The 54,387-nt window shown below is 33.8% G+C and overlaps 3 protein-coding genes and 1 pseudogene across 5 annotated transcripts; all 4 read left to right on the top strand.

Moving 5' to 3' along the window:
• The first annotated feature begins 2,309 nt into the window (after window positions 1-2,309).
• LOC114755322 (probable E3 ubiquitin-protein ligase RHC1A) lies at window positions 2,310-5,103 on the top strand. 3 transcript variants are annotated; one of them, XM_028944191.1, is made up of 2 exons: window positions 2,310-2,476; window positions 3,703-5,103. In XM_028944191.1, the coding sequence occupies exon 2, from the start codon at window positions 3,723-3,725 to the stop codon at window positions 4,686-4,688; it is 966 nt and encodes a 321-aa protein (XP_028800024.1). In that variant the 5' UTR covers window positions 2,310-2,476; window positions 3,703-3,722; the 3' UTR covers window positions 4,689-5,103. The 3 variants fall into 3 exon arrangements, with proteins under 3 accessions (XP_028800024.1, XP_028800021.1, XP_028800022.1); XM_028944188.1 differs by having other exon boundaries at window positions 2,346-2,476; window positions 3,706-5,103; XM_028944189.1 differs by lacking the exon at window positions 2,310-2,476 and adding an exon at window positions 3,182-3,199.
• A 6,220-nt stretch (window positions 5,104-11,323) lies between these two features.
• LOC114755309 (probable E3 ubiquitin-protein ligase RHC1A) lies at window positions 11,324-12,044 on the top strand (annotated as a pseudogene).
• Window positions 12,045-26,461: 14,417 nt separating this feature from the next.
• Window positions 26,462-29,691, top strand: LOC114755308 (MDIS1-interacting receptor like kinase 1-like). Its single transcript, XM_028944176.1, has 2 exons — window positions 26,462-27,137; window positions 29,267-29,691. Exons 1-2 carry the CDS (start codon window positions 26,462-26,464, stop codon window positions 29,689-29,691), a joined length of 1,101 nt encoding a protein of 366 aa, XP_028800009.1.
• A 32-nt stretch (window positions 29,692-29,723) lies between these two features.
• Window positions 29,724-32,136, top strand: LOC114755307 (receptor kinase-like protein Xa21). Its single transcript, XM_028944175.1, has 2 exons — window positions 29,724-31,266; window positions 31,696-32,136. The coding sequence occupies exons 1-2, from the start codon at window positions 29,724-29,726 to the stop codon at window positions 32,058-32,060; spliced, it is 1,908 nt and encodes a 635-aa protein (XP_028800008.1). The 3' UTR covers window positions 32,061-32,136.
• Window positions 32,137-54,387: the final 22,251 nt, after the last annotated feature.

Raw genomic sequence — 54,387 nt, 5'->3', positions numbered from 1 at the left:
CCCCATCTTCTATCGTGTCAATCAAAACATAAACAGTATTCTTGTTCTAGTCTTAAAGGTAAGAAATAGATAATTAATTTATAAAAATTAGTTTATCTAAGATATTAGCACTTTAATAATTTAAAGCATAAAAAATATATGCAATCAAAGGAGATGGTTGGAAAAATTATAAATTTGACAAATAAAATGAATTAGAATTTTATATTGAGAATAAAAAAAAACTCTCATTTAACTCATAGTGAAAATCACAATTAAAGAGATGGAATTCCATATCAAAAGTACTCAAAAATTGAAGAATCCAATGATAGAAGATCCTAGTTTGAGATCTTGAATTATAAATCTTTACACAATTTTAAATTTTGATTTTTCGATTTTCAAAATTCAATGTCGAGATTCTTAATGCGATCATTGTCCTTATGAAATATTTTATTATAATTCTTCCTAGCATATATTTAAAATTCTAGATGTACACGTATTTACTATTTAATACTGAAGAACCAGTCATAAATAGTTGTACTGGAATTGGACCATAGTGTAATCTTAGTTTTGTGTCTTACAGGCTGTATCCAATGAAAATGATGGAAGCAAAGTTAACTTAAAGTTTTATTAAAAACAATACCACAGAAATTCAATTTTATATATTTCTATACCCGAGCAATAAAAAAGTCTTCAACCTTGGTTGTTTACTTTATTAAATTCTCTTGAGAATTATAATATTAAAAAAAATTGATCCAACTACCCATACATATTATAATTTTATCTATCTCTTTCTTTTATGTTCAATTTCCTAGGATTATATTTTTTTTGGGGGCACAAACGACATTTCAATGAATTGTTAGCCACGCCCAAATAATTATTTATCCTTGACATGAAATATTCTACGTAGACTTAAATTTGATTGCATGTTATTGTCACCACCAAACTTTTAAAAAATGTTTTTCAGAAGAAACTGTGATGATAATGAGGATGAAATTCTTTTATTATTGTATTTGAAATTGGTGTCTTTACCATAGTTGATTGACTTAAACATCATATGTCAGTTGACCTTGACTTGCTCTTGTTTGGTTATAGGACGGCAAAGGAACTTCAGGGTAGTCCTTGATGATCCTGAATTTTCCCAGAAAGATCTTGCTTGGTTTCATCACAGGGAAGGAAACAATATGATCTCATGGTAGTTAGGTAGAATGGAAAAACAATAAACTCTTTCTAATCTAAAATGCAGGAGTTGGATAATTAATTTATAAAAATTCTGAAAAATTAATTAAATTAGTAGTTTATAAAAAATGTGCATTAATTTTTTTGAATTGTCGTTTTCAATCATTTGTATTTGACTACTCTCGTGATGAAAAACCTTTTTTTTTGGGTGAAATGATGAATTTCTTTTATAATATGCACAATTAATGGGAAGATTTTAAAAAGAAATTATAAATCTGAGAAATAAAACAGTAGTAATGCCTTGGATGAAAAACTTCCTTGATATGTTATTTTTAATCCTTGCACTGGAGAGATTACATGGTGATCAAATATTTGTATTGAAAACTATTCTGATTTTAAGATAATTTAATAAATATGAGTTAAAATAAAAAGTAATTTTAAAAGCAAAAGTTGTTGTTGTATCACTAAATGTTGCTCTTAATTAAATAACGGTATAAAAAGCTAATAGTTAATAGATATTACAAAAAAGGCCTTGTTCCCTAAATGAAATTTAACTTGTTTTGTGATCTTGGACTTTGCGAATTAAAAATTCTCTGAGTTATAAATAAGGATTAATAATTATTCTAAGCCAAAAATTACTTTTTTATACACTAAAAATTAAAAATTCATTTAAGACAAATGATTTGTTACTTACTTTTTTTATTGGGCCAACTAAATGATTTTCTTTTGACCAAAAACAAAAACCAAATGATTTCCGCGCATAAAATGAAAAGGGTTCACGCTGATTTTTGCAAAGCTATGTAATTAAACATGTTTTTTTTTTGGTAATCATATAGTTTTAGATGTTTTAAATTTTAAGTCATTTGCAAATAAAAAGTAAATAAATCTAAAGTAAAATTTAATGAGATTTTATATAATTTATTTATTTATTTATTTTTTTGTGACAAACTTTGGGACAATTCAAGAGGCAACTTCGCTGCAGCAGCGCAGCGACTGACGCTTATAAATTACCTTGGAAAGTGGAAATTCCAATTTACAAAGGACGCGCTTGCCGCTTCATCCATTTTCCGGATTTCTTTTAATAACTTTTTTAATTTACAGAATTGGGAAAAATTTTAAGAGTATATAATTCTAACGCGCAAAATTTTTTCTTTGGACAACTCTTTGCTGATTAGTGATTGGAACGACCAGGTCTTCTTCTGCACTCTTTACTTTCTCTCTCCCCTTCTTCATTCGGGGCTTGGGATTTCCCATTTCTATGCCTCGAATCTTATTCTGTGTTTAGATTTCTCGTCTTTCATTTTCCTCCCCAAATCCTTTGGTAAGTTTATCCGATTGATACTGAAAAATTCACGCTTTTGATGTGTTTTATTTTCCATTTTTCTGTTTTGCTGTTTCTCCCTCTATAGATTCCGTGTAAGTATGAAGTTCTTCTGGTCCTTAGAGTAAACGGGTTTCGGTTAATTTGTTTTTGGGTTTTACAATTCCCTAATTTGAGAGTTTTGTGCTATGGTGGTGATGATGTTTCGTTCTGGCTGGGCTTTTCTCTTAAAATTTTCAGTTAGGGTTATTTTATGCTTTTTTTCGATTAATTGTTGGACAAAATTGCTCTTGCTGCATTCTTGGTGATGACTGAACATAGAAGTTATTTCTGTCATTGAAGGCTTGAAGCCCTTTGATCTCTTGGTTTGTAATTTTGTTTTTCAGACTTATATTCCCATTGAAGGAAAATATATTTTCATTGAATTTTCTGAGAGAATATGTACGGAATATTTAATCTACCATAATCAGGGACTGGAGCTTCTCTTTATGGCGCTCATTTGGGGGGGGGGGGGGAGTAATTGTGATTTTTGTGGGAAGATATAAGATATGATATCGAGCATCTTATGTAACTGCTTCAGTAATAGTTGAAGAATGAGATGTATTTCACATGTTCTCAATATGTTTATGGTGTCCAGCGATCAGAGGCATATTTTACCTGTTGCCTGTAGATCAGGTGTTGACAGTCACTGTTCAGTCGGTTGGAAATTAGGTGGTAGGAGATGTAGATGGCATATCATTCATTTTCCCATTCTTTGTTCTTCCGTTTGAAATTTAGTAGCTAGTTTGTTTATATAGTAACTAGAGACGTTTTCTTGAAGTCTGAGGAATGAATCACACTATTTCTTGTTATGGATTTTACATTATTATGTTGTCATTTGCGTGCAATCGGTTTAGACACTTCCTTACATTTATCTTCTGAACTGTTTTATTTTGGGCCTTACAAGAGTTAATTCTTATGGAATCTACTATTTGAAAAATAAGTTTTTAAGGGTCAGAACGCTATTTATCTCATGGTTGCTGTTTTGCCCTGTAAATATATGCGTATCAACTTTAGGAAATTGGTGTGATTGGAATAAGTCACAGGCAGAGCCAATCGGCATGTTGCTTCTTCTGTGCTTTTTTCTGTGATTGATGTTTATTGACAAAGCTTAATTTGGGATATATTGGGATTTCAGAAGCCAAATTTTGGATGAGTAACATTTAGGAGCAAATTTTAATTTTTAGAAGCTGGTGAAAGAGAAAAGATGTCAAGTGGAGCAACACATTGGTGTTATGAGTGCAGACGGCCAATCATACTTGAAGGGAGAGATTTCACATGCCCTCATTGTGATGGAGGCTTTGTGATAGAACTTGGTGAGGTGCAAAGAACAGAACATCTGGAAGATTTTCATCAAGTACCCGATATCTTTGGTGCTATTCATGCTGTTATGGGGAGGAGATTTCCAGAAACAAGTTTTCTAGATTCAGTTGATAACATCATGAGGCACAGAATGGCTGGACGAAACCCAAACTTCGATGTGAGAAGGCGCTCTATAGCTGCCATGGGTCCTGATCAGAGCTGGGGTGTTATTAGTTCTGGTCCTTACTTGATATTTCATGGCCAAGTTCCTGGATTCACTTTGACTAATGGCATCCCTAGAGGCGGTCCTAGGCGTGTTGATGTTAGTGACTACTTTATGGGGCCTGGGCTGGAAGAACTTATTGAACAACTCACTATGAATGATCGGCATGGTCCGCCCCCAGCCTCGCGTTCTTCAATTGATGCAATGCCTACAATAACAATCACACAGGCTCATCTTCGTTCTGACTCTCACTGTCCGGTTTGTCAAGACAAATTTGAACTTGGTTCTGAGGCAAGGGCGATGCCATGTAGCCATGTTTATCATTCTGACTGTATTGTCCCTTGGTTGGTTCAACATAACTCATGCCCTGTTTGCCGTGTTGAGTTACCACCACATGGACAAGTTAGTCCTCATGCTAGTCGTAATGTGGGAGGAAGTAATGCAGAAAGCACCAACAATGATAACCTTAGAGAGAGAGAGCATAGCCAACAGAACCAAGGAAGGCGGAGTCCGTTTTCATTTTTGTGGCCATTCCGTTCTTCTAGCTCAAGCAGTAATCAATATGCTGAGACTAGAGGAAGCAACTCTTCAAATAGTCGTGACCAGAATAATGGAACGAACCATGGCCGATGGCGCTTTGATGAGTAAATTTTCTTTTCCTCTCCTTTATTGGTATTAGTTACTTCCTAATAATGCTTTTGTAAATTAAATGAGATGGGGAAAAGAAATCTTGGAAGATTGTAATTCAAAATTTCAAATATATGCAAGGGAGGTGATGGATGGAAGCCCGTGAACATCACATTGTACATGTATCGATGCTCGGTGAGTTGAATGAATCTGCAGCTTTCACCTGCTATTATGCAATTTGGTTGTTGTAGTGATTGCCTATATTGGCCATTTGAGTGTGGGATTGCTGGTCCATTTCAAATTAACCATGATGCTGGGCTGAGTAAAGCACTGGAAATTTACTTTGCAGGAATTTGAGGCCTTTCTTAATTGCTTTTAAGGACACAAATAATTTGCTGAGATGATTGGTTTATTATTCTGATTGGTGTTTCAGAAATTTGATGCAGTTGCATTGTGCTTGAGAAATTCTGTCAGTGTGCTTAGGTATGTGTTTGGCATGAAGGAAATTTTTGGGAATGAGGTGGCCAAAACTTTCCTGTAGGAAATCTTCCTGATCTCTCCGTTGATCTTGAGAATATTAATAGATATATAGAAGTAGCAAGAAAATAATTTTATAAATGAACGATGACTTTCATATCACGCTTTTTTTTTAAAAAAGATTATCAGGATAATGTTATTTATTCTCTTTTGGATCAAGGTTATTGGAAACCAAAAATGCAAAACTGTTGGAAAAAAACGTGCGGGAGACGTGTGGCAATATGTTTTTGGTCAAGAAAGGTAAGAAGAGTGGTAAAAACTAGAAAGCCAAGTGGTGAGTATAAGAAATATTTTTAATGGCATGAAGAGACTAAAGGGGTGTTTGGGCACCATAAGAAGTGTTTCTCAGAAGTATTTTTTTACAATTTGAAATAAATTCATTCATATATTTATTTTGTATACTGTAAAAGCATTTTTAAAATTATAAAGATTTTCTATAAATTAATTCATAAATTAATTCATTCATCCGAGAAACTGATAAAACCAACATTCTTGTCTTTGTATTACAAAAATCCAGGTTCAACTAATTTAGTGTATTTCTATAAAGATTCACATTTTTTCTGTTAAAAAAAAAAAACTCTGGTCTCTTTCTACAAGACCTAGTTTTGAGGGGTATACAGTTGCTCTTTTTAAAACCCTTTTTGAAATTCTAGAATGATTTTTGTGTTTTTCTTTTGTTGCCAACCCCAACTAAATGATTACGGGTTGGATAGGCAAGAAGGAAAAAGACAAAAACAAGACAGACCAACTTATTGGCATCCATGAATTTCAAAAACGGCTTTACATAAAGGGACAGAGGGATCGGTACAAAACCTTAGCTGACATGTTTAAGAGTTTTTCAACCAGCAAATTAAACGCAATAATAATGGAAGAAACATGAAGATCTATGTGTTAAATTGGAATCTTTTGGGTTTGGTAAGGACTGGTTGGCATCTCTTGGTGACAAGATGAAACAACTACTTCAATTGGAATCTGAAGTGAGAACTGGGCAAGTAGTACAAAGGATGATATATCCAAAATAAAACTTGACGTGATTGGCTTTGGTATTAATTCATGCAACACCTGAGGCTACCATTCTTATTCCAACTTCCATTTTTCATGTTGCGGCGGTGTTACACTCCACGGCTTGAGAAACTCCAAATAATATTCAGAGTTTCAGATATCAACTAATTATGCACTACCTCTAATGAGGTCTTATAACTAGAACTTCAAAACCACAAATGAGGTCTTATAACCGGAGGTAGTATAACATTGCAGGTGGCCAAAACATAAAAGCGATGGTTCAAGCAGGCTAGGCTCACCGGACATCAGGGGCTGGCGGCCTGTGATCCTTCCATTGTGAGGCGCCGCCCTGTGAAACCGGCCTCACGCCCCTCTTGTCTAGGAAGGCTCAGCTCTCCACTTGGCACGGGCAGGCCCTCTTATTGGCTCCTCTAACCCCACACGTAATGTCAAAACTGGCTCTATCAACCTAGTATTCTCATTCCCACTTGGGTTGCAAGCCAGTGTTGCCAAACCCCGCCCGCTGCTGATGTCACTACATTTTATATAGCTTGTTTCTTATAATACTCGATATGGGACTTGTCTCCAACTACTTGTCAAAGTAATAAGCATCTTTTATTTTTTTTCCTTCAAATACCTCAATTCTGCATGTGGTTGGAAATTATTTCGTAAAACTGGCTCCATGTGGCTGAATTCATCAACCTTTTGTATTTTCATTATTTACAAGATGACGGTCTTTCATAGACCGGAGGGATTTTCCTGGACATCGTTTTTCTTTCATTTTTCATCCAAATTGTAAGTTGATTATATCATACCATTAGAAAGCTTGTACATACAACTTCTTGACCATATATGACTTGTACATCCCAATAAATGATTAAGGATAAGCAGGAATGAGAAGAAGAAGAAACAAAGGCATTTACGAACTCGATGGCATCCAGGAGTCTGAAAACTGGGTTTTACTTGCACAGAGACAGAGGGAGTACAAAACTAAAAAGATAATTAGTAATCATCGCAAAAAATTAAATTTACAATCACCTTAATAACATGATATAATATATTACGGAGAATGATTTCCAGTTTATACACATTTCTGTTTTGTTGTTTCTCCCTCTATAGATTCCGTGTACGTATGAAGTTCTTCTAGTCTTTAGAGTAAACGGGTTTCGGTTAATTCGTTTTTGATGTTACAATCCCTAATTTGAAAGTTTTGTGCTATGGCGGTGATGATGTTTCGTTCTGGTTGGGCTTTTCTCTCAAAATTTTCGGTCAGTGTTATTTTATGCTTTATTCGGATTGTTGGACAAAATTGCTCTTGCTGCATTCTTGTTGATGACTGAGCATAGAAGTTATTTCTGTCATTGAAGGCTTGAAGCCCTTTGATCTCTTGATTTGTAATTTTATTTTTCAGAATTATGTTTCCATTGAGGGAAAATATATTTTCATTGAATTTTCTGAGAGAATATGCACGGAATATTTAATCTACCATAATCAGGAACCAGAGCTTCTCTTTATGGCGCCCATGAAGAGAAAAAAGAGTCATTGTGATTTTTGTGGGAAGACATCAGCTATGATATCGAGCATCTTATGTAACCGCTTCACTTATAGTTGAAGAATGAGGTGTCTTTCACATGCTCTCAATATGTTTATGGTGCCTAGCGATCAGAGGCATATTTTACCTGCTGCCTTCAGATCAGGTGTTGACAGTCACTGTTCACTCGGTTGGAAATTAGGTGGTAGGAGATGTAGATGGCATATCATTCATTTTCCCATTCTTTGTTCTTCCCTTTCAAATTTAGTAGCTAGTTTGTTTATGTAATAACTAGAGACGTTTTCTTGAATTCTGAGGAATGAATCACACTATTTCTTGTTATGGATTTTATATTATTATGTTGTCATTTCCGTGCAATCAATTTAAACACTTCCTTACATTTATCTTCTGCATTGTTTTATTTGGGCCTTGCTAGAGTCAATCTTTATGGAATCTACTATTTGAAAAACTAGAATGTGCTTCTCCCGTGCGTTGCACGGGGAGCTTCTCTAACCAAGATGAAAATTTCTAACGATGTCCAAAATATATTCATATAAATTATGTGATTCATTTTCAACAGTTACAAAAGCTAATTAGAAAAACTTTTATTTTTGTAAAGATAAAAATTACTTTCTAAATATAATTTAAATGAAACATAAACATAATATTCATGTTGAAAAAAAAACTTCAAAACTGTTAGGAAAACAACAAAAATAAGTAATACTTAAAAAAAAAAATTAAATGACACGAAGTATTTCGGAAGAAAAACTTGTCATTAAATCTTATATTTATTGTTTTCAACTTTTATAAAAATAGATTAAAGCCATCTGCATAATATAACAATCCAATAATATCAACTCAAAACATTCAGATGATGACCGTAATAGTAGAAGACTTTTTCAAGCAGCCCCCCCCCCCATGGCATTGGACAGCATATATTTGCATCAATAGCCGTCTAAAATGCTTTTTATTACCATGTTGTAGGAACTTACTTTTTTTCCATTTTCGTATGACAATATCCTTTTCCTTCATAATACAATACATCCATTCATTGAAGTGTTGAAGAATTACCAAAAAAATCTTAAAATTTAGCTTTATTATAACGCCAAAGATGGTGAAAAATCTTAAAAGCAACCTCATCTTAAAATTTAGCATTATCTTCCGGATTATACTTATCATGCATATAAAAAATTAACAAATTTAATTCTCATTTGAAGCAACTTAACTACACATTACAACAAAACTGGAGACACAACAAATCATAATTGCGGCATGTAAACCAAAAAAAAAAGGTGCTTGAACAGCAATAAGGAGAGCTTTCCTCCCACGTGCAACGTTCAGACCAAGACAAGCACCTTCAACCTTATATCATCATTATTTTCTCCAGTGGCTGTATGTTCTACAAGTTCCTCTTTCTTCCTTGCTTCTTCCAATTCCTTCAACATCCCAACCTTTCGTTCAATTTCCTCTGTCAACTCTTGGGACGAAGCTTCTATACCTTTTGCTTCCATTTGTCCTTGCTGCACAATGCACAACAAAAATACACACAAATTTGTTTCAGATATTTCCTTGTTAAGAAGACGCAGAGAAAATAATTTGTTTCAGATATTCCCTTGGCTTGCCTTATGTTTCCAAAAAAACAATTGATGCTCACTATCTACAAACATCTTCGACCATGGCCTGGGTACTTCTCCCTAAATAAAGAACTAAAGCCCACGATTGGAAAGACGGCCCCACCCCCCCGAGCTTGTATGTTCATAATTTTCATGCAATGGAATATATGCAAGAATTATACAAAAATACCATATGCAAAGTGATTAAAATGAAGACGATGATTAGATAATAGATACCTACAATATACGGTGAGCGGATGTCTGACCAATATATTCCCATCCACCGCTGCTCATAGTCATCTTCATTCTTTGCTCCCGTTTATCTTCCAAAAAGAACAGAGATTAGGCCCACCTTATTGGTGAAAAAACTATATAAAGAACAGAATAGATGGCTTATCTCACTCCAAAGGTGCCTTCTTACTCTGCTTCAACATGGATTTAACCCAAAAATAGAAAATCATTAAAGAGTACTAGCAATAGGAAAGGATTACCTTGACTCAATAATTTACTGCTTTTCAATGAGATTGAAACAGCAGAGAAGAAATCTGAATCAGAGAAGAAAATAATAATCTGAATCAAAGAAACACTTTGTCTTCGCGTTATTTTGCTCTAGGGCATGAAACTTACCGATTGGTTTAAGGAGATTTGATACTCCTCTTTGCTTAGACAGTCAGCCAAAACCTCACGACGTTGGCCTCAATGAACCTGGACTCTGTTCTTCCGTCAACGTCATCCTCTTTCTCCGTTCCTCATCACCATCTCCATCCACCTCACCTATCTCCTTCACCGTAACCAACATTGGCAACCTTTACTATTCATGTCCAGCATCACAGTCGGCCAAACCAGAATAGAAGCCTTGCAAACTCGACCCCATCTTTTTCAATGATCACCAATGACTTCGCCTCCTTTGTTCCTCACCCTCATCATTTTCTTCCTCCGTTCACCAGCAAGGAGAGTTGGAAGCCATAACATTGAACCTGGTTGGGAAAAGAAGGAATTTTGTAGCATGAGAGAAAGTGAAAAGCTAAAGCCATAAGGAGATGAGAGGAAAAAAAAAGCTGGTTGGGAAAAGAAGGAATTTTTAGACGTCATCCATGCTTCTTTCAGGGTAAACGTGCAAATTGTATAGGAAGAATGAGAATGTATGGAGAGAGGGATGCATGAGATCTGAAGAGGACAGATAAGGATGAAATCTAGAGAGAAGGTGTTTTGAAATTTGAAGGAAAAAATTAATAGAATAAAACTGTAAAAGTGACACAGATAAGGAGGAGGTGTATCAAAAAAAGACAGAGATATGGAGGAAGGAAAAAAGAAGAGGGGAAGTAGAGAGATGAGAACTTTGAAATTTGAATTTGAAGTGTGATAGGAAAGCTTTGTGGACAACGAAAAAAGTGATAGAGATTTCGGGGGCTCTTCAACTTCATAGTTTGATAGCCGGCACCAAGCCATGTGAATAATTAATGAACTATGCAGCTGACAACGGAGCCCAAAGCCTTTTTTTTTTTTGGTATTGAGCCACAAATCTCTTGTGAACAGTGTTTTGAGTGTGGAGCCATGATTGAGCCGTCTAAAAGCATCAGCTTGAGTGGAAGAGAATTAATAGATATATTGATAAGTTTTGAAGGGTCGGAACGCTATTCATCTCATGGTTACTGTTTTGCTCCGCTAAACATGTGCATATCAACTTTAGGAAATTGGTGTGACTGGAATACGTCGCCGGCAGAGCCAATTGGCATGTTGCTTCTTCTGCGCTTTTTTCTGTGATTGATGTTTATCGACAAAGCTTAATTTTAGATATATTGGGAACCTATTGTTTCAGAAGCCAAATTTTGGATGAGTAACATTTAGATGCAAATTTTAATACTTAGAAGCTGGTGAAAGAGAAAGGATTTCAAGTGGAGTAACACATTGGTGTTATGGGTGCAGACAGGCGATCATACTTGAAGGGAGAGATTTCACATGCCCTTATTGGGATGGAGGCTTTGTGATAGAACTTGATGAGGTGCGAAGAACGGAACATCTGGAAGATTCACTTTGACTAATGGCATCCCTAGAGGCGGCCCTAGGCGTGTTGATGTTAGGGACTACTTTATGGGCCTGGGCTGGAAGAACTTATTGAACAACGCACTATGAATGATCGGCATGGTCCGCCCCCAGCCTCGCGTTCTTCAATTGATGCAATGCCTACAATAACAATCACCCAGGCTCATCTTCGTTCTGACTCTCACTGTCCGGTTTGTCAAGACAAATTTGAACTTGGTTCTGAGGCGAGGGCGATGCCGTGTAGCCATATTTATCATTCTGACTGTATTGTCCCTTGGTTGGTTCAACATAACTCATGCCCTGTTTGCCGTGTTGAGTTACCAGCCCATGGACAAGTTAGTCCTCATGCTAGTCGTAATGTGGGAGGAAGTAATGCAGAAAGCATCACCAATGACAGCGTTAGGGAGAGAGAGCATAGCCAGCAAAACCAAGGAAGGAGGAATCCGTTTTCGTTTCTGTGGCCATTCCGTTCTTCTAGCTCAGGCAGTAATCAATATGCTGAGACTAGAGGAAGGAACTCTTCAAACAGTCGTGACCAGTATAATGGATCGAACCACAGCCGATGGCGCTTTGATGAGTGAATTTTCTTTTCCTCACCTTTCCTGGCGTTAGTTACTGCCTAATAATGCTTTTGTAAATTAAATGAGATGGAGAAGAAAGTTCTTGGAGGATTGTAATTCAAAATTTCAAACACATGCAAGGTTGATGGTGGATGGAAGCCTGTGAACATCACATTGTACATGTATTGGTGCTAGGTGAGTTGAATGGATTTGCAGCTTTCACCTGCTATTATGCAATTTGATCGTCACCTGTGTTGAGTGCTTATATTGGCCATTTTGAGAGTGGGATTGCTGGCCCATTTGAAATCTACAATGATGCTGGGCCGAATAAAGCACCAGAATTTTACTTTGCAGGAGTTTGAGGCCTTTCTTAATTGCTTTTAAAGATACTAATAATTCACTGAGACGATTGGTTTATCATTGTGATTAGTGTCTCAGAAATTTGATGCAGTTGCTGTCTGCTTGGGAAATTGTCACACACTGTGCTTAGGCCTGTGTTAGGCATGAAGGAGGATTTTTGGGTATGAGGTGGCCAAAACATTCCTGTAGGAAATCTTCCTGATCTCTCAGTTGATCTTGAGAATATTAATGGATATAGGAATATCAAGAAAATAATTTTATAAATAAACAATGACTTTCATAGCACAATTTTTTTTTTTAAAAATTGAAATGAAGTTAAAATTATCAGGATAATGAAATTTATTCTCTTTTGGATCAAGGTTATTGGAAATTTATTAGTGGGCAATTCGTAAGTGCTCTGAGTAACATGCCTTGGGTCTTGGGTCTGGTGAATTTTTAGGACCCAATTTGTCCAAACTTCTATGTAATGAAAAAAAGAAAGAAGAAATCTAGTCTCAATTTGGTGCATCTTTATACCCATTGGGAGTATCAGAGACATGGAAGGATCTGATATATTTTTATACATTGAAAGTAGCTAGACCCTGAACCTGAAGCCTTCACTTAGGACCCATGGCTCTTTGCAACGGGCAGGCCAACTAACTGCCTCCTTCAGGAGAAGGAATTGATGCCAGAGTCATGTTCCAACACCTTAAATATATATATATATATATATATATATATATCCATGCGTACAGATTGGGGTTGATGCTTGTTATTTTAGAGGGTTTGGATTCGAGCAGAATGAGGGTTTGGATAACTCCTCGATTGTGCAAATAGTGGCAAGCAAGCACCTCATATTGATTTATAATGGCCAGCGCCTTGAACTCTATCATCTTTATTGGATATATCCTGGAAATATAATGTGTCTGTATCATTCAAGTCAATTCGTAAGTTGTGAATTCGGCTGTGACGACTTGAGCCCATACATTGTAGGCCAAAAAATTTTTTTAACCAACCCCAACACACCTTGACGGATTGATAAGTTAGCCCATGAACCTATCAACAATTATTTTTTTTTTAAATAAACTATTTTTTGATATCTTTTCTCCTACAATATCAGAAAAACAATCAAAAATTTGCTTTTTCTTGAAATACTTGACTAATACTGCCAAATAAATGATATAGACTCTTTTTTTTTCTTTTAATTTTTTAGATAGGATATAACATAATAACATAATTATAATAATCAATAAAATAGAAAAAAATATAGGTGAGCTCATAGATTGCAGGTCTAGTGGCGCGGGATAAAAATGTTTGTTATTTATTAGTGAGTTGACTTTTGGCTAATCTTAACTTGCAAGTTTTTACGGATTGGCAGGACCATATTGCGAGTTCTAACTTTTTCTACAGACAAACGCACCGTGTCCTACGTGCATGTGAATGTATTGTCCTTCGTTAACTTACAAGAGCCGTGCACTTTTCGAGTATTCCCTGTATCATCAAACTGAAGCACATCCCATTCGTCCTATGAACTCGCAACCTCTAGAAACTTACTTGCCATTAGGCATCATTTAGGTTACAAGGACATTGGTGACAGCCTTGTAGCTCTAATGTGTTGGTTTATTCCCATTCAAGCTTAACTACCAATAGCCCAGTAATGGCCTGCAAACTTTATTTATTTATTTATTTATTTTTTAAATGTAGATGTCATCTTATTGGAGGTTATCATTTTTAAGATACTATTGAGTATTAAATGTGATCACCTCTCCTAATAAAAATTTAAATTTGAATTTTTTATTTTGTAGAGACTAGTCCCTTTCGATAAGCCTAAAAACTTCATTGTAAGTGAGAGATTAGAAGTTCAATCCCATACTATATACTATATGTGACTTGGACTGTTAATAGTTGCCTCTCTAATTAAAAAAATAAATAAATAAAACCTTGTGCACCTACTAGTTTTTGTCCTAATTTTACATTGACCTTCGTCATTTCTTCTGTCTTCTCCCATAAATCGTTTTAGGTAGTTGTTGACTTGGTATGCTCAACTGTGCACAGTCAAGCCGCCATGGAATCATTTATAAACATCTACTGGTACTGTTCAAAGTCAATCCCTTGCAGTATTATGCACAAAAAAAAAAAAAAAAAATCAGTTAAAGCGCATCCAACATCCTTATTGAAATACCATAGAAATTCCCACAGGTTCAATGGACACAGAAATTTCCACGATGGAAAAAGAGGGGGGAAAAAAATGAAACCTTTTGCACCTACTAGTTTTTGTCCTAATTTTACGCTGAACTCCGTCATTTCTTCTGTCTTCTCCCATAAATCGTTTGAGGTAGTTGTTGACTTGGTTAGATCATCTGTGCACAGTCAAACCGCCATGGAATCATTTATAAAGGTCTACTGGTACTGTTCAAAGTCAATCCCTTGCAGTATTATGCACAAAAAAAAATCAATTAAAGCGCATCCAACCTCCTTATTGAAATACCATAGAAATTCCCACAGTTTCAATGGACACAGAAATTTCCAGGATGGATGCGACTCACAATTGCCCTTTTGTTTTGGGAGCATTAGAACAAAAGACCTGTAGAAAAAAATATTTAGTAAAAAGGATCATAAAAATTAGAATCATTTTAAAGGACCAAATGTTAAAAATATAGATCTTAAATACCAAATTACCCTTGTCCCCTTCCTTATTTCTCTCAGAAATTCTTTTGCTCTTGTTTTTATTCGATGGCTTATGCACTCAAAAAAAATTAATAGGACATTTAGAATCATTTATAAATTATTATTCAAAAAGTAACATTTAGAACCATTTGTCACTAATGATCCGAAGTCCAACGTTGCAGACTACCAAATTATCCACGGCCTACTGATTTCTAAAACTTATATATTAATCAATGTCTATAGAACATGTAAGGATCCTAAGGTCGGACTATAAAATTAATTACAATTATACACATGACTTGCAATTGTAGAGACAGAAGGGAAAACTAATTCTTATAGCTTATTTCTTGACAGGCCGAAACAACATTAATGGTCGGTAAAATGAACAAACTGGCGTCAAATATATCTGAAAGCAATCACTAATAGATGATAAGATTTTTTAACAAAATGCATAGGAGCCTTTATCATTATCGGTGAGTTCCAAGGGTTTTCTAATTCTGTGCGAAGTGGGGTGTAAACCGATGAGAAAGAGAAAACTTGCTAACTATCAAATAATTGAGATTCAGTAAGAGAAAATATAGAAGGATTAGTTACGAGCAATTGAGTCTTTTCAAAATTATATTTTAATATATGGCCCTTTAAAATAATTCTAATTCCTATGATCTTTCGTACTAAATATTTTTCTCTAAAGGTCCTTTGTTCTAATTCTCCCTTTCGTCTTTTCCGATCAAGTACTCATCTTTTTATTTATTAATTGCCTAAATCAGGCTTTGAATATTTCGCAAATACCACTATAATTCTTATTATTTGTTACTTGTAGGAGTTTTTCACGTATTAAATAGATGAAATCTTTTACTTTTACTCTTGTTAAGGAGGGAATTAAATATTAGTGAGAGTAGGGAGACCGAATAGAAGGAATAATTCAATTGTATATTTTGATCAGGAGGTTACAGCATTATATATACTGATTCGGCAAGATACAAAAGAAAATACAATGAATGATACAATGATAAAGAACCAATCGGTAGGGAATCAAATAGAATCAAATAAACTGAAACAAGTGATCTTAAGATTATGGAGTTGATTTTAGGATTTTCACAAGTAGTATATTTTTTCTCACTTATTTTTTCTCTCTTCACCTTTATTGTAATTAATGAAAGCATAATTGCAAATGAAGCATTGAAAAGTGTATAAATAACAAATAAGAAAGATCAAAATTTCTCCCTATAGGTAACAAATAATAAGGACTACAGTGGCATATTTTCTTGGTTATAAAACCTTTCTCAGGTTAATAATTAATAACCTCATTAAAAATTTGAGCATTTTACTTTGGGACCTAGCAAGCCATATATAGTATTCCTTCTGTTTTTTATTATAAGATTCAAATAATTACTTCATGAATAATGAACAAATAGTTAAAATTAGTTAAAAGCAATAGATAGGTTAGGAATATATTTATATTTTCAAATATGCCCTTTAAATAAATGAGAAAAAGAATGAAAGATGGTGTGTGGGGGAATGTGATAAGAGAGATTATGTCAATGAGAGAAAATAAATAATTAGCACAAAAATTGAAAAAATTACATTAAATGTTAAGACAAACACCAAATTGAAACTTATAAAATGGACCACATTCATTTCTAAATTTAAAACTTATAAATATAACTAGGGGGAGTATATGCCTACCCACATGGGAAACCTTATCTTTCATTAAAGATCCATCACTCTGTTTTTATATATAAATCAAGGAGAAAAGTTTCTTCCTAAATGTACCACTCTATTTTTATTTATAAATCACTTGTACTTCAAGCACGTAAAGCCAAGAAATGCATTAAGTCAACATAGGTAAAATTTAAAAAGATCATTAACTACCCTACAAGTGACTTATAAATATGAACATAGTGGTAAGTCATGTGTAAGGTAATTAATTATCTTTTTAAGTTTTAGCCCTATGGAATACAATAATAGAAATAGGTAACATAAAATGTATAACATATTTATTTTAATACCCTTTTTTGACTGGGGAAAATTTAGAGATTTTTATCAATTTAATGCATTTCTTAATATACAAGGATAAAATCTACTTACATAGAAGAACAAAGTTTGATATTGGAAGCCTTCAACATCTCAAAATTTTATGCCTTTTGGTGAACAAGCTTTCAGGGATTAAACCTCCATCTATTTCTAGCATATCTTCGCTTGAGTGAATCCCTTTGCCTCTCAGCCTCTCACAAGATATGCCTTGCATAATTATTACGTGATACTAGTCTTATATTACTTAATTAATTTGAATAGATTCAGAAAATTAGTTCTTAATCAATTATTTGTTACAATGAGTTGGTTTTCTTAAAGTATTATTTTTAGTTATGGCTCCCCTGGAAGCCCTTGAACAGGTGTAATCAATGAAAATACTTTAGAAAATGAATTATAAATTTGAAAAACAAAATAGATTGAAGTCTTATATTTAGAACTAAATCCAAATTCCAAATGGCTCTTATATTAAAAATGGCGTAACTTCCCTCATCAAGCCCCTATTTACTTGAATGTATGATTCCATATTTTCCTACTTGAGCGTACAGGTGTATTTTAATTAAGAAATAAAAGCACTCATCCATAATGAGGTTTACAGAATTATTTGTATTACTTATCACTATTTATATATTTTCCTGCGTAGTTTACACGAAGCCCAAAACAAGGTTCATTGTTATGTATTTATAAATGGTACTGTAAATTTTTTGTTTTGAATTAATAATAATATATATCTCGGCAATGTAATGTAATTTTGTTGTATCTTTTCATTCATATCATATCATTCACTTCTTAATCACTTTAGGGTTTGTTTTGAATGGCTTATAAGTAATTTATGAGTCGTTTTTTAATCATAATTTATGAAATACAAGATAAGTATGTGAGGAGAGATGAACATGCTTATTAATCATGAATCTAAATAAGCTAGTTTTCTCTAGTACTGACAAGGCTTCGTGATGCGCCATGTCATACCTTCATATGAATATATTGTCCTTCGTTAGAAAAACCTTGCAATTTTTACTAAAAGGATTCCCTGTATCATCAAATTAGAGTATCTCCCACACATTCTATTGACAGTCTTGTAATAAAGTCAATTCCTTGCGGTATTATCCACGAGAAAATGTATGTTAAAATCTTATTATTTAAAATATCAATATTAATCAATGAAAAGCACATCTAACCACCTTATTGAAATACTGGTTAAATCATTAACTTCGTTTGAAAATGAAAGGAATTTTCAAATTTACCATATTTAAAATCATAAAATAAATATTGAAAAGCTGAAAAAGAAAACTGCACATGACTTTGAATATGAATAGTTCTAAAAAAAAATGTACTATCTCGATCCTTAATATAAAAGTTAGTTTAACTTTCAATTTGATCCCAAATATAAAATTCCAATCCATTTTCCTTTTTATATTTATCCATTTTTTCCAATATAATCTTTGTAGTAGTTGCACATATTAAATATTCCGTCAAGTGGTAGTTTAAGGTATACACATAATTAGCAATGACATTTTAGAAAAGACAACACCTATTTATTATAAGAAGCTAACTCAATAAAGTTTCTTAATCTACTTAAATTAGTTAACTAGCTCTTATATTAAGGATCCCTTTTGCTAGAGTATATATAATAATTAAGGGCCACCGATTACTTTTTTTTCCCCTTTTCTTGGTTAGTCAGGTTAATAACACCTAGGTGCCTTTTGATATTTTAACAAGCTGATGAGATATCTTCTTAAATGAAAATGAAACCAATACGACCCCAAAGACAGCCATGAAAAAATGTGTTATCCAGAAATTGTTAGATTCTTTTAGAACAGAGTATAAGATTTATAGAAAGGGCAGTTAGTCCCCTTCCTTAAAAATGTCCTCACGGCGATCTTAAATATAAAGTCTATTTAAAAACTTCATTTGATTTGATACTAAATAGAGAAAATCCAATTCCATGTTGTCTCATATATGAATTACTTTTTTTTCATAACGCCCCTATACATTTATTATGATCTGTTTATCTTTACGCATTACAGACGTGTTACAAATTCTCCATTAATTACAAATAATCATCCTACCGTTGTTGTACTTTCCCTTTCATTATAGACATAAGAGACTTTAGAGACAATAAAAAGTTTCTGGGAGAATTACTTGAGGCCTAAAAAATGAAAGATAATTACTAAAAAGTCTTAATAATAATTAAATAGTTGAAACTTGTTATTTTCTGCTCCAAAACTTGTTACTACAAGCTACTCAATTGTCATGTGACCTTTTTTTATTTAATAAATATGTTCCCTCATTGGGACCTTACTGCAATTCTCATAGTTTTCCCCCCATTTCATTGATGATTGATGGGTTCCAGACTTGTCCTAAAGACAAGATGATTTGCCTGACTGAGAATATACATAGGCCGAAAAGAATTGGAGGTACATATTCTTCCTACCACATGAATTTTCCAGATATTGAGGTCATGTAATCCAAAATTTGTAATAACTTGAACAAATATGAACACTTGGAGGATTCAAAATGTGAAAATGCGAAGAAGCTTCCCATCCAAGTTGAAAATTGTCCATTGAGTTCACCCTTGACGAATGAAAGGACTGATAACAACCACCTAATTGATTGTAAAAATCAAGGAAACTAGTTTCGGTGCTCATCGCAGTGATAAGTATTATGATATGCTGCAGTGAAATCTACATCAATTCAAGTACATTTTTAATGGTCTAGATTTAGAATTTTTAACTAATAAACTTTAAATAAATTTTTTTAAAAGACGCAGGTAAAAGATTATATTTATTTTGAATTATCTCCCTATTAAAAATATTTTTTTAAAAAAGCAGTTAAGCTAATTCCTTACACTTAGAAAAGTATCAATATAATAGCATCAGCAGTGACGACACTGGAATTGCGACATTAATTTATAAAAGGCCACTCGCATCTGCTCTATACACCAATAGTTAAGATGAGAGCCCTAGGAAGTAAGACGCTTGCCAAGTTGTTAGCTGTGCTCTTCATTGCTGTTCAGTTTCATATGATCCAAATCCCAATCTCTCTCGCCTACGCGGCGGAGCATCAAGGATCCTCCTACCACCGGCCACCTCCGTCATCTTATATCCTTAATCATTTACCATGTGCTACGCGTCGAACTCAAGATCCTAATCCGCCATGTTCTGGTAGTAAGTGCCTTCCATGCGGAGATCCACCTCCACGAAAGAGGCATGACCTCAAAGGCCATACAAATTTAAACCACCACCGAAAAGAAAGCCACCAAGCCCCGCCCACTGAGTGAAACTCAAAACTGAAGTAAAAGAGGTTCCAAATGGGCATCACAAGTCACCGTCAAAATACATGGGTGTGTGTGTGTGTGTGTGTGTGTGTGTGTGTGTGTGTGTGTGTGTATGAAGCTTATATGTAAGATTAAGACTACTTTTTATTCACGTCTAATACTCTTTTTATAGATATGTCAACTATAGCGCGTGTTTGTTTTAGACTTTCAACCCCACATTGTCTTTTATTTTAATAATTATACCTCTCCCTCTTATCACGTCTTCTTTTCATTCTACTAATCTCATTCCTCTTTCACTCTATTAATTAAGCCACAAATTAAATTAAGCTTGCCGGACCTTACTAGTTACAAACTCATGGTCAAGTCAAACGAAGTAACTTAATTTGGAGCTTGGTAGTGTGTGTTTGGTTTCACATTAGAAACCATTGAAACCATAGTTAACTTTTGTTGATTTCTTAACCTGAAACCAAACACGCATTTTGCTTCATAGGCCTAGGATCTATGTTAGTAGAGTTAGCAAGCACCCAGCGTGATTAATTCACATGTCGAACGGTAAAGAATATAAAAACAGATTAAAGATATAGGGGGAGATAATCAAATGCTTGGTGAGATGATATCACATACATTGAAACTTTGCAAAATTATGTTAAGCGAACATAACATCAATAGTTATTGATAGTTTTGTTTAAATAAAATTACACCGATTTTATTCCGACTTAAAAATTAAATCATGAATTGAATCTTTTGAGAAACTTTATGAACTATTCTTATTCCAAAGGCTCAAGATAACTGGGGCGATTTTCCCACGGAAAAGGGATGCGTCGACTTGACCTGAGAAAGATAAAACAATTAGCATAAAGATAAGATGGTGTTTGATAGAAAAGGAACAAAGCAAGGAAAACCAAAACAGCAGCTTCCTCAGTTGGAAAACCAAACCTCAGATTTCTGGGGAGGAAGGTTATTGGTAAGACAGAGAAGGGAGTTAGTGTGCAGATCTCAACACGTTGTATGTTCTATGATTTAAATAAATAGCTCATTGAATTTCTCCCTCTAGTTCTTTTCTTCCTCCATTCACCCGGTTTCCCTCTTCTTGCTTTCTATCCTTCCTCCCGTTTTCTCTTCCCCTCCTCTTTCTCTCCTTTCCCCTTTCCCTTCCCCTTCCCCATCTTGCATCAATCTATTTTTCAAAGTCAATCCTTTGCAGTATTATCCATGAGAAAATGTAAGTTGTGAAAAATGTTAAAATCTCATTTAGAGATACGAATCATTAATTAAAACAAGATATAGGAATCACATCCATATTTACCTTCGCAAATATAGAGAATGGGACCTATATAATTCTTGATTGTTCCAGCCTACCTCTTATCCATATGACATTGGTCCCATATGGCTTCATTAATTTTTTCTTATCCTTTTCAATTCTTCCTTCCCAAGACAATTAGAAACTTATCCAAATCACATGCATATATTCACATTTACTTTAACCTTATCCATTTCATTATTTTTTTCCCCAAGTTACACAATTTTTTTTCCTTATTCCTCAAGTTTCTTTAATCCTTATCTACTTCTTTCTTTCTACAAGCCCTAGGTTTATTTTTTTAATTATTTAATGATTTATTTGTTTTATACTTTTGCCCCCCAAAAACTTAAATATGTGATTTTAGTTCCGAGAGATCATTTTATCTATCAATGATATTTTATTTTTGGGACTTTTGCTTAGCCAGGCTCAATAACCTACATAATTTAATTTATTATTGAGTTTTTAAGCTCAAAATTTAAGATGTTACGCCCAATTCCTGGTGAGTATTGTCATATCCCAAAAATTTTCATTTGGTGATATTGGATCAAAAATTAGAATGAGGGTCAATGTAGGAATTAGATGGAGAGATGAAACAACTTTTGATATGAAACCCTAAAAAGGTCTGGACTGGCATTTTCGTAACTATTGGTCTAGGAAGGGCAAAACGGGAAAATTTGAAAAAAATTCCAGAAAATCTCCAAAAAATGAAAAAAGTGTAGATTAGAGGTTTTGGAAACTTGGTTAAGGCTCAAAAGGTGAAATTTTAGTAAAAACGAATTATTATGGAATTTCCCGCAAACAGAGGTTTTTCAGGAAATTATTGGGAAAATAAAGAAAAATAATTAGTTTAATGAGTTAGAGGCCTCAATAAAGTTGTAAGATTGATGAAAAATTCATCTAAATATTTATTTGAATTTATAAAATTGATTTTAGGCCTTCGAAGCTCAAGAATTAATTTTAAGAAATTTATTTTCCCTCAGATTTACTGATAAAGGCCTAATTAGAGAAAATTCAAAATAAATATCCAGAGGTGACAAAAAATTCTGAAAACTTTCAGATCATATTCCCATATTAAAATTTTAATTATCATAGAGAGAAATAAATTTTTGGAGGTCTGAAAAAATTATGGAATGTTATTAGTGAATAGTAACCGATAAAGTTTCAGATTGGTTTGAGATAGTAATTTGGTTTGTGGGCTATTTTTTTAGGCCCACTCAAGCCTTCTGTGAGGCCCAAATTGAGTCTAATAAGGGCCCAATTTCGTGCACCTTCCAGGTTCCTCCATTTTTATTAAATAAAATGTGAAATTAAGAGATATTTTTGTGGAAAAATCTAGATAAATGCCACATGGAGTGATCTGAATATTTTGGACACTTGATGGCTGCCACATACACCTCCTTAGGTGTCTAATTTCGTCCAAATCAGGGGACAAGAAGACAGATGGAATTTTTCTATAAATACCCCTTGGAAATACAAAGAAAATGTTAGAAAATTGGGAAAAATAAGGGGAAACTCTGCCACTGTTCATCCAGCCATTTTGCACAAAATTCTTGAGGAGTTTTAGGCAAGAAATCATCTAACTTACTTCAAGGAAACACTAAAGTATGTCCAAGCATCAATATAAGTTTTACATCTATTAAACAAGGATTTTTGCTTGGGAAAATGCTGGAAAAATACTGGAAAATTCTGAGAAATTCGATTGAGATATGTGATGCTTAGGGAAGGATAGAAACCTTAATAATCAAGTAGAATAAGGAAGATTAAGTGGTGTATGGATTATTTTTGGATGAAATTAAGGTTAGGGTTCAAAGGAAAATTTTCATCCAGCACTGTTCATGCAGAATCAATTGGATTTTACTTGATTTGATGATTACAATGGCTTTTAAACATATTCTTGTGCAGGGATATGTTGTTGGAAAGTGTTCAAATTCATTGAAATCAAAAATGAAATTTTTGGAAGTTAAGAACCCCCCTATTTGGCCAAGTGAATTTCATGGGAAAGGAGTATGAATTTTTAAATCTGATTTCACCATTGGATTCCTCATGAAAAATTGTGTAGGATTGAGCCATGAGATGATTGATTCTAAAGGAGGAATCATATTGTTAAAAATCACGAAAAAGGGGGGGAATTGTTGAGTTAATGTACAAGTATTAGAATTAAGTTGTTTTGTGATTAATATGGCATATGTTTATGCTTGGTTTGATAGGCATTGAGAGGAGGAATTAAGGAGAAGCATTGCTTTTTGGAGGAATTAATTGGACAAACTTTACAAAGGTAGCTTTGAATTATAATTTGATTGTTTATCATGCTTGTTTAATGTGATGATGTTTGTTGCATGAATTAAGGAACTTATGTTGTGATCCTTGTGGATTGGATGGCGTTGGTTTATACTTTGGCCAAATGCATTGAATTGTGTTAATGTGGAAGTGATGATATTCCTCTCTTAGCATGATATTGGATATGATTTTATGTGGTTTGAGGATGCCTTGAAGTTATACAACATGTCACATTTTAACTTGCTTGATTTACATGATCATTAAAATTCATATGCTACTGGGATATCTTTGAAATCTCATTCCCCCTATGTTAAATTATGTCTCAAATAGGGAATGATTCATCTGATGGCATGGGCAAGGAAATAATTTTGGAATAGAGGAGCATTATGGAAGTGATGCTATAATGTTATGTTATGTAATGTATTAATGAACTTTATGTTGAAAATATAATGGATTATGAATAATATGTGATGTAAATTATGTTAGTATGACATGCCCTTATGCTAAAATTATGGATGGTGCAATGTCAAAAGAGTGTAGGAAAGAGAAAATTGGAAGATAAGTTAAAGAAAGTAACATTGGGGGATAGACATTCCCTAAAAAGTGCCAAACTTGTGGCACATAAAATAATGGGTACTTGTTGGAGTTTTGGCATGAAATTTTACAGGCAAATAGATCTCATTTTTAGCTTTAAAACGAGTGGTAATTCATTAAATTTGGAGTTGTGCCCTTCCAAAGTTGGGCAAAAATACTGGAAATTCAAAAATTTACCAAATGAACAGTACACTTTGATGAATTTCCTTGAATTACTCTAGATGGAATTGGACGTAATGGTTATTTTTCCTCCATAGAACTCTTAGCAAGCTTCGTGCAAAAATTGGAATCACATTGTTTTGATTTTTCTAAAGTTAGTTATGCATTTTCAAAATTAGCCCATTTTTGGATGAACAGTGAAATCCTGAATTTCAAATTTTTCATCTGGAAATATTACGAAGCGACTTATATTGGTTCCAATTAATATATAATGGGATATAAAAAGAGGCGTGACAAGTGTTATAAAATATCCCTAACCATCTTATCATAACAAAATATAGGTTAAGTCAGTTAACATAAAATAAAAATTATAAATACAAATCATGAATTGTATCTTGACAAGTTGAAAATGAAAATTGCATTCTAATTTTAGATATGGACAATTTTAGAAAAAATATAATTAACATAAAACAAGGGGATGATGGTACCGGTGTATCAGATCAAAACATATACTACCTCTGATTCCTAATATAAAACTAGTTGGCTAGTTTAGAGAGATTAAGAAAAGTTACTAAATTACTTAATTACAGTATATGTTATATTATCTGTCCAAAATACTTATATAGATCATTAGATTGTATATCAATTTATAAATGAGGCAAATTAGTTTAAGTTAGAGAAAAATAATAAATATAAATAGTTTAAAGTAATTTAGTAACTTTCTTAATTTCTTATATTAAGGACCGGAGATATTATATATATTAGAACTAAAAGATTCTAAAACTCTAACAACAGAGTTTTTGGCCAGCCTGTCTGTTGGGTAAATTTATATTTCTGGCAAGCTTCATGAATCTTCCATTGTCTGTTGAGTGAATTCTGGATCTCACAAGACAACCTAAACCCCCCCTCCATTCTTATATATAGATGCATGTATTTATACAAGGGCCAAGGTATAATGTGTCTTTCTCTAATAGTCTCTAATGCCGTTTGAAATCCTCAATAGCATATACTTGTATATCTACGCTAACTCTATAATAATTTTATTATATAGATATTAATTAATTAACCCGAACTCTTTGTACATGCTTTTTTTTTTTTTTTTTTGCCAGCAACTGTTTTTACATGTTTTTCTCTCGGCGATTTAATTTTCTTGACTATGAAGTTTATGGGTGCAAGTAGGGAGGTGGGAAGGACACAGATGGGCTCTAGTTGACTTGATATTTCATTTTCTAGGGACTACATGAATGAAATGTGAAAAGATGTAAAAACATCTTTTTTGACCTTCAAGGTGTAAACACATGTACGTGCATTCACAGAATTTCGCAAATATTAGTTGTCGTAATCAAATGAGCTCCAAACATGTTCAAATTCTTGAAAAAAAAAATTCAATCTCGTGGGGCCCATCAATGAATTGTGAGAGATTTTTGAAATTCTCCTCATTTATAGAATCAAAGAAAATGGTTGAATGCATTATGAATACATTTGAATAGTCTATATTAAATATTAATTTAGGGGTGAAATCCATTTTTTTCAACAATCAGTGAAATCCATTTTCAATAATATTATGGCAGGACCTCACCATCCCCTTTAATTTATGATCAATCTGTCTTTTTAATTGACTAATAATGTTAGGCGGACACACAAATTTCCACCACGGTTGCGACTCACAACTGGCATCCACTTTTTGTAATCAACTTGCTTTCACATTTCTATTGATTACCTAAATCAAGCTTTTTCCTTGTTATAAAACGTTTCTCTGGTTTAAATTAATTACTAACCATCACTCTCACCATAGTATTTATTCGAACCATTAATCTCCTCCTGGGTCTTGAATCTAATAACAAGCCATATGCCTTCTGCAGACATGGGAAATCTTATCTTTCATTTCTGCTTCATCTTCTTCATGATTTGCCCAGGTTTATGTCAGTCCAATTTTACTAATTCCGATGAATTGGCGCTTCTTGCTTTCAAATCTTCTGTTAAGGATCCTTACAATCACTTGGAAAACTGGTCCAATTCGTCATCCATGTGCAATTGGACTGGGGTTACATGTGATTCTGAGCATGAGAGAGTGAGAATACTGAGTCTTGCAAAGATGGGTCTCAATGGAAACTTACCCTCACAGATTGGCAATTTGTCGTTCTTGGTAAAACTTGACCTCAGCAGCAACAACCTTTGTGGTAAGATGCCAAAAGAGTTGCTTCAGCTGCACAGGTTAGAAATTCTGAACTTGAGTTATAATGCATTCAGTGGAGAAATCCCAACTCGGATTGGAAGCTTATTTACGCTTCAACACTTGATTCTTGGCAATAATAGTTTTGGAGGCATCATTCCTGCAAGTATATCCAATTTGTCAAAGTTGGAGAACTTGGATTTGAATTCTAATTCCCTCCAAGGATCTATTCCCTTTGATATCGGAAGGCTTCAACATCTCAAAAGTTTACGACTTTATGTGAACAAGCTTTCAGGCATTATAACCCCAACTATTTCGAACATATCCTCGCTTGAGAGGATCTTATTGTCTCGCAACCTTTTACAAGGTATGCCTTGCATAATTATTACTTAACTTAGTCCTTATTATAAGCACCTAGTAATAACCTTACATAAATTAATGAAGTTAGTTAAACATATTTTCCCTCCGGTACTTAATGTAGGACCTAATTAGAAAGTTGATATTAGTCATTTATGTAAGATATACTTAATATGTTTATCAATTTTTTTTCCAAATTAACTCTATTGATATTTTTTCAACAATAATTAAGTAGGAGAGGTAGGAAGGAAATTAAAAAAGATGTTTAAAGTGTTTTAGAAAAAACATATCATATTAACTAATTTATCTAACAGTTTTAATACATTTAAATTAGTTAATTAGGTTTTACATTAATGATCAGAAGAGTATATTAATGTTCCATGTAATTGTAGGTAGATCGCAACTTTTATGTATTACAAAATTCCGTCTCTAAGTCAACATTCATACTTGTATGTATGAAGAAACCACAATATAATGTGGTATTGTCATTTTTTGGTTAATATGATATTCTATATGCATCAGCATCATATCAGTAGTTCTTTTTCTTCTTTTGTTACCATAATGCAAGAAATAGCACTCTTGCATTGTAATTCTGGTCTAAAACTCAATCAAACAACATGCAATGATTACCATAAATAAACGATCAGTGGAGGAAATTGAACCACTTATTGATGGATACTGACTTAGAAAGAGCGAAATTCAATTAACAGCATGCAAGTCCAATAATAGTTTAATCAAAAGTTTAACATCTCAATCAAAATACGCAGAGACAAGACAATATACAACCATCGATCACAAAAAATGAAAGGAGGGGCTATACAACTGATTATAACAATTTAATGGTGTGGAAGACCAATAAATGTGCAAATATGCTCAAGTGATCAACCCCCACCAAAATTGCTTACCATCAATTAGAGTTAGGTAGTCCAGTAACAAAGTCAAAAGAAATTTCTTCCCATATATTTTTAGGAATCCCTAATGGTTGCAAAAGACCAGTTGGGGGCGTGAGATACTTGTTTTTTTTTTTTGGACAAGGAATGCAATTCTAGACAAAATTTTAGACTTCCTCTTTTAAAACCAACGTTAAAAGCTTTTCTTGTAGCGACTTCTTAGCTTTGAATATGCATCCCCTTGGGTCTCTCTATCTCAAATGTAGGAAGTTCAACCTTAGAGTGGGGATGACAAGCTTGTCCCACCAAGGATTGTCTTGATCTTCTTCATCCAACTCTTCATTAACTTGTCTACCGTTACTACTATTGCTGCCTCTGGGTTCAAAAATTATCTTTCGATGTTTTAAAGTAGACATTTCTGCATCCCATGAGTTCAGTTTGGCGATGATTATAGAAAATTGTTGAGAAAGTAATTCAATGGTAGGATGGTCTGTTGGATTCGGATGGAGTGGTAGAAGTTTGGGTAGGTTCTAGAATGGGGAGATGAGGGGCAGAGTTGAGTACAGAGTTGCGTGTGTAGGCCATAGTGACCCAACAGGTTCCAGAGACAGGGCTTTGATACCTAAAATGATAGATACTGATAAAGACGAAGAAATTCTAGGAGAGAGGAGACAAAAGAGAAGAGAATAGAGGTGAAGTGAGAAGAGAGAATTATCGCAGAACCAGGATCTGTAATTCGAGGAGAAGGAAGGAGAAGTTACTGAATAAAGACATTCAAATCTTCTTACAAAGGAGGCTTTAACAGTCTACCCAAGTAACCGGATAACACAAAGTAACTGACAATACTAACATAAATAGGGAGTAACTAACAACGTTTCTCATGATTCATTTGGTTACCTAAAACTCTATGATCGCATCCTTACTTAAGAATCTATTATCCCAACCTACCTCATATCCTTGCAAAATTTTACAAGAATTTTATAATAAAAGGCAAACCATCTATAAACATGATATATCCAACCTATTGTTTGTACCTTAAAATGAATTACCTGATCCTACCCACAAGAAAATTACATTATCTAAAAGCAAACTTTAGGCGGATAACATTAGTGACCAAGCACTAAATAGTAAACATTGAGTGTTATAGGTACATATAAATAGTTAGACAACATAATTTTATTTACATTTTTGTATTAGCTTCAAATATTAATCTCTGTGGTACGTGGATTAATATTTGTATTCGATCCAGGCTCAATACCTATGGAAATAGGTAATCTTCAACAACTTGAGACATTATTGTTGTCTCATAACAAATTGAGCGAATCTATTCCATCAGAAATTTTCAACATCTCAACTTTGAAAGTCTTGTCCCTCCTCAACAACTCTCTATCAGGAAGTCTTCCATCCGATTTTGGATATGGCCTATGTAATCTACAAGAGTTGTATTTATGGGGCAACAAACTCTCCGGAAGAATCCCAAATACTATATCCAATGCTTCCAAGTTAACCATTCTAGAACTGGAGCAAAATAATTTTGATGGGGTTTTACCAAGCACACTTGGGCATTTAACATACCTAGAAAGACTCTGGGTAGATGATAACAATTTCACTATAAGAGATGATTCAGATTCTGAAGCTGGCTTTTTAGCTCGTTGTCAAACTGTGGACATTTGAAGACTCTGATTCTCTCAATTAATCCTTTGCATATGAAACTTCCCAAGTCCATTGGAAACTTGTCTGATTCTCTACAAGTGCTGTTGATACACTCCTGCGAGATTAATGGTAAAATACCATCAGAAATTGGGAATTTGTCTAACTTGTATCACTTATCTTTCGCTGAAAATGTCTTAAGTGGATCAATTCCAGCAACAATTAGCAACTTGCAGGCTCTTCAGCTTTTGAATCTTATGGGCAATGAGCTAGATGGTTTGATTGTTGATGAGCTTTGTGACATTAGAAGGCTTGCATATTTATATCTGTCCCGAAACCAATTTTCTGGAGCAATGCCGTTTTGCTTAGGAAATCTTATGTACCTGCAGGAGCTTTATTTGGACGCCAATAAATTGACTGCTGAGGTACCTTCTTCCTTTTGGAATTTGACAGGTATATTGCAAGTAAACCTATCTTCCAACATGTTGGTTGGAAATCTTTCATTCAAGATTGGGAACATAAAATCTCTCACGCTATTAGATTTGTCCAGAAATCATCTTTCAGGCACCATTCCAACAACCATTGGTAGCTTGCAAAATTTGCAAATTTTCTCCTTAACGCATAACATATTGCAAGGAAAGATTCCGGTATCACTTGGGAATTTGCTAAGCTTAGAAAAGCTAGACCTTTCCCAAAATAATTTGTCTGGTGAGATTCCTAAATCGCTAGAGTCACTTACATCCCTTAAGTACGTGAATCTCTCTTATAATGAACTACAAGGTGAGATTCCTAGCGGTGGGGTCTTCAAAGATTTGTCCGCTGAATCTTTCATGATGAATAAAGCACTTTGTGGTGAGGCAAAAATGCAAGTTCCTCCATGCAGAAAAGAAAAAAGAAAGAGGTCAAAGGCAAAATTGATTTTGCTGATGTACATCCTACCTGTGGTTTTGTCAACAATTTTCATTGGTTTAGGCATTATCCTCTTTCAACGCAAACGAATAAATTCCAGGCATACCATGAAACAAGATTTATCAACTTTAGGAACGCCAATAAGGATTTCTTATTTTGAAATTTTGGATGCAACCAACAGATTTGATAAGAGCAACTTACTGGGAAGTGGAAGTTTTGGTTCTGTATTCAAAGGAAGGCTTTCAAGTGGAATAATGGTTGCTGTCAAAATATTCAATTTTGATTCTGAAACATTGTCAAGGAGCTTTGAAGTGGAATGCGATGCAATGCGTAATGTGCGTCATCGCAATTTGGTGAAGATCATTAGTAGTTGTTCCAATGTTGATTTCAAGTGTTTGATAATGGAGTTCATTCCCAATGGAAGTCTTGAAAAATGGTTATATTCTCATAACTATTGTTTGGATTTTCTGCAAAGGTTAAATATAATGATAAATATCGCATCTGCTTTGGAATATCTCCATCATGGCTTACCAAAACCAATAGTCCACTGTGATCTGAAGCCAAGTAACATTTTGCTGGATGATAAAATGGTTGCTCATTTGAGTGACTTTGGACTTGCAAAATTTTTAGATGAAGGAAAATCGAGGACACTCACAGAGACAATACCTACAATTGGTTATGTTGCACCAGGTAATTATCCTAAACGTTGCTACTTTTTGTCCTTCAATATGAATACTCACAAATTCTTATATGATAAAAACTCTTGGGTATTTACTTCTAATTTTATGAGGGTGGTTTTTAGATTAAAAAAGGAGAGCTATACTTGTTTAATTAATTTAGCATACGGATGTCCAAGTTCTTTAGTCTAAGGAAAAGAATAAATTTTGATCCTTGAACTTTTCCTTAGTTACTGATTCTGTATTTAAACTTTCATTTGAAACAACTTAATCCCTATAATTTCTTGACTTAGAACAAGTCCATTGTCATAACTTTTTTGACTTGTAATTCTTTATTGCTCAATAAGCAATAAGGGCTGAATTGATTAAATGCTTTTTGTAAGTTTTTTTTATTTTTATGAGATAGTTGATTTTTCACTTGGCGGAATCAAATCATATGCAGAATACGGATCTCTTGGAATTGTTTCAACGAAAGTTGATGTGTATAGTTTCGGAATAATACTAATAGAAGTGTTCACAAGAAAAAGGCCAACAGAAGATATGTTTGTGGATCGCTTGAGCTTGAAGAGTTGGGTAAGTGAATCATTGTCACATTCATTAACTCAGGTCATAGATTCCAATTTAATACAAGGAGATGATCCGCGATATATTCCTGATATTTTGACAACTACATCCACTATCTTTGAATTGGCCTTGAACTGTTGTGCCGATGTTTCACGAAAGCGTTGCAGTATGTCAGATGTTGTGGCATCATTGAACAAGATCAAGGACATGTTTATGCAAAGATGTCACTTGGATAAATATTGAACCTATTTGTAATTTATTTGTCTTGCTGTCTATCACTCATTTTTATTGACAATCCCACTTAGAAATGTTTGGATGCAATACCTAGTGAGAAATTATGGACATAAATTTAATATGGTTTGTTTCTTCTTCGTGTTTGTTTTTTTTTTCCTGTTGGGATTATCTGTAATATGTGGATTATGGGCCTTTTGGTCAATGATCTGGAGGAGTCATGCTGGCCGAAAAAATAAGTAAGAATCCTTATTTTTAAGTTTTTAAAGAAGGTATTAAAGCATTTAGATTGAGCACATTCAGTATTCACTTGAGTACAATTAGGTCAGGTTACATATATAAATATATATAAATTATGTTTAATTCTCCAATCACAAACAGAGTCATATGTTCTATTGTCATATTTTTAAAAAATAAAATATATGGTTACATGAATATCTTGTAAATATTTTCCCTCACTTCGTGCCATTATGTACTTTGTTCTTTGGTTTTCTTCTCAGCAGTCAATATCATAAAATTATAATTATTGTTATATTCACATACTTCATCTTCTCAGTTAATTTTATCATTATTTTTCTTTGGAATCAAATTTTTATGCATTCTTGCTATTATTTTTCTATTCATAAAATATAGATAATATAGATTAAAATATAATTAAATTATGATCGATTCAATCCAGTGATCAAGAATTTCATATATGCCATTGCAATATAATCCTTATTTTCACTTTAAATTAACTTGCATCAACCCCGATCACATGCATGAAGATTGCCCAGGTATTGCATACTTGGATTTACGTTGAGCTAATTCATACTTAGAGCCAGACTAGCCAGGAAGATGGAACTGAGAAGGAAGACAGCTAGACAGTAAAAAAAAAAACAAACAAACATAGTATTAACAATTGAAAATTGTAAAATATATAGTACTATGTATAAATACATAGCAACGAAGTTTATTTTAGGCTTCGATTAAAATACGCAGGAAAAATATATCTAGTTTGAATAATTATACATAATTCTGTAAATTTTATTATAAATGTATGTTTAAGAAATTTTTATAGATTTGGCTTTTATATAAACTCGTAATGGCATTGCCAATGGTAGCACTATAAAAATGATACAACCGTAAAAATGATGAATTTGTTGACAATTACCACCTCCAGTTTTTAATATAAAAGCTAGTTGGGGGTTGGTCGTAAATATAAGATCTTATTTCACTTTATTCTCTATTTTTTTCCAAAATATCCCTATGGATTGTAAGGGTTCCTATTATGAAATAATTCTAATTATTTAATGGACATGATTGAGGAGGATAGTTTAGAGAGATTAACACACATTTGTGACAAATAACCAATATAATCAATTTTTTTAATATTCCTAAATTAATTATCTTATTCTTATATTAAGGACGGGATGTGATACAGTGAAAGTGAAGTACAATAACATGAGCAAGAAGAATATGCAATGCCAGAGCACAACTGCTAGCTCATCTCCAAAACGACGAATTTTGGATTTAAATGACTTGGTCTTAGCATTTTCTTCTTTGACCTCCTCCTCTCTCTTTGCTCCTTCCTCCGTCCCTAGTATCCTCAATTCCCACGTTCAGACCCAAAGAGGTTAGATTCAGTCCCTTTGCAATTGCAACTTTTATCACCGAACAAGATGACTCATTTGGCAGAATCAGATGGTAATACCTCAATCAAAAGAGAACGGTCGTTCAAGGGGTCCGGGTTATTATCATTGAGCTGATGACGAGAGAAACAGCATCTATACCCAAGAGGATAAGATAGTCCCCCTTCAGAAAAAAAAAAAGGCTCTCTCTTTTACAAGTTGAGCGTCAGTTTTTGAACTGTAAAAATGAATACGCATTATGCAGGGGAACATGACCCTCGTTACAACACCCATTAGCCAAACATGATAATGGAAAAAGTTTTGAGATTAAGAGAATAAATCACAAGCTAAGCTCAGTAAGTAAAAGGAGGAACAATCATTCATTAACTCCAAGACTAACATGGATTCAACGGTGTCTATTGAGCTAGAGGCTGAGGACACTACAATTCTAGAACGTTCTGTTTTTTTGGCCTGCCCCTACTAAATGAATAAGGGTAGGATAGGAAAGAATGAAAAAGGAAAAAAGAAGGCATTGGCATGGATGAATTTCAAAACCGGGCTTTACATAAAGGGACAGAGGGATCAATACAAAACCTAGCCGACATGTTAAGAGTTTTTTTTTTAAAATCAGCACTAGAATTAATGCAATACTGGCAGGAACATAAAGATCCGTGTCTTGGATTGGAATCTTTTGGGTTTAATAGGACTGGTTGGCATCTCTTCATTGAAAAATAGTAGTTGATGACAAGATGAAACAACTACTTCAATTGGAATCTGCAGCGAGAACTGGGCAGCAGTATAAAATCAGCACTAGAATTAATGTTGAATGTAACACTTATGCTACCGTTCTTATTCCCACTTCAATTTTTCATGTTGCAGTGGTTTGACACCCCAGTTCTTGAGAAACTGCCTCACAGTTTCAGATATCAGGAAATTATGTCTTGGCCGGTCATGACATTGCAGGTGGAATGGCCCCTCTCTCCTCCCCTCTGTGTTATATTGGCCAAAACGACAGGGGTCAGAAACAGAGCATCGATGGATGGCCCAAACAAGAAGCTGGCAATGTTTTAAAAGTTAGACCGGACCTCGAGTTGGACAAGTTAGTGAATCAAGATTTAAAATGGTCAGATCCGGTTGGACGTTCACTCGGATAGATAATATAATAAGTAAATAAAAATAAAATCATATACGTATATAGTAATATATAATTATTTGGTTCCAAAATATGTAACTAAGAGATATATTATTAAAGTGTCAAAAAAAAAACCATAATATGACAAATTATCAACATATTAGGTAATAAATTAATATTATAATATATCAGACAAAACTAAAATTAAATACATATGAAATTCATTTTAATTAAATATATAGATAACATCCAATTATAAATTATTCGTATAAGCTTTTATTAAGAAAATTAATAAAAAGTACTAATATATGTTTCTTAAGTTTTTTTGGAAACACAGACCTAGGAGGCAAAAAAGAAAAAGTAACAGTATTTATCGAGATTAAATAATATTTAATAATATTAAATTAGTTTTATAAACTCATTTGTTTGACCACACTGCAACTAAAATTTGATGATTTTTATCATCTCTTTTCGCCTAGCTATTTAATTTTATAATCAAATTAAATGGGACACGTGGTGAGAGATAAAGATGACTGTGCCAAAGCCCAAAATGTAACCCTACTTGCCCTCTTCTTATTTCAGGTCGTTGTTTACATCTTTGCGTTTTCTTAGCCGCGCCTCGCCTGGATTCTCCATTTTGCTGATATCTAGAGGTTTTAAAAATGAATTTGGGTTTGTGATTGAAGCAGATCTAGTTAGTTTTTTTTTTGGGGTGGGGGGGGGGGTTACGAGTAGATCTAATTAGTTATTTGCTCTGCAATAAATACTATGATGAGAGCGATGGTCGCAAGGTAATTAACTAACTGTAAACCGAAGAAAGGTTTTACTCCTCCGCTTCTTAGGAGCTACTCCTTCAGTCCTTAATATAAGACCCATTTAACTAATTTGATTAGATTAAAGAAATTAGGTAAATTAGTTAATTATAAGAAATGTGACACGTTTTTACTAAAATACCATAATCATCTTTCTTAATACCCCTATTTCTCTTTTACTTGATTATAGTTGAGGGAGTATCTATAGGGGTAATTTAGATAAAAGTGATAAATATGAGAAATGGGTCTTATATTTAGGGCCAAAACTAACTTAACAATTGGGTCCTATATTAAGGATCGGAGGAGTAATTAGAAAGTTGATGTTAGTCCTGTAATATAAAACCTATTTTACTTGTTTATCAATTATTTTTTAAATTAACATTATTGATATTCCCCTAACAATGATTAAGTAGGAGAAAGATGAAGAGAATTAAGAAAAATACTTAAGGTGTTTTACAAAAAATATGTCGTATTAACTAATTTAAATATCATATTTAATCTACTCAAATTAGTTAATTAGGTTTTATATCAAGGACCGAAAAAGTATTTTATAAACAAGCAAAAAATCTACGGAATATTCAAAAATCAAAGCTTGCCTTGGGCAATCAATAGAAATAAGAAGACAAGTTGATGAGAAAAAACAGGAAAGCACAGTTGTGGGTCATCCTGGAAATTTCTGGGTCGGCTTAACACTATTTAGTCAATGAAAAAGACAGATTGGTTATAAAGGGGATTTTTTTCTGGGGGTTATGGAAAATGGATTTTGCTCCTAAATATATATTCCTGTCTTATTTATAACTCAATTCAAAAATGTTTTATTGAAATCAAGAAAAATTTTAAATCTGATTAACTTTTGTTTAAAATTAACAACACTTTAATTTTATATCTATTTAATATGTATTTTTAATAAAATAATAATATATATAATAATAAATGAAACATAAAGGGTAGCCTGTTTGATGGTTGAACAATACAAATGTTCAATTAATGAGGTTATAGAGTTGTTTTAGGAGATTGGGTTACTATATAGTATACTGTGTTACTTGACGATTTTTTTTTTTTTTTATCATAACCACCAAGTGAGTCATTTATATATTTGTCATTTTTCCATATAACCGTAAACTATTCATACATAATTTCCCTAAAATATGAGTTGTTTTTCAGAATACCTCCCTACATTAAAGGTATATACATATTTAGCCAGAAGCATTCCAACAACAAAACCTATTTGCATCTATCTATATATATATATATATAATAAATTAATTAGAATTATATAAGAAGAATATATAAAACAAAAAGATAAATTCCTCCGTATAGAAATCAACAAAAACCTTAACTCTCGGATCAGAAAACATTAGTTTAAAGAAAACCCTAGTGCCACAAGAGAAGCTGGTAAGGACATGCTCCATTCCACAAGTTATTGCAACATATTGAACAGCGCAAATTAGATCATTTACATTCAACATGTTGTATTTAGCCGTAGAAGTACATGTGACCCTTCTCTTACTGCAACAAACTAATGAACATTATTAAGTGACTAATAACTATCAACGATTATTGATGTTATGTTCAGTTAACATAATTTTACAGTTCAATGAAAGCGATATTATCTCGCACACACTTACAAGCCGTCATTATGGCTGAAGAGAGCACTCCAGGAAGCTTAATTTGTGGCTTAATAGAGAGAGAAAGAGAAATGAGATTAATAAAAAAAAATCATACTACTATGTTTTTATTTATAAGTCACTTGTAGAGAAAAAATTTGTTCCTAAATAGGGTTAATATAATTTTTGGTCTCTTAAATTTGCTTTTATTTTGGTTTTAGTCTCTTAAATTTCAAACCATAGATTTTGGTCAGTCAAGTTTCTTTTCATTTAAAATATTGGTTCCTATAATACAATAAATATCTGGATCATTTTGCCCTTTGAAGGACCAAAAATTATAGTTCGAATCTTGAGGGACTAGAACCATATATGAGAGCAAACTTGAAGTACAAAAGATTAGGATATTTCATGGTTTGCAGACTTAGGATACACTCATAAATAGTAACAGAGTGGTAGATGAGAAGAACAAAAGATGTGTGTGTGTGTGTGTGTGTGTGTGAGAGAGAGAGAGAGAGAAGAAAAATCCATGTCGCATTAAATTTCTAAAAATAAAAGTCTAAAAGTAAAATAACAATAATTCTATATCCGAGGGAGTATACGTACAAGCGCGCAGTACTTGATACATGAAAAGAGCATTACACATCATGAGTAAATACTTTGCCATTAATACATCTCTTTTGATATAAGCTTGACACATCAAAAAAGAAAGAGCATTACACATCATGAGTAAAAAATAGTGTTATTCTTACATATAAGCTTTTGATACGTATGGCTCGTAGTGATCATAAGCTAGCTAGTTTGAGCATTGAGGGTGGCTTATATTTTGATGGCTCATTTACTTCAGTTTTGAGGGTCATTCTGGACCGATGGAGGCTTCCTTTTCGGTGGTGGTGGTGGTCGTTGTCGAGGTCCGAAGTGAGGTGGTGGTGGGCGTGAAGGGTTATGTTTTTTGTTTGGAAAGGTAGGATCTCCCTCATTAAGTGTGGTGCTTGATGACTTAAGAATATAATATCTTCGAGGTGGCCACCGGTAAGAGTACTGCCGATCGGCGAGGGAGCTTGGGATCGTCAGAAACTGAACAGCAATGAAAAGCACAACCAACAACTTGGCAACCATCTGACTTCTTAGGGCTCTCTTTAGAATATTGATCTATTGGTGTAGAGAGCACGTGGGAGTGCTGGCCTTTTATAATGTCACAATTCCTGTATATTCTGTCGTTATTGACGCCAATGTAATGCTTTTCTAAGTTTTATTTGCTTACTAATCATGTGGTTGTTTAATTCAAGAGCTAAACAAAATGGAATTCAAAATTTGAAATTCTTTTAAATGAACACAATATATGGGAAGGCTTCGACTTGGATGGGAAACTTCTTCGCACTTGAATGATCATCCAAGTGAATCATACTTGTCCAAGTTAGAAACCTCCTCGCTTGTTCCATATGGTTTTGGAATTTTCAGGAAAAGAGAAGGATTATTGCAGTCCTCGTCATTAGTCAATATTCAATTCATTCCGTTGTATGCAAATTTGTTTCTTTAATTTTCTTCTTGTTGAATCATTTTTTTTTTGGCCGCCACTTCTAACAAATCATGATGCCATTGTCTGCTCATTGTTAACACGGAGGAAGAAAAATAAAACTAATAAAAATAAAGATCATGTGAGAAGAGGCTGTATTTTATACCACAGACCAGCAAGACCTGCATATGTAGCATTTAATCGACACTTGTCAATAAAAGTTTTAGAAATCTCAATTAAATAGCACATAAGAATTAGGATTCCATCCCAAACTAATCAACATTTATCTAATCCTTATGAAATATTACTCGAAAGGTTTAGCCACAATTAAGTATTTATTGGGAAAAAAAATAGACTATAGCATCAAAACAATCTGGTATCCTAATAATTAAATAAAAAATAGCATAACATGTGTTTGAGGAGCTCAATAACATAGCCTAAAGCTTTAAGGCTCACTCCTCTGGTGCCTCTCTTTGACTCTTATTTAACCTCTCACATGAAAATGTTAAGATGACAGTACGAGATTTATCGGTTCATAAACCAAATTCATAACAACTATATGCATAACACGTCAAAACGCAAATGCAGCCTCTTTTATTAGTCTGCCTAGTGTTATTCATGTATATCTGATAAAAACTAGTTCCATAAACTTATCCACAGTCTAATTCACACACTGGACCAATCAAAGCTCCTCCGATACTTGAAAGGTACAGAGTCCAAACCTAACGTTGTCCATGTTCCAAGTGATGCAAGTTTTATGTCTAACATCTCAAGATACAATTCATGATTTTTAAGTATGATAAATTTATAAATTTATTTTATTTTTAAATGACGTAACTTATATTTTGTTCCAATAAAATGGTTAGATGTATTTCATAATAACTCTTGTAACTTGATCTAGTTTTTGGTTGATTTCTCGAACACTTACAAGCCATTATTGTGGTTAACGCAATACATGTTTAGTTTCAGATTGAAAATAATTAATCAAAATGGACCTATGGTTTTGATAATTTCCAACATAACAACACGCTATCTAGGTCGTATGTTAATTCGTGAGACATGACCATGTGTTACGTAATCGGTAAAGTGCAGCCAGCTAAGCTTAATTTGTGGCTTTTAGAGATAAAGAGAAATGAAATGAGAAGACTAATATGAAAAGAAGAGGTGATAAGAGGGAGAGGTATAATTATTAAAAGAAAAACCCACGTGGCATTGAATTTCTAAACAACAATAAAAAGGGCATTACACACTAGTAAAGAGTGCTCTTATTCCCCTTTTCTCTAATATACTTTGCAATGTCCAAACTTCCCAAATATTCTCTTTATCATTAGACTTCAGATAAAATGAGTAATATTTTGACATCTTACGACGGCAAAATATTGCAATTTTAATTTTGTTAATAATTTTAAAAGAAAATAAAAAAAAGCATAATCTCGGAATTTTTCTTTAAAAAATAATAAAAGATTTAAGATTGTTGCATTTCATCACTAAAAGATATCAAAATACATACCATTGAAATCTAATAATAAGAAAACATTTAGAAGATTAGGACATTACAGAGGCAAGGGGAGGCATATTAATTAGAAGCCCCAAACCCGTATTCTTACATATAATTTATATATATATATATATATATATATATATATAGGTGGTAGGAGGATCTATGATGCTCCGCCGCATCGGCGATAACACAGAGGCGAGTGCTGGCCTTTCATCATGTCACAATTCCTATGTTGTCACGATTGGTGTGTCATTATAATACTACTTCCAGTCTTGAATATAAGAGTTAGTTGACTAGTTTAAGTAGATTAAGAAAACTAATTAAGTTAGTTATTTACAATACATAAGTGTTGTATTTTTTAAAATATCCTTACTAATAAAGTATATTGGCTAGAACTATCATTATTATAATGATTACCTTAAGAAAAAATGGATAAATATGAGCGACAAAATGGCTTAGGGTCTTATATTTAGGATCAAAATAAAAGTCAAACAAGCTCTTATATTAAAGATCGGAAGTAGTACTTGACTAAGTTTGACTATTAATGAGGTGTATGTTATCAGTCCGTGCAATAATTCAAGAGTTAAACAAAAATTTGAAATTGCGTTTTGATGAAGTCAATCGACAATTTTCAACTTGGATGCGAAACTTCTTCACACTTTCACGTATTTGAATCCTCCTAGTGGATCATATTTGTCCAAGTTTGTTTTTATAATTGATTATGGTATTTTAAATGAGATTTTAACATTCGTTACGACTTACACTTTCTCGCGGATAATACTACAAAGGGATTGACTTTGAACAGTAGATCTTTATATATGATACAACGGCGGTTTGACTGTGCTCATTTGAGCTAACCAAGTCAAAAACCACGAAAAACAATTTATGGGAGAAGACAGAAGACAAAAGAAACGAAGGAGGCCAATGAAAACTTAGCACAAAACCTAGTACGTGCACAAGGTCAATATGTTGGACCAATTGGCGCACGAAAAGATTTGGTTTTATATAAACTCATGATGGCACTGGAAAGGGATTGGATCACATGGAATGGAGTTTGCGGTAAAATCCAAGGATGCAAGGATTTGGTTAAAAATAGGTTCGTCGTGAGATTGCAAACTGACTTAAAGAGGTATTAGAGTAAAACCAAACTTCAGTTTAGAGCATAATTTCTGAAAAAAATTATTTTGAGAATACATTTTGTGAAAAAAATGATTTTGATAACGTGAAAGTATTTGGATAATTATTATCGAAATCACTTTTTCTTGTGCAAATTACTAAAGAAAGCATAAGTTAATATAATAATTATATAAAACATTTATTTGAAATAATATATTTGTAAATAATATATTTTTCCAACATAATAAATAATATATGAAAAAATATGATAATTATTATGTGTATATGTATTTATAAAATATAAGATTTAATATGTTTTTAGGAAAAATTTGAGAAAAGTTTTTTTAATAAGAGCTTAAGGATTGACTTCATTTTACTTATTAATTATCATTTTTCCTTTTCTCCAAAAAAAAAAATACACACTACATCTAATTCATGGACGCACGCTGCAATTGTTGCTCTTCAAGGTGGCTTTTGGTTTGCTTTCAAACCTGAGAGGTATTTTTGTCCATATCCAGTTGGCACCATATTTAACATCTCAAAAGCAACATTTTTTTTTTCACTTTTCTGAAAACTTTGGTTTCCAGCCTCAAACCATGGTTTGAAGCAAAAAAATCAATTTTCTAAAATCTTGAGCTGTTTGGATGATTTTAAGCCCAAATCATAGTTTGAGATCTGTCATGTTTTTTTTTTAATCTAAATAACCCTTAATAGGAATGAATGATATGAATGATAATATTGCCAAAACATTAAATGAATTTCCAGATCAGTTGCATATTGCCATAGACTTGAGATTATTCTATTTGTATCCAATTAATCACTAAGATTGATAGAGCTGAGGGTGGCCGCCATTATAAATATTTCTATTCAAAACATCTCCCAATCTAGTATTACTTTTTTGAGAAATTAGAGGAGTTTTTCCATAATGGAGGGCAGTTAATTATGTTACACTGCATAGTTAGTCTCTACTACGTGTTGAACTTCTGCAATCTCAAGTGTTTATGATCACAGGTATGTCTACTTTTGACATCGGTCTTCACATATTCGACTGCTTATGAGTTGAAATATGTATTTGGCAGACACCATCATGGAGAAGATCAGAAGCAAGACAGCGAGGTGATGATGACAAAGCTGCAAAGCAGTTAATACAACATATATGTTACCTCTTGTGGGAGTTGGGACTTTCTGCCATTAATATAGAGTCAAAGTCAGAGCTAGAGGGCTTGCAACAATATGAAAGCCTAGCTACACAATTCTCTCTTTACATTTCTTGCAATGCAAAAAGATGTGAAAAGACTTTGGTTACGTGCATAAATCATGAAACAATACATTCACCTGTTGATATGATTCATAAATTTGCAAGTTCGTTTTTTATTATCTAAAATTGGATTTGGAAGATGAAGGGGGAGCAATAGGAGCTATGCAACAAGAACATTGCCATGATAATAATGTTGACAGTGACGACGATGAGAGAGAAAAACAATAACAACATAAGGAAGAAGAGAAATCTCGTTTTTGGTCCAGTTCTTGTTGTCTAGATTCTGCAGAGTGCAAAATGATATTTTAGCAACAAAAACAGAGAAACAGAGCTGTGGGACGAAAAAGTGATGGTTCAAGTGGCTAAGCTCACCAGGCATAGCAGGCTGGAGAAGCAGCGGCCTGTGATCCTTCCACTGTGAGGAGCCAGAGGCCGTCGCTGTTCTGTGAAACTAGCCTCACGCGGTGCCCTCTTGTCTAGTAAGCATGAGCCTCAAAGCCTTCGCTTAGGACCCATGGCTCAGCTCTCCACTAGGAACGGGCAGGCCAGCCAGTTGGCCCGCCGAACCCAACCAGGCGTTGACAGAGCCATGTCCCATCATTTTAACGCCCCCACTCGGGTTCCAAGCTAGAATTACCAAGCTCGGCGAGCCGCAGGTTGTGTCAGATTTTAATGTAGTGTAGTTTGCTTCTCATACTAATAGATGTGGGACTTCCCTCCAAATACTCGCCAACGTTAAAAGTTTTTGTAATAAATATTCTAATTTTTTTGTTGGTGGAAAACAAAATGGAGAAAGGACATTGACGTTCCATCAAACACAAAATACCATAAAAATGTGTCAAAAAAACTTGGTAATGAAAAAAGAATTTGAAATTCTAAAACATCCTAAATGCAATTTAGTGAAATGTGCAAAAACCTCTGTGCCCTAGTTAGATACACCCAAAGCAGCTGAAAGTTGCCCTGTTTTAATTTGAAAATCAGCACTCTATTTACAAAAAAGAAGAGGAAAAGCAAACCCAAACATCATCGTGTTTCTTCCCCATTCCCAATCGAAAACTTGGCCGTTTCATTCACATCAACAATTGGTAAAACACACTTCTGTTTTTGGTTTGGTATGTGTTGGTTATTTAAGTTGGAGTTTTATTATAGATGGGTGATATATTATGAGCAGGTTGAGGGTAATCTTACTCTGTTTGAGCATGATTTAGTGGATAATGGTCAAAAATTTGGAGAACTCTTATGCAAAATAAGATAATATGTTATCAATATAAGCCGTGATAATTTTAAATATAGCTATTTATTAATGATAACTATGTTGTGCAGCTTTACATTAATTGGTTATGTTTTGATACAAAGACCATAACTTTCTATGCCGTTGACTCATTGGTAAATATTACAAAAGAAGCAAGAAGAGGCCACAAAAAAAGATAAGCAGCCACATGAGGTAAAAGAAAAAAAAAAAGACAAAAAAAAGCCATTTCAAATCCAAATAAATTACGGCAAAAGCTTTTTTTGTTGTTGTAAATATAAGTGATAGAAATTTTTTGTAAATGTCGCAACACACACTTGAGGCTTTTTTCTCTCCAATAATTTACTCAAATTAAGTAGCTCTTACTTTAAAAGCAGCAGAGCGATATATATTTAAGAAAACATGAGTTCCTGTTGAATCCTTCTGCTTCAAGGACACATAGTGCAAGATGATGGGTAGAGATGGATAAGATTTGTATGGAACCATTCATTCCAAAGTAGTCCTTTACACTATACTAAAATATACTTCATAATCATCCAAAAATGAACAAACAAAATTAAATCTTTTTGAAGGCTCTGAAAGTTTTCAAGCAATTTGGAAAGAACAACATATCCAGCACCTCCAAGAACCAGCAATAGAGTGATCTTCCCTCCGGGAACTGGCTCAGGTAGTTTCACATGGGGAGATGAATGTGAATTCGAATTTGAGTACCTATCAGACCAGGACATTGCAGCTGGAATAATTCCAAAGAGCACCAACACTACGAATTGAAATGAAACTAAGAGAAAAACTTGCAGCACCAGAATTAATCCCCAACAAATAACAACGAATTATATAGAAAAAATAAATAATGAACGTAGTTCCGTTTTTCAGTCTGAACATTAACCTGATGATGAAAAAAATCAACAAACAAAAGCACTGAGACATGACCAAACATTCATTATGGATTTACCTCCATAGGCTGAACATAGATATGCCTCAAGCAAAAGGGAACGGGTCATTATCAATGGGGATATAAGTTTAACTTCGTCAACAAATTCTGACAGGGGACGTTTCACTGTTGTCAGTTCATGACGTTTAGGATTCTAGGTTTTCACTTCTTGTTATTGCTTTGCTCTTGATGCCTTGTTAAAATTGATTTTCCACAGCAGTTATGTAAAAAACCGTCGTGGAAAGTTAGATTTCCATAGCGGTTATATAAAAACCACCATGGAAAGTTAACTTTCAATGGCGGTTTAATTAATAGCTGCCGTTATAGTTAATTTTCCACAACAGTTTTTTTTACATAACCGCCATGGAAAAGTGTTTTAACGGGGGTTATTTGAATAATCGCTGTTAAAATTTATTTATTTTTCTAAAAACATTCTGCGTGATTTTCTTTTTTACTACCCTGCAGTTTACAGTTCCAAATAAATGTAGGCGGTACAGAATACGCAGAACAAAATCATATGAACAATTAATCAACTACTAGTTAATATATACAATAAGCATTGAAATTTCTTTTAACATACAGGCACAAAGCAAAAATAGAGAACCAAGAGAACTAAGGGGAACCTAAGACCAAATAACACGTATAGGAACCAAGAGAACCAGGATCTTGAAAGAAAAGTAACTACTTCTATCTGTACAATAGAAATAATGAACATGTATAGGAGGGAATCAAGAGAAAATATCTAACAATAAATTTTTTGGGGAATGATCTAACTATTTGAAAGTTTCAACATTTTTTAGCAATGTTGTTGACGAAGTGTCCCTCATCAAGTTGATGTCATTCATGGGATATCGCGCAGCATTTTGAAATACCTGTTAATCAAAAATAACATAGTGAACTTAATCAAAAATTTGAAATGAATTGAAGAATGTCATGCAACGTAACTTATCTTTACCTCGTCTAATTTCTCAGTCACTCCTGTCTCAATGATGTCATTCATGTAGTAGATGACATAATTCCATATTCAATATGTCCTTGTTGACAACGGTACTAACAAAATGAAATATACTACTAAAATTGAATATTAGACATTATTAATTATAAACATTAACTTTAATTCATCTAAAAATGTTTAAAAGTATATATTTAGCTCAAAACAACATACCTTTGGGAGAATCCATGTTGTTAGTTGTCTATTTTGTTTAATCGCCACAACATTGAAACCATGAAAAGCCTTATCAACAGTATAAAAGAAAATGATATTAGAGCATGTTTTTATAAACTTCACACATAATAAATATATAAACATAAACTAACATATTGATGACATTTCTGGTTTCTTCGGATGGACTTCCACAGAGGGAATTGAACTAGTAAACTTTGTTATCAAAAGGGACACAAAAAATTAGAGTCTAATGATAACTACAAAATACAAACCATGTTAATTATAATCCTACACATGCAACTTGTGTATCTCAAATACAATAATACACTTATCCTTTCACATAAGATACAAAATATATTGGCTTTCTGGTCTGAGTCATTATGGTCATCATGTAGATCGACCTCACTTCCACAGTATTAAGCTCTTTCTGCACCTTTGAGGACACATAAAACCATATGTTCCTTCAAGTTCTTTGTTCCGATAGATTTGAGTAAAGTGCCTGTTGCTCAAATAAGAAACATTAGAACATGCATAAAGTATAACATGAAATAAGAAAATGATATTGTAATTTAAAAAATAGCGAGCTGCATGAAGACTATATCAAGCTCCTCAAAGCTAAGGAACTGAACAAGGTCCTTCTTGTCAATAGTGAAGTTGTATTTTATATTTAAACCCACGATCCCCAGCTGCATCTTGAAAGTAATGGGCTTATCCATATTTGACACTACGGAATGAAGAACCTCCAAACTGGAATACATAAGAGCAGCATCCTCAGGAAGAGGCAAGAGTATAGGATCCGATGATGCACTCTTTGTGGCCTTCTTCGCTACCGCCTTCTTCACCACTGGCTTTGTAATAAGTTTCTTTGGCCACAAAATGAAATGTGTTTTAGCCTGGGCCAATAGTCAAACCTTATTAGTAGCATTGGGCACTGGTGTACCGCCCTGACCACAAACAATCCTCTCTACTGTCACCCTTGCTTGATCGTTCGAAACTTTGTTACCATGAATTGTTGTGCCCATAAATGCTCGACTACTAGTGACATGAGCAGGTGAATTTTCATAATCCATATAGAGAGCATACGGCATTCCACTGTCCTCAACAGGCTCAGAGTTAAGGTCAGAGTCAGACACTGTTAGTTGCTGTGTCTGATTATTACTGCCCTTCCCGCTTTTTATCACAAGTGAACCCTAAAACATAATATGAAATTAGTTAAGGCATATTAAATAAGTTTAAATGGATCAAATGACCCTTTAGAAGATTTGAAAAAATGTGTGATTATTACCTGGGAAGGTTCAGATACTCGGGGCATCTGGAATCCGCTCATGCCCATTGTCACATCCTGAATTTTGGGTCTAGAAGTACCAAAATTAGCCTGAAATGGACAGTAGGATTCCCAGGGACTAAATCACAAAGGGGAAAGTTTTTGGGACTAAGAAAAGAGAAAGTTAGAGACTTAGAAGAAGTCTCGGGAACTAAGAATGAGAAATAGAGATAAATATAGGCAAAATGTTATGTTGGAGGCCTCAATGTGATGAATTTTGAGGTTAAGCCAAACCAGGGGTAAAATCGTAATTTTGTAAAGTTTCAGGCTGGCAAGGGTAAAAATGAAAATTATACCAAAAAATCCCAGAAAAATCCCAGAAAGTGGGAAAGGGTAGGTTAAGGCCCAAACACTTCAGAAAAATTTCAAAAAAATAGGGATAACATTTAGAGGCCTGTATGAGGCTAAAAATGATGAAAATGCCCCTAGAAGGAAATTATGGAATTCCACGCATTTTGACTGATTTGGAATATTATTAAAAATAAATTATTTAAAGCATAGGGAGGCCTCAGATAATTGGAAGGAAATGAGAGAAGATACTTGAGGAATTATCACAAGTTTTAAAAATAATTCCGTCCCCAAAAAGCGAAGAGGTTGGCTTTAATAGAATTTAAAACCTATTTACGTACTATCTGGGAAAAGTCAAAGTCAAAGGTCTGGAGGTTGACTTTGGACTTAAGAAAAATTAGAGGAGTTTTCTGTGATAAATAAATATTATTGGTACTCAGAGATAGATTCTCAGAGTTGTGGGTCGGTAGAAAGAATTCGGTCAAGTTTCCTCCAAAATATATATTATTATTAATTATTTTAATGGAAGAACAAGGGAAGACTATCACTCTCTCTTTAGTCATGTTATATAATGCCATGTGAATTTATTTGAGGTGAGAAAATGATACCAGAACATGTCCCAGTGGTCTCGGGTAAGTCAGGACTCGAAAAAGTACCCTATATGATGTAGAATGGCAAGATAGGTGGAGGAATACCTAAGGGTTATATTTTGCACGAATTTTATATTAATTTCCTCCCTATTTTAATCCCTTAATAATGAAGGAATATGGAGGAGACAAATGTATGGTTAGATGGGAAAAGAAGGTATTACGTGTATGGCTAGATGCAAGACACATATACGGTTGGACTCAAGACACATGTACGGTTAGATTAAAAGCATGTTAATTAATGATGTAAGCATGATATCATCAAGAGTATGTAAGCACGATGTCATGGGACATTTGTCACCACAAGATTAAAAGAAAAAATGAACGGTCCATATCAAGCCATATATTTTTAAGATCAACGGCCCATATTCAATCTTGTTTTCTATAAATACCCCCTCCCTCTCATTTCATCCTAACCTCATGGAAACCTTGGGGGAGCTCTAACAAAATAGTTTCTAGAGAGAGAAAGGAGAGGGAGAAAGAAAGGCCAAGTTATCCCACGCAAGATCAAGCTCTAAAACAAGGTATGTTTATGGTTTTTGGTATAGTTTTCACTACCCTTGTTGCTGTTGAGCTTGATTATTGATTTTAATAATTTTTGGGAGCTTGGAACCCTTGGGGGAGGTTCTACACGAAATTGTTAAGGATAGGGGAAGATGAAATTGATGTTAGAATAATGTTCAAAGCCTTGAAAGGAATACGAATCAAGTGGTTTTATACTAAAATTGGTTGAATTTCATGATTGTGTAACTTGAGAAAATGTTTCGACTAGACCTGGTTCTTGTATCTAGGATGTGATTTTGATGATTTTGATTCTTCCAATATGTTTAAAATGAAAAGTTGCATAGGGATAAGATGAAAGAATGAAGTTGGAAGCATTGGAATCAAAACTAGAAATCTAAGTGGCAGATTTCAGTTTTGACCTAGAACCAGGGGAAGAAATTGGATTTTGATGAATCTAAGCTCATATTTGGATTTCTTGGAAAAAAATTGTGTAGGATTGGCCTAAGGGAACAATTTTTACAAAGCTAGAACACTATATTATAAATTAAGAAAAAAGAGATTAAGTTTAAGGACATAAGTCTTTCATCTTGTGTAATTTTTGATCCTAATAAGTAATGTGACCCTTGTGACTGTGATTAGGACCTTGAGGCATCCAAGAGAAGGCTTGGATGCTGGTGAGCAAGTAACCTTAATGGTTGGAAGTGAGAGGAAGTAAAGAGAAAGTTTAAAGACACAAGGTAGCAAACTTGACCTTACTCTTATGTGCTTGGTATTTGCTTGCATGTATGACATGGTTCTATGTTATATGATTTTATGAACTCATGTGTTGTGATTGTGAATGTGTTTGAAATATGCCATAGGCCTATGTGTTTTATGATAAATGCATGATGATTTCCAAACATGTCATTATGTTATGGAGATGTTAAGTTGCAAGCATGTTATAAATGCCAAGCTTACCATGTATGTTTGGGTGGTTATTGTTTGCTGCTGAAATTCTCCTGAATCTCACCCCTCCTTAACCAACCATTTAGATCAAGTATGATAGACAATGATTGCATGAAGGAGAGCATTAGAAGGAAAGAGAAGAAAGTGGAGAATTATTCATGTTAATAATTGAAGCTATTGGTTAATATATAATTCTCCTATTGTGTAAATTATGTATATGATTGCCAATGATGTAATGTTTGATGTATAACGTAATGGCATGCAACTCAAAGTATATGAATGAATGGGAATTCATAAGGCTTGTTGCATGTTCAAATGAAGAGAGAATTAAAGTAAGAATTATTTAATGGATAAAACGTAGGTCCTAAAGCAGTCAGTTTTTAGCTTTAGTTTGACCTATCAAATGAATGAGTTAAGGCATGAAATTTGACGTGATTAAAGTACACATCCTAAGATTTAAAATAAATGGTGGATCACTTAAAACAAATGTGTGTGCTAAGAGTTTTGTCCTCCTAAAGTTGGACCTGTATTCTGGAAAATACTCAGTGAACAGTACCCGAAAGCTCTCTGTGACCTCAGGTCACAACCTGGGAAGTTGAACTCATGACCTAGACTAAAATTTTGGGAAAAAGTTTCAATTTGGATGCAAATTTTCAATCTACGAGCTTTTTTTTGTGAATCGCTTGAATCATAATGTTTCCAAATGCATACTCCAAGGGGTTAAAGGTAGGATGTTTCACCCATCATCATCAATGGTTGTTGAAACTTGGCATTGAATTCGTCACGTATCTTTTGCGTCTCTGCCATGTGTTGTTAACTAAATTTAGCTCAAACTCTCTCTATTTCTTCCTGTAATCATTGGTCGAGCTCCTTTTTAGATACCATGTTGGTGGAGGATGATTCAGTGCTTCTTCGTGAAGTAGAACCAAAAAATTGTTTAATATCAATCCCTTTAGGGGTCCCTCTGACTCTGCCTGGATGGTCTGCCTTTCCAATGACAGTGGCCAAGATATCCATCCGTCCTTGAGGGACAAATGTACCTTGGGATAATTGCTCCTCAAGTGTACCCTGTAACATTAAAGCAACAAATTCAATTTAAGATAATTGGAAAAAGCAATTAATGAAGCATAATTTTTAAATATTACTTACAATCCTCTCAACAACAGTAGCAGACTGTGGAGTAATGTATTGAGCCTTTTTAATCCTAGCCACCTTCCATTTTTCTTGGCGAGAAGGATGCTCAATGGGTGGAATGTAGCCAGTAGGATCTGAAGTAGCAGCCATCTGTGCATTCTTCATCCGCTCCTCCACCATACTTCTTTCCAACCCACCATACCCTGCATGAGATATGGTATGTGGGTACACATTCTGCTCAGATATTTGTTTGTTCTTCTAACTCAATACCTATGACAATGAAACAAATTCAACAAAGTTAATTTAGTTAAATAAAATATGACTTGATTAAAAACTAAGTTTGAAGAAACCAAACCTGAAATGCAGGGTCTTCATATTGTTTCACAAAACTCTCCCATGCCTATTCACTATTAAACAGGTATCGTTCTTTAGGATGCTCACCCTTTCTTTTTCCACGAATATAATGTTTTGTAAGCGTGGCTTTAAAATCCCTCTAACATTCATCAAGTTGCTTAAACAGACAATCTCTCATTTGCTCAGTGGTGAGAATATCAAATGTCAGCTGCAATATAATAGCATAGAGTTGTAAAGTAAATAAGTAATTATAATTGAAATAAGTAGAGAAAATAATTCATAATGTACCAAGATATCCTCCCAAATGTTTTGCTTCAAATCTTTGTCCACCTTCTTCTAGCTAGGAATGTCAATTCCAATCTTACTGCATGCTACATAACCCACATAACTAGTAAATTGAGCCCCAATCTTTCCTATAAGCTTTAAATCATCATCAAACTCCACTATAATCCTCATAGGCTGTGTGGTCTCATCATTAAAGCCAAATACCTCATACGGGTTGGCCCTCTACCTTTTCTCTGGCTAGTAAAGGAACTATTATCGCCATAACCCTGTTGACCCAGATCCATCTATTTCCTGATCAAAGAACAACGAATTAATAAATGTAAGAATAAGAAATATCAAGTTAATATAAAACATTATTAAGTATATTTAACAAAAAACATCAAATAATTCATTTAAGCCTTACAACGATTATACTTCCAAATTTCTTCACAATGATCATCTCTAACAACATAGTTATCATCTACCAAATCTGATTCAACTGTTTTAGGTCAAGTAGCTGTGAAAGTCGGGGTTTCATCAAGATTGAACTCTAAGTCACCATCATCTCCACCAACTCCTTGCCTCTTACCTTGAAGCACGATAGACAATTTCTTTTTTGCTAGATCGGGAATGAAAACACTTGTTTTGCTTGACTTGCCAAAATATATGGCTCGTCTCCATGTCTAAATCTCTCAAGATCAACTGAAACAAATCTAAATTCTTCATCCACTTGCACAGTATTACTATTAACCCACTTACATTTGAAGACGAGAACTTCAAACTTGGTATAACTAACCTCCCATATCTCTTCTATTATTCTATAATAGGACATTGCCACCAATGTTGGGTTTCTATCTTTAGAACTAGCAAAATACATAGCTTTCGCTACTACTATCACCCCACTGTTCTGCATGGTACTCTTACCGTCTTGGGTTTTTGTGTAAAATGAATAACCACTTATGTCATATCCGCCCCAACACAAAACATCAAAAGAAGGCTCTACAGCTGGCCTCTGTATTGTCTCAGAAGAATTTCCATCTTTTAACACTTCTTGCTTGAACCACTCTGCAAATGACTTGTTATGTTCATTAGTTAGTTGCATATCATTCTTTCTTGGATTCAAGTTCTTTAGCATATTCTTGTGAGCATTCAAGTAAGGCAAAACTTCATCTGTGTTGTTTAAAATGTATAGATGTGCCTGCATTACAAATTCTCTTGACATAGACCTCACTATGACACCCTATTTTCCCTTGCTTCTCCCCCTGATCATGTCGAGATTGAGGAAGACCAACTGCCTTTACCCTATCAAGATATGTGTTACAAAACTCAAATGCCTCCTCAGGTATATATCTCTCAACAAGTGATGCCTCAGGCCGATAATGATTCTTAGAGTACCCTTCTAAGATTTTCAAGTATCTCTCAAAAGGGCACATCCATCTTAAACACACAAAGCCATAAAGTCTTATCTCTTGCACAAGATGAGCTATCAAGTGGACCATAATATCAAAAAATGATGGAGGAAAATACATTTTCAAATAGGAGAGGATCACATAACCTTTATTTTCTAATTCATTCAACTCAACAAGATTAATGACTTTGCTGTAAATGGTACTAAAAACATACAAAGTCTTATAATAGTGTTTCTCACATTGGTTTTCATAATGCTCAAATAGCAAGTGGAAGTAATTGTTACATCAATACGTGATAATCATGAGACTTCATTCCCGTTATCTTCAAATCTTACATTGAAACAAGTGTACTCAAATTAGAAGAATAACCTTGTGGCACCTTAATACTATTGACAAATCCACAGAAACTTCTTTTCTCTTCTTTTGATAATGTGTGCGCAGCTAGATGTAAATAAGTCCTCTTACTATCTCTTTCTTGTGGGAGGAGGACTTTTTTTATTCCTATTTTGACTAAGTCTCATCTTGCATTGATTCCATCCTTAGTTTTTCCACTTATATGTAAAAGTGTACCAATAAGGCTCTCACACACATTCTTCTTCACATGCATCACATCTAGACTATGCCTCACATCAAGAGTTTGACAATATGAAAGATAAAAAAAGATGGATCTTTTTTCCATATATTCCTCTCACCAGCAGTCTTCTTCTTCTTCTTTTTTACCAAAGGCCACATTAATTCTCTCCACCCGTTGATAAACTTCTTCTCCAGTTAATGGTCTTGGAGCCATTTCATATTCTTGTGAGCAGTTAAATGCCTTTTTCAATCCATGGTAACCGACTAAGAAACCTTCTGTGACCAAGGTATACCGTCTTCCTGCCATGTTTAAGTTGCATATAGTAGGTGCCTTCTTCACATATTGGACATGCTTTATGCCCCTTAACACTGTATCCTGACAAATTTTCATATACTAGAAAGTCATTTATCGTGATGAAGATCATGGCACGTAAATTAAAGGTCTCTTGTTTATATGCATCAAACACATCAACACCTTCCTCCCATAATTTCTTCAGATCCTCAATCAAAGGTGCCAAATACACATCGATATCGTTTCTCGGCTACTTTAACCCTGAGATAATCAAAAATAGCATGATATACTTTCTTTTCATACATAACCAAGGAGACAAGTTGTAAATTATGAGGAGCATTGGGCAAGCACTGTGTGTGCTACTAAGATTACCATATGAGTTAATTCCAATCCGTACAAAGTCCTAGCCAAAGGTTTCTTGGCTCACCACCAAATTGAGAAAATTTTAAATTTATTATTTTCCATTGAGGAGAATCTGCTGAGTGACGAAACTTTCCATCACATATTTTCTCATCAAAATGCCATCTCAAGTTCTTTGCATTTGTGGCATTAGCAAATAGATGCTTAAATCATGGTATTATTAGAAGATACCACATAACCTTCAAAGGAAAACCTTTAGTCCTCTTATTATAATCACCATCATTTTTTTAACTTTGTATCTTGAAGTCCCACATTTAGGGCACTTATTCAACTCTGTATACTCATTTCTGA

The sequence above is a fragment of the Neltuma alba genome, unplaced genomic scaffold, assembly GCF_004799145.2.
Source record: "Neltuma alba isolate B1F8T4 unplaced genomic scaffold, ASM479914v2 tig00010248_pilon, whole genome shotgun sequence".
NCBI classification, from domain to species: Eukaryota; Viridiplantae; Streptophyta; class Magnoliopsida; order Fabales; family Fabaceae; genus Neltuma; species Neltuma alba.
This window is presented reverse-complemented; position numbering and strand designations above follow the sequence as displayed.

Bases quoted from the DNA above. Each gene is read 5' to 3' on its own strand.
- LOC114755308 (XM_028944176.1), top strand. From the start codon at position 26,462: ATGGGAAATCTTATCTTTCATTTCTGCTTCATCTTCTTCATGATTTGC. The intron at 27,138-29,266 runs GTATGCCTTGCA...TATTCGATCCAG, and splicing joins GTCTCGCAACCTTTTACAAG to GCTCAATACCTATGGAAATA.
- LOC114755307 (XM_028944175.1), top strand. From the start codon at position 29,724: ATGAAACTTCCCAAGTCCATTGGAAACTTGTCTGATTCTCTACAAGTG. The intron at 31,267-31,695 runs GTAATTATCCTA...AATCATATGCAG, and splicing joins AATTGGTTATGTTGCACCAG to AATACGGATCTCTTGGAATT.
- LOC114755322 (XM_028944191.1), top strand. From the start codon at position 3,723: ATGTCAAGTGGAGCAACACATTGGTGTTATGAGTGCAGACGGCCAATC.